General features: G+C 33.6%; 6 protein-coding genes across 7 annotated transcripts; 5 read left to right on the forward strand and 1 right to left on the reverse strand.

The window, feature by feature from the left end:
* The first annotated feature begins 4567 nt into the window (after positions 1–4567).
* Positions 4568–7560, forward strand: LOC126732384 (G-type lectin S-receptor-like serine/threonine-protein kinase SD2-5). The gene has a single exon (XM_050435179.1). The coding sequence runs from the start codon at positions 4609–4611 to the stop codon at positions 7231–7233; it is 2625 nt and encodes an 874-aa protein (XP_050291136.1). The 5' UTR covers positions 4568–4608; the 3' UTR covers positions 7234–7560.
* Positions 7561–9838: 2278 nt separating this feature from the next.
* LOC126689609 (uncharacterized) lies at positions 9839–12432 on the reverse strand. Its single transcript, XM_050384842.1, has 2 exons — positions 11623–12432; positions 9839–10009 (listed from the first exon to the last, which is right to left on the reverse strand). Exons 1-2 carry the CDS (start codon positions 12430–12432, stop codon positions 9839–9841), a joined length of 981 nt encoding a protein of 326 aa, XP_050240799.1.
* A 7712-nt stretch (positions 12433–20144) lies between these two features.
* On the forward strand, positions 20145–20933 carry LOC126689610 (glutathione S-transferase T3-like). The gene is made up of 2 exons (XM_050384844.1): positions 20145–20603; positions 20694–20933. Exons 1-2 carry the CDS (start codon positions 20145–20147, stop codon positions 20931–20933), a joined length of 699 nt encoding a protein of 232 aa, XP_050240801.1.
* A 1627-nt stretch (positions 20934–22560) lies between these two features.
* Positions 22561–23031, forward strand: LOC126689611 (uncharacterized). Its single transcript, XM_050384845.1, has one exon. The coding sequence runs from the start codon at positions 22561–22563 to the stop codon at positions 23029–23031; it is 471 nt and encodes a 156-aa protein (XP_050240802.1).
* A 2695-nt stretch (positions 23032–25726) lies between these two features.
* LOC126732385 (tubulin-folding cofactor C) lies at positions 25727–37971 on the forward strand. 2 transcript variants are annotated; one of them, XM_050435181.1, is made up of 6 exons: positions 25727–26958; positions 31437–31508; positions 33233–33980; positions 34830–34901; positions 35943–36086; positions 36202–36327. In XM_050435181.1, exon 1 carries the CDS (start codon positions 25786–25788, stop codon positions 26872–26874), a length of 1089 nt encoding a protein of 362 aa, XP_050291138.1. In that variant the 5' UTR covers positions 25727–25785; the 3' UTR covers positions 26875–26958; positions 31437–31508; positions 33233–33980; positions 34830–34901; positions 35943–36086; positions 36202–36327. The 2 variants fall into 2 exon arrangements, with proteins under 2 accessions (XP_050291138.1, XP_050291137.1); XM_050435180.1 differs by lacking the exon at positions 31437–31508 and having other exon boundaries at positions 36202–37971.
* Positions 37713–57084, forward strand: LOC126732386 (transcription factor MYB93-like). Its single transcript, XM_050435182.1, has 5 exons — positions 37713–37858; positions 48024–48170; positions 55314–55723; positions 55820–55949; positions 56148–57084. Exons 3-5 carry the CDS (start codon positions 55591–55593, stop codon positions 56890–56892), a joined length of 1008 nt encoding a protein of 335 aa, XP_050291139.1. The 5' UTR covers positions 37713–37858; positions 48024–48170; positions 55314–55590; the 3' UTR covers positions 56893–57084.
* The last annotated feature ends 15005 nt before the right edge of the window (positions 57085–72089 follow it).

Below are 72089 nucleotides of genomic sequence, written 5' to 3' on the forward strand. Positions count from 1 at the left end.
TGATTTAATTGAAGTCGTGATTATTTATTTGATATTTGGTTTTTCAGATGGGAGTTTTTTAATTTTTTGTTGGTTTCTGTTTTTTGCTTAAGTATCATGCTTGGTGTGAGTAGAGTGTTTTTGCTGTCTCCACTATTATTGTCAACTAGTCGCAGACCCATGTGTTACGTGTGATAATTTTTTAAATAAAATACTATTTTAGTCCCTAGACTTTATAAAGAGTTTTTTTTTTTCTTTTTTTTTGTATTATTATATTTAATTGTTGATTTGATTGCACTATAAAGTTTTTAATGTCCTCTGTATAGCCATCTTTATTTTATTTCTTACTCCTCTTTACCACCATTTTATTTTCCAAATAACAGTTATTAATTGACATTTGATTTCATTTCTTTTTTTCTTCCTTCATTTATTCTTTATTACTTTGTATGTTCCCTTGTTAGTTGTAAATTTTATGGTTATTAATAAGAAATAGATATCATAGATGGCATTAATCGTTATAGATGTAGTTATGTTAGTGGTATGTCAAAGGTTTTTTTTTTTTTTTTTTTTAATGGGGGATGTGACTGAATTTAAATGTTAAATAAAATGATATGAGAAAAAAAATAAAAATAAAATACATAACAATAAACACTAACTTATCCAAATAATTCTATGTAATATAATAATAGTACATTCTTATATACTATTTTTAGTTATTTATAATGCAATATGATAATATATAACAATCAAAGTCATAAAATAAAAAAATAAAAACTTAAAACACAAAACTAAATCCCATCAACCAAAATAGAGTTCTAAAGAATACAAAACATTATCAAACTAAAATAGAGATGCAAGAAAAATAAAAATAAAAATCCACCAAAAAATTGAGGGAGAAAGAGTGGGAAATAACCACATTTTTGTGAGAGAAAATTATGTAAAGAATGGAAGAGTGAATGACAAATTTATACTAAGAGGATGATAATAAAAAGAAACAAAATAAAGGAAGATAAAAGGAAAGAGGAAGAGTGATATCAAGGTAGAATGTTTGGGGAGATGAAAAGGTAAAGAGAATGAGAAAGGTTGGAGAAAGTGTAAATGTTAAAAAAAATGAGTACAATTTGATGAGCACAATAAAAAATTACATTTTTTATTTTTTAAAACAAAAAGAGAGAGAAAATATAAATAATTTAATGATAAGGAGGATGTGGTTGAATTTCAATATTGAGTAAAATAGAAGAGAAGAAAAAAATAAGAAAAATTAAAAGATATAACAACAAACACTAAATTATCCAAATTATGGTATGCAATGGAATACTATTTTATTTTTATCTACTATCTTTAATTTTTTATAATGTAATCAGATAAAATTTAACAATCAAATAGCAAAATAATAATAATAATAATAAGTTAAAACATGAAACTAAATTGTATCAACCTAAATTAGAGTTCTTAAAAACACAAAAATTTATCAATCTAAAGCGGAGGTGCAATAAAAAATAAAAATCCACCAAAACATTTAGAGAGAGAGAGAGAGAACCTTTTTGTGAGAGAAAACTATGTAGAGAATGGAAAAGAGTGACAAATTTATAGTAAGAGAGAAGGGATAAGAAGAGACAAATAAAGGAAGATGAAGGGAAAGATGAATAGCAATATTAAAGTAGAGGGTAGTGGGGAGATGAAAAGGTAAGGGAAGAAGAAAGGTTGAAGAAAGTGTAAAATTTTTAAAAATAAGTGAATGTAAAAAAAAAATTATAGGAAAATTGGAAATAAAAAAGAAATATATATAGATGTTAAAATCGACAAAAATGAATATGTAAAGTCAATAATCTATATATATATATATATATATATATTGTAAGGACTGAAATTGGATTAGACCCAATATAGGATTGGGTTCTAGTCCAAGCGGCCCAAACAATAAATTTATAGAGTGTGGATGAAAGAACTAGATCTATTCTAAAAGAAAAATGATAAAATTTGATAATTTAAGGTTGTTAGATACAAGTAGGATGAGGAAATCTGTCCTTGGAGTAACTTGAGGAGTTTATATTATATTGTCTTGTTAATCAATAAAATTATACAAGAGTTCACGGTCTTGTTCTCCAATTGCTTGATTTTTTTTTCGATCTTCCTTTTTAGTGCATCTTCCCATGTTATATACTACAATCTTGGTATCATCCCTACCACACACGTGTAAGTTAGATTCGGGGAACTCCTTCTTGTTCCATCCAGCACCTCCCAGAACCATCAATTAGTAGCTATAAAGTTGCTTGATAACTGTTTAGGCATCACTTCCACATTAATGCGGCCAGAGAGTTGGTTGAGAGTCATTTAATGCGGAGGTAGCAGCTTTTTGAAGATATTTGTTGCCCTTCTTCTTTCTTATCCCTTGTCCAACGTCTAACTCTTAGTGGTGATGTAACTTTGAAGAAAACCCATGATGATATGGCACTCTTACCGACCTCGGACACTTGCTGTCGAGAGGCTTTTATCCTCGGACACTCGTTGGACTTATCTCATATTATTTCTACTTTTCTCTTTACTCCGTTCTCCTTATAATCTTATCTGGACCTCCTCGGATGGTCTAATGTCCTCGGATCGGGCCATAGGCCCAGTTAGCACAGTCTTAATAGTACCACCTGATTAATTGCCCCCCCCCCCCCCCACACACACACACACATATATATATATATATTTGTAAAAAAATAGGAATAAATAATAAATAATAATTATGTGGCGAATGACGTGGCGATGAGGTTGCGCAACAGGAGCTCAGTAGCAATAAATGCCACGCTTCAGCTTTTAGTAATATATAGATATAGATTCTTTCATCACACACACACACACACACACACACACACACATGTTTATATATTATTTTTTCACCGGGAAATTGATATTATTATCCTGAGGACTTAGTTGGGATTTATGTATTCTTTTTCAATTTGATTAGCGGTTCCATGTTTCATAGTCTAATTTGTTTTCCTCATATCCTCTATTGTTTAGGCTGTTTCTGCACAAGCATTGCAGGGGAACCACTATGGACTGCAGTTCAATGCTCATCCATTCAGAACTAAAAATGATTTACTTTGTTTTCTCCAATCATATTTATGATTCATGTATAAATTCATATATCTTTTAAAGTTTTATCAAGGAGAATTGTGTCAAGGATGAGTTCAAAGCTAAGTGTGTAAATTACATGATATGTCATGTGTGTAGTTAGTGAGAATATTATTTCCTTAGGAATTTTTAGATATTGATGTGAAAGCCATCTTAGTAGTTGTGTCTCTATTTAATGCTGCTTTTATTTCCTTATCCCACTTTTATTACATACCATGTGTTGGTTTTAAAACTAACGCTTGACGGGTAGTTGTATGTTATTAATGTGTTACCTAAACTTTTGATGATGGATGTGTCTATTTCAACAAACAGTTTCTAATGGATAACAAAGTATACTTGGATTAGCAACCTATATACATCTCTTTATATTTTTGTGATCGGTGACATTAAGTAACAACCATATCTTAATATCAACTATATACCATTTTGTTTTGAGTTGTCTTTCTTTGTAGTTGAATTGTCATCTCTTTTACCTCACTGAATGTTAGATGTTGTAGGTTCTTTCTATTGTCATGATCCAAGGGGAACGGTGTTTATTATTGTCCCAAATTATTGTCTACAATAGCCAGGATTTTAGTGCATAGCATATGAAAAGAGTCCAAATTGAAGTGTTTCAATTATAGGAGAGTGTCCCTTTTTTTTTTTAATTCTAAACTGTATTCAAATCAAATTCAATAAATTGATTGATATGCTTTTTTATTGCTATTTTTTTCCTAGTAAGTATAAGAAAGAAGAAACATAATGGAAAACTTTCATTTGCTATATATTTTTGTTCTTTTACCATTTTTGCAATAGTTGATATTGTTCAATTTTCCTTTAATCAAACGTGATTCCAGTTTTTGAGTATGTTGAGTCATATTATGAGTAGAAAGCCAGCCTATTCATTTTAAAGTGAGTTTTTAAGCAAAGTAAATATATATTATTTTTCTCAAATTATTTTGTGCATTGCACGGGTTAGCGACTATGTACAATTAAAGTGGAAGAGACAAATAGTTGTTAACATCTACTTACACAATAGTTTTTCCGTGCATTGTACGAATTAGCGCCTAGTTAAAGAGGACAAACAAGGAATCTCTCCTCGTCTAAGAAAAAATAATTACAGCAGGACTGAAAATAGACACCGCGACTCCTTGTCTAATAAATTGCTTACTTTCTCAGCTCTAGTACATAAGATTGTATCAAAATCGAATTCAAAAAAAAAAAAAAAAAAAAAAAAAAAAAGAAAGAGAAAAGAAGAAGAAGGAAAACCTAATAGTAATAATATTGGATGCAGTTTGATGCAACAATTCGGATTAATCAGAAAAATTTGTGTGTGTTTTTTTTAAGGAATTAATCACAAAAATGTTGTGCATGTATCATGCGTGTGCGTGTGACATAGAGAACCTCTAAACACGGCACGGACTTGTTGTAAGTCAACAAGTCAACTAGGGGAGGATCGATGAAGTTACATTAGTCGTTGCGTCAAGTCGTTGCAGAAGATGATCATTAATTTTTAATTTTTTTTATATGCCAGAAGGAATTATTACTAGCTATGCTAGTCATTCCATCCCTCTTTCCGTGTCCAGTTTCCGTTTTGCCTTTCTTTCTTCTACCACCATATACATGTTCCAGATAATGGGTGTAAGCTGGGCTTGCTGTAGTCTTTTTCTTTACTTTGCTTTTTTTCTAACTCCTTTTCCCATCTTGGTGACTGCCGACCTAGCTTATGGTTATCTGCCTGTAAACTCTCCTATTACATGGACCAACAGTGAGTATGACGATTCTGAAAACTCTCGTACTCTATGGACCGAAGGAAATCCTACTGGCAATTTGAACAAATCCAATGCGAGAATCATACTTGCCAGTAGTTCCTTCGCCAATACAGAAGATGAATCTGCTTGTGGTTGTGGCTTCTTCTGTAATCAAACGTGCAACAGCTCTCTCTTTGCCATTTTCACTTTTTATGGATGGAAATTATTTGGCGCAGAAGTACCATGGTCTGCCAACCCAAACAATCCGGTTAGAAAAAATGCAACTTTGAAGCTCACTTCAAAAAGAGGTTTAGTATTACAAGATGCTGATGGAACTATAGCTTGGTCCACAAACATCGGCAACAAATCTGTGGCTGGCCTACTCTTAACTGACACGTGCAACCTCAAGCTCTTGGATGAAAATAATGCTACAATTTGGCAGTCTTTTGATCACCCAACAGACACGCTGATTCTTGGGCAAAAGTTGGTGCCAGGGCAGCAGCTCACTAGCAAAGGAGGATTGTTTTCGCTCTCTCTCACCAGTGGAGAAGGGATGTTTGCTTATATCAATTCTAACCCTCCACTACCCTACTACGTTTCTCATTATCTACCTGGTATTATTGGCAACAACTTTTATGTTCAACTTCTTAATCAAAGCTTAGCTCTCTTCAGCAATCAATCATCTGAGCCATATAAGGTAGTAGAATTATTTTCAACACCATCCTCAATGAAGTACATGAGATTTGAGTCCGATGGACATTTGAGAGCGTATAATGACGATGGGAGTCAAGCGTATGATGTTCTTACACAATATATTGAAGGTGAAAACTGTGGTTACCCTACATTTTGCGGCAATTATAGTTTTTGCTCAAACGGTGATCAGTGTGTTTGTCCTTCACCAATAAATGGTAAAAGCTATTTTCGGCATATTGATGACAAGCAGCCTCACCTTGGATGCTCCCTAGTTACTCCCCTGTCTTGTAAAGCTTCCAAAAATCACATTCTTTTAGAGCTCAAGAACATCACATACTTCCCCTTTTCATACGCCGTCGCATATATAGATCCAAACTACCGACATATGACTTTAGAGAATTGTACAGATGCATGCTTAAGAAATTGTTCGTGCAAAGCTGCTATTTATGATTCAAGCTCCAATTTGGGAAATTGCTATTTACAACCCCAAATTTTTTCATTGAAGTCCAATTTTGAAGAAACAGAGTCCAAGTTTAAATTATACATCAAGGTGCAGAATATTCCTCCTTCACAACTCCAGCTTGATATACTATTGGGATCCAGCCTCGCATTTGCCCAAATTCTTTTTATTGGAATCTTTGTTTTTCTATTTTGTAAGGAGGAAGTTGTTGATGAAGGTGAGGATTCTTGTTTAGATCAAGTAACAGGAATACTCACAAGATATTCTTACGTTGATTTGCAAGCCATAACAAAAAATTTCAATAACAAACTCGGCGAGGGAGGATTTGGCACTGTTTTTGAAGGAACTCTAATCAACAACACTAAAGTTGCAGTGAAGTGTCTTGATGGTTTCGGTCAAATCAAGAAATCATTTTTAGCTGAGGTTATGACAATTGGCAACATTCATCATTTTAACTTGGTGAGATTAATTGGATTTTGTGTTGAGAAATCTCATAGACTTCTTGTTTATGAGTACATGTCTAATGGGTCTTTAGATAAATGGGTATTTCACAAAAATCCTGAAATGTTGCTTGATTGGCAACAAAGAAAGAAAATCATCATTGACATAGCAAGGGGGCTAACTTATTTACATGATGATTGTAGTCAAAAGATAGTTCACTTGGATATAAAACCTCATAACATCCTCTTGGACGATAATTTTAATGCAAAAGTTGCTGATTTTGGGTTGTCTAAACTAGTTGATCGTGACCAAAGCCAAGTTGTGACAACCATGAGAGGGACACCTGGCTATATGGCTCCAGAATGGTTAAGTTCAGTAATTACTGAAAAAGTGGATGTTTATAGTTTCGGAGTAGTGCTCTTGGAGATATTGTGTGGAAGGAGAAATGTGGATCGCTCTCAACCAGAGGAAGCAATGCATTTACTTGATATTTTCAAGAAAAATATTGAGGAAAATCGATTGTTGGATTTGGTTGATAAGTGCAGTGAAGATATGCAACTACATGGAGCTGAAGTTGTGAATATGATGAGGGTAGCAGCATGGTGTTTGCAAAATGATTTTACGAAGAGGCCTTCCATGTCCATGGTGGTTAAAGTCTTGGAGGGTGCTATGCATATTGAATTTGACCTAGATTGTTTCATCTTGAATCTACCTTCACCAAACATGAGAGCTGGAGTTGATGATCAAGAAGTGCATGTTGTTGTTGCTACTCCATTATTGCCTTCAGTTCTATCTGGACCACGGTGACTTTAGCTGTACCATCTCCATTGCTTCACCAATGAGGTAATTTCCGTACTTATAATAAATTCTCTCATCAAGTAACGAATATTAATTGTTCAAATTTAATGGGAGCCTTCAACACCTGTCATTCATGTGTTCATATTGGCAATATCATGGCTTCTCTGTTAACATTTATTTGGCAATGTTGCAGTGATGTATATGTGTGTGTACTCTGCTGGTGACACTAGAATTTAAGTTTGAGTGGTAGATTATTTGTTGTATTGTTGTGTTTGGATCATAATGATCAGTGTGTAAAATATAGTATTGTTTATGTAAGTTTGAACCGAAGTTTCAGAGCTGGGATTTATCTGTTCATATATATATAGTTCAAACTCGCATGGTTTAAGTCACATGAGAATGGTTGGAACTGTGCGGTCACTGATCAAGTTTGCATATTGAAGTTCCTATTACCTGGAGAAAGGATCAGATCATGCAAGTTATATATATATATATATATATTGTTTGAAAAGCCTCTTTATACAGATGTTGCTTAAAAATCTTATTTAGACCCCTCCAACCTATGCGACTGAATAATGAATTAACTGGGCTCGTTTGTATTGAAGGGGAGTGAGGAGAAATGGAGAGAAGTTAGGTAAAGTTGGCCAAAAATTAGGCTAAAAATGGACAAAGATTTTTAATAGTCCAAAAGTTAACAATTTGATATATTGCACAAATACAATAGGTATCACCAAAATCCGCAATAAATAACAACAAAAAGCATATAAGAATTTGGTAATAAAGTCATGTTTGACACAACATGTGAACACAACACATTTTTTTGCGAGTTATTGTTTAGTGTAAATAAATTAGTGTCAAAGCAAGTCGACACAATTTAACACAATTAGTAAATGGGTGAATTGCAGGTTGACTTGGTTAACCTGCAATCAACCTGAAATGATTGGTTCGTTTGAATAAATATTATTTTATCTAACATATATAAATTAGAATTCTAAAAAGATTTGGGTAATTTAAAGAATTTTAATGGTTATATTGATAAATCTTTTAATGATGCTCTAAAATCCTAATCCTTTTACCCAAAACAACGAAAACAACTCTATTTTTTGCTTTATTTTCCAAGTCCTTTTTAACTTGTTTGACTCAACGTATGCCCTCTTTACAATACTAGATAATGCCGAGCATAGTAGTACGCAATGGTGTTGCAAATGAAGAATTAATCAAGCCCAATGGGCGTTTGTCGATTATGTGTAGCGGTAGGCATCCTGATGTGCAGACTGATATTATGGGGCTTTTGGAGGGTTGGCCCTAATGAGCTTCCAATGGAGCCTTGATTGAGGATCTTATCTTGGAAGTGTAGAGGCTTAGGTAATTCCTTTACAGTTAGTTCCAGCTCAAAAAAAATGTCATAGAAGCAAAACCGTCCATCTTATTTCTTATGGAAACCAAGCAATAAGTAAGGGAAGGGAAATACTAGGTAGTCTAGGTTCACAAGTGGAAGCTTGAGGAATTTGGGGAAGTAGCACGGGAGGTCTATGCCTAGGGCCTTCTGTTGTGTTGGTCAGGTATCCCATTTTGAGAATACAATCCTCTACCCCACTTTAGGTGTTAGAACTAGACCACGGTGGTAAAATAGCTTTTAGCTATTTTACCATCTCCAATTTAGTGCCCAACATTAACGATGCCAAAGACAATGTTTTTTTCCTTCTTGCTACAGTGAATTGTCAAGACTAACAATTCACTGTAGCAAGACGGCATAAAAAAAATTATTTTATCACTTAGTTGGGTTTCGTGACAAAGAGGAAGTGAGAAAAAAATTAATTAAAAAATGAATAGTATTTGGCTGATGGAAAAAATAAGAGAATTGATGTAAAGTGTGTTGTGAAATTGTGTGTTAAAATAGATAAAGTAGCTTTTCACGATGTTAAATACTAAAATTTTTAGCTTCATCAATGTGGATGCTCTTAAAAGCAACAAAAAATGTAATCCATGTAGTAGGTGAAAATGGGGTTTTGTTTTTTGGAAAAATAATATAATTTTATTAATAATTACTGAATATAGAGCTAATTTGTTTTTTTTTTTTTGGGAGAATAGCATCTTCATGATTTTAAGCATTGAAATCATGTTTTGAAAATATGATTTCACCTAAAATTCTGTTGATGTGGCAGGAGCTGATAGGGCAAATGTCCATCGAGAAACTGTGTTTCTAAAACACCCCAGTTAATAGTGCAAAATTTTCTCCATGCCCACTTATTAGATTTCACCTAAGCTCACCCAAATTCAGTGTAAAAATCAAAATTTCAAAATTTATACTGAAACACAATTTTACAATTTAAACACGATTTAAATGTAAAAACACAATTTATCTTGCATGGATTATAGAATTTAAAATTTTACATTAAATCTTGTTTTGGAAACATGAGAGTTACCCTATTAGCAGTTAAATTGTAAAAAAAATAGTGTTTCGAAAACATAATTTTAAGGTAAGGATATTCTCCAAAATAGTTTTTCCAAAACCTATTTTTAATAATAATTAATAAAATGATATTATTTTCCAAAAAAACCCATGTACAAATTTATGGGCAGCCATGTCTCCATAAAAGGCAAGAGGGTTTGGTCAAGCTAAAGGCGGTGATAAATTCTCCCTAAACAGTCCAGACTTCAGACTATCCAGTGGCAATGGTTCAACTCCATGAAGGCATGAAGCTAAAGGCGCCCTTTCCTCCAAACTAAAAAGTGCTCCAAAATAATTTTCTGGAAGGACTAAAATTGTGTTCGGTAACCTCCACTACAAAATCAAGGAAATTAGCCACTAATGAATTGGTTGATGTTCAAAACCAGGCTTTTAACCCTGAATTCAATCAACAAGCAGAAGCTCTAAGAATTATTGGACATGGAGGAATCTTTTGGGCTCAAAATGCAAGGTGGAGAATAGTATGCATCTGCCCATAACAAAGGGAAATAAAAAATTGAAGCCTAGTCCATTGGAGATTTTGCAAAAATTTGTGTAAGCTTAAAAATTGGACAAAATGGGCTTCTGCCATTTTCGGGCAAATTAATTAACCTTTTGCCATTCTTCCCAAACTAAATAGGGAAATACCCCTCTTTTGAAAATCGAGTTTTTCAAAATCGATGTAAGCCCTATAGTGACGTTTTCAAGGACCTATAGTGACGTTTATAAGGACTTATAGTGGCGTTTTGTAACTTGATATCCATGAAATCGAGTTATAGACAATTTTATTGCCTATAACTCGATTTCATGGATATCAAGTTATAAAACGTCACTATAGGTCCTTAAAAACGTCACTATAGGGCTTCAGAATTTTTTTTTTTTTAACTCGATTTTGAGAAACTCAATTTTCAAAAGAAGGGCATTTCCCTATTTAGTTTGGGAAGAAGGGTAAAAGGCTAATTAATTTGCCCAAAAAGGGCAGAAGCCCATTTTGTCCCTTGAAAATTGAAGCCTAGAACATTTCTTTAAATTTTTTATTTATTTTTTTTTTTTATCTTGTTTTGTTTCCAACATTAAACTCAATCCGTGTAAGTAGTGATATTTCTTGAAGCATAGTAATTTTAGTAAAATACAATATCATGAATCATTAAAAGGTTAAAAGGCTAGAAACTTCCATGAGTGTATAGCTTGGAAGGTTAAGAACATTTTTTTTTGCAGAATTTTTCAACTCAGTCCAAACCCATATGACGTGTAAGGTTTTATGTTTTGCTTTAAATATAAAAGGAAAAACCCTAGCCACGTTTTGTTGTCGTTGTTTATACTGTATGTATGAATCTCTTGTGAGATCTAGAGGTGTTTGCCTTCATATATACTTAGGGTTTCCAATCTCAAGATTGATGTCAAGAGCTTGGTGATCGTTTCAATTGCTACATAAAGAGCTTAAAGAAAATACAAGTGGGAGTACTTTTGGTTGCTGTGAATCTAAGAAAGAAGTAGTCCGTGGACTCGGAGCTGTCACGTGGTTATGGTAGTAAGTTTTCTACTTGAGGTAGCAATAGGATGTTAGTGGTTTAAGTCGCTATTATAAAACTTCAATTCTTTCATAGTAGATCTGTTTTACCTTGAGGATAGTTAGGTTAAATCCTCCCTAGGTTTTTTACTGGTTTGGTTTTCTTGGGTTATCATATCGTTCTGTTATTTATTTTCCGCACTATTTCAATGATATGATTTACTTGTGTTAACCTAAATCTGAATAATTTACCTAAGTTAATCACTTGGCTAAATAACTAGATTAATCTGTTTGTGTTTAAGGGGTCTAAAAACGTACATCCTTTACACCCTTTCTTTATCATGTGTCTAGCTTGTAAAGCTGAAATCACCCGTGGAGTAGTATATGCCCCACTTCCCACAAAACAAAACTCAATCTCACCAGGTACTTGGAAAATTACCTTCTTCCTATGACAATCAACTATGGCATAATGGGTAGCCAACCAATCCATCCCAAAGATTATGTTAAAATCCCACATCTCTAACAATGTTAAATTTGGTAGTAACTCTCTCTCTGCTATTTTGAAAACACAAGACTTGTAAACACTATCAGTAACTACTACACCCCCAACTGGGGTATCCACACATAATTTAGACTCCATATGCTCAAATTTAAAATTATGTTTCTTTGCAAAATTATTAGATATGAAGGAGTGAGTGGCACCAGGATCAAACAATGCATAAGCATAAGTTGTGGAAACTGGAATAATACTTGTTACCACAACATTAGAAGTGTTAGCATCCTGTTGAGTGAGTGTATAAACCCTTCCTTGGATCTTGGGCTTTTGGCTTGCTCCTTGACTCTGTCCTGTTGTTGGTCTTGGAATGGTCTGAACCTCCTTCCGTTGGGGACACTTAGCAATCCTGTGACCCTTTTGTCCGCATAAGAAACATGTTTTAGTATTCCAGTGGCAATCCTTATCTGCATGAGACCTACCACATCGAGAGCACTTTGGCAATGCCTTCATATCAACATGTTGTGTTCCTTGATTCTTGGCTTGAAAGCTAGAGCTTTGCTCTCCTTGCCTAGGCCTCTTCTTCTGGTTGTTATCTCTATCTGCCTGAGCCTCATTAAGCCCCATCTCCACTAGTAAAGCCTTACTCACCACTGCCCTAAAGGTAGTTAACTTAAAGGGCACATCTCCTTGTTTGATTCGAAACCTTAATCCATCTTCAAACCTTCGAGCCTTAGTTTCTTCATCCACCACCATTGTCGGAGCAAATTTGGCTAACCTAGAAAATTCTGCTTAATACTATGCAACTGTCATGTTATCTTGTGTCAGCTTGATAAACTCTATTTTGTTCTGAAAACGGATTCTCTTAGGAAAATATTTCTCATAGAATACAGACTTAAATAGCTCCTAAGTCCAAGGCTCAGTCTCTTGGCCACGTTTATCTTCTTCCAACCGCCACCAGTCATAAGCATCTTTACGCAACATATACGCTGCATAAGCCACTTTCTCACCCTCAGAGCATTCAAGAACTCTGAATACTTTCTCCATCTCAATGATCCATTTTTATGCTTCCATAGGCTCAATAGTCCTTTCAAAAGCTTGAGGAGACAATATCTTGAATTCAATCATCCCACCATGGTAACCTCGGCGTTGCTCCATCATCCTAACTAGGTTATCTCCAGTAGTGCCAGTAGTGACCTGTTGTTGGACCACTCCAACCAAGGTCTGCATCATCTGGATCATTTCAGGTGGCTGGCCTTGGTTGTGCCTAAGTTCTCGGTTCCCATCTTGTTGATTCCTACCCTTGCCAGAGTTGTTGGGAGTGTTCCCAATGTTTTTGTTGCGAGGTGGCATCCTAACCTCTATTCATTATGCACATGACAAACTAGCATGTTATCAAATTTCTAATTTATTTAAAAAAAAAAAAAAAAGATAAAAAACTCACCTAGTATATATATCATACAACGTATCCCAAAATGCCTAATTTCTACCCCTCTCACCATTTAGTTTCATAAATCAATGCCTAAGGATCCAACCTAGAGCTTTGATACCATATTTATTGCCACGCTCCGAACCCAAGTAAGAGCTAAGCACATGACAACAGCCACACACTTATAAAGTTTACACCCTACAAGTGTGAAAGGCCTTCCTAACAACTAAAGAATTATCCTCAAAGAAAATTTCATTAATAAATTTAAAAATATCCTCAATAATGTAATTCTCAAAAGATCTCCAAATAATAATCTTCCAACATCAAAATAAAAATAAACTAAATCCTTTAAATCTAAAGGTCTACACAAATGGTAATTTTAAATATAAAAGTTCAAATCTTATTCCATTGATTTCCTATAGGGATGGCAATTTAGATCCGATCCGTGGATACCCGGTCCGGCCCGACCTTAATGGGCCGGATTTTACCCGGTCCGATAAAGAATAGGGTCGGGTATGGGTTTAAAAAAAAAAACCCGAAGCAGATCCGGGTCGGGTCTGGGTTTTATTAAAAAAATCCGAAACCCGACCCGGATAAGACCCGGTTAAGACCCGGTTACCATAAAATTACTAAAAAACCCCCTATATATATAGCTAAACAGAACACAAACCCTAACTCCCTCATTTCTCAGCTCACGCCTTCAGCCTCCTCACCCTCACTCCCTCATTTCTGCTCAAACCTTTTCAGTCCTCACCCTCGTCCCTCACTGCCTTACACAGCACACGACCTCACACCTCACGTAGCCACGCTCCGTCTCACGGCCTCACACCTCACTCTCCGTCTCACGCTCCGTCTCACGCATGGTCGTCACCCCCCTCACGGACTCACTCTCACCCACCCTCACGGCCTCACTCTCACTCTCCAGGCACAGCCGATCGCACCAGATCCTTCAAAGCCCAGCGGATGTTTTTCCTCGTTGGCTGATTGTAAGACTCATCTAGTAATCTGTGTCAATCAAAACAGTGATGTCTTCCTTCGACGATCTATACAACCTAGCCTCAGCTGCGCACGCCGCCGTGGCGCGTATGTCGCTCGGCGACATCGACGAGACGACGACGGTATCAGATACGAAAGAATCAAAATAGGGATTTTTTTTTTTTTTTTTTTTTTTATATTTGTGTTTTTTGTTTTTTTTTTTTGTTTTAGTAAAAATTATGTATTAACAGAGAAGAGCAAAAAATCAAGCTGATTTGTGTTTCTGTTCATGTTTGGGATTGTGATTTGTATTTTTTTTTTTTTATGGTGAAAATTTTGTATTAACAAAGAAGAGAAAAAAAAGAAAAAAGAAAAAAAAAAAGAACTGATTTGTTTCCTCTTTTTTTTTTTTTTTTTTTTTTTTTTTTAAAAAGGAAAAAAAATCTTACACTATAGCATAATGCATATGCTTATACTCAAGATCTTTACACAAGTTGATTTGGTGTGAGATTTTTTTTTTTTTCCCTTCACATTTTAAGCTAGTTGGGCCTATTTTTGGCATTTGGGCGATAGAAAAAAATTGATTGTGATTGGGCCATGATTTGGTCCGAGAATTAGGCCCAAATTTGGCCTAGCTGGACGGGGCCCGCGGGGCCCGTGGAGCCCGGTGGGGCGGGTCCGGGCCCCAGGAAAAAAACCCATTTAGTAAACGGGCCGGGTCCGGGCTGTGGGTCTTGGCCCGCGGGTTGGGTCTGGGTATGGAAAAACCCGGCCCGAACCCGACCCGTTGCCATTCCTAATTTCCTAAACTTCACTCATGCGCACATCCCAGCAGAGGCCCAAACATATGCTACTCTTCTTGATCAGAATCTGAAAGGGGAAAGCGGGGGGGGGGGGTGAGTTGACAACTCAATAAGAATTCAAAATCCTAATAAGTTCTATCAAGCAAATAGATCTGTAAAATAACAAGTTGTATACAAATCAAATATTTTAAATCTTACAAATATATCATAGATGGATTAGAAAATAATTAGTTTTCCATATATCAAATCTATAATTTACAATAATTTTCAAAAACACATAAGTAGTTTCAAGGACTTAAAACTGTTCATATATTCAAACATAATTCATATTCTTAACAATCTTTACGACCATGGTCACACTATATCCCCATTACTGGGCATTAGATTCAGATGAAACTAGCTCCGTGCTAATGTATATCCCCCATTAGCTGGGTTTAGAAACATGATAAGGTCGTGATGCCTTAGATAAAACTAGTTTCAGTACCAATGAATAACCCCCATTGGCTGGGTATCAAAGTACCAATGAATAACCCTCATTTGTTGGGTATTAGAGTCAAAACATAGTCAGATTGTTTAAAAATCATATATATCAAATCATAGTTCAAACAAAAATATATTTCATTCAAAGACATATGTAAAATCATTTATTTAGTAATCAAATATATTTGTGATAATTCTTTATTATTTACTTTAAATCAATGTAGCTAAAACAATATAAAATAAAATTGTAACAATTATAAACAGATTTCAGTAGCTAAAATACGCAAAATAAAACCAATTAGGATAAGGTTATTTACTTCAGCTAGCTCATCACAAAAGAACTTCTCCCTAACACTTTCTCTAGAATCCTTAGATGTCACCTAAACAATTTTATAGCACCATTTACTCAATAATCAAATAATTCAAGAAAAACTTATAATGGTACCTGGCCAAAAGAGACACTTCCAAAGTATCCAATAATTTTCTCACTGTTCAATCTCCTACAGTTTCTCTATGGCTGTATTTCACATTCTACAACATAAAAGATCATTTGTATCAACTCTGTTTAAATTTGTTTCACGCAAAAAAAATCCCAAGCACTATGTAATATAAGACTCTCCTCACAAAGGACAAAATTTTAGTTCGTTCAAAGCCTCTTTTGATTTTTGATCCTTTTTTTTTTCCTTACACGATTATTTTTAGGCTAAAAAGTTAAAGCATTCATAAGGAATGAATACTATGTAAAGCTGAGTACAATCTCTAATAAATAGCATCAGTCTTAGAGCATTCACATCCCAAAAAACTACTTTATCAATTATACAATATCATTTTACAATACATCCAGCATCCCGACTTTTATTTTCCTATTCTACTCATTAAAATAATATATATTATCCACTAAAATATATAACCAAAAAGAAAACTCCTCTCTATAATTTTCTCTCTCTTCCTTCCTCCCGGTCTCTCTCTCTCTATCGTGAACAAACCCAAACCCTAACCATAGCAAGAACAACCACATGAAAATGGCCACCTTGCCACCACCACGCCACCGGCCAGCAACCACCACCACAACCAAACTCACCACCAACAACACCCCCAAGAAACAACCACCAAGAGGAAAAGAAACACAAAAAATTGCCAAAAACCACCACCAACAACCACAATCACAAGACACGGCCGCCATAAAAACCACCAAGAGAAAAAAAGAATTTGAAGAAACCCACCACAAGGAAACACAAAGACACCAAAATTGGGTTACAAAAACTACGATTGAGGAAACCACTTCAAACCAAACAATTGAACTAAGAAGAAAACCCAAGCCGCCGACTCCACACGCCGACTCACCGACTCAAGGAAACCACTTCAAACCCACCACGCTGACTCGCCGATCTCCACACGTTGATCAGCAACCCCAAGCCACCGATCAGCAAACCCAAGCTGCCGATCAGAAACCCACGCCGTTGATTAGCACACAACTCGCCGATCTTCACCTAAATCATGCTAATCTTGCCACAAAAAATACCTAGAAAAACGCCATCACCGCCGTGAGAAAGGGACTAATCTCACCATGACCACGCATAAACTCACCGATCTCCACCACTGCACCCACGCCGTGAGTCCATGACCATGCCAAATCCAACCCAACTTTGGTGGCATGCTTTAAACGAGAGAGAGAGAGAGAGAGATGTGAGAGAGGGAGTGAGAACTGATGAGGATGAAAGAAAGGGAGAATCAGAGAAAAGAAAGAAAGAAAGAAATAGCTGAGTGGGAGAGAGAGAGAGAAATAATATAATAAGTTTACAAGTTGCTATAGTACCGTTTTAGAAGTAAGACGGTACTGTAGCAGTATTGTAAAAAATTTTACAAGTAGCAGATCGGATGCTGGGCTTATTTGGTGCATTAATGCTAAAATTCTCTTACATATAACATTTCGAATACCAAATGCAAATGCTCTTATCTTCGTAGACTCTAAAGTCTAGTAGGCTATTAGACTAATGGTCTAACCAATAGTCCACTTTTTCTTATAATAAATATTCACAAAAGAGTAATATGCGCCTGAAGCAACTCCATGACCAACAAAGCACCAGAATTAAAGATATTACAGAGGAAGACGTACAGTGAAAAAGGGATTTTATCACCCAATTCCAACCCTTCTCTGTTTACACTTGTAAAACACATAGAAATTTTTAGATAATTTCGTTACTGGCCAAAAATACCAACATAAAAAATATTTTAAATCCAAATAAAGCTTTAGATTTGACAAGAAAGAAATTCTTAGGTTCTTACCTCAATTGTACAGTCAAACCTTCTCTACTTGAGTATTTTGGGTAGTTTCCTCTCTCAAAATATCTGTCATTAGCTAAGATTTCAACCTTATTTTCTAAAAACCCCCTTAATAATATTAATTATAAAACTGACCTCATAAACAAATTTACTTAAATACCCCTCCTTTTAAATCTTTTTTTTTTCTTCCGGGTATTACAAGATTGATAAGTACTATGAAGATTTGTGGATTCTCTAGATTTATTGGGACTTCTTCCTACGTGGTTGTTGAGTTCTAAGCTAATACTGGCTTCTAAGTTGGGGTTCAAGAGTCTTGAAATAGAGTTGTATGCTAAATCTGTTGTGGACATAGTCAACTCCAACTCTTCTTCTAATAGATCTTTCTCCTCTCTTTAATTTGATTTTAGGTAGTTGCTGAATGAGCTTGAGCAATACAGTCTGAAGCATGTCTTACATGAAGCCAAACATTGTGCCGATGTGTTAGCTAATTTTGGAAGCAACCAAGAAGAGGACATAGGCTTTTTAGTTTATTCTGTTGTACCTTGTGAAATTGTTTTGTATCTTAATCAGGATGCCATTGCTTAGTTTTTGAACCAAGTGATCTCAGTTGTTAGAAATATATTAGTCATATTAGCCCAATGTAATAGGCCCAAGCCCACTCCTACTTGTACTAGTAGTTTAGGGTTTAGTCGCCTCTATATACTTATGTTAGAGTTTATTGTAACACAGATTATTGTACTACACTCTTACATAATAAAGATGTAGCCCTTAAGGGATTCCTCCGTGGATGTAGGCTGACAAGACTGAACTACGTAACTCTCGTGTTCTCATTGCTCCTATTCTATGTCTCCCCTTCCGTATCTACTCTAGCATATACAACATGGTATAATACATCGCGTTGCTATATATTTAACATCGATTAACAGCTTTGAAGTTTGTTCTACCCAAAAAAAAAAATTGTTTATAATTTTATATATGTATTTCATCTAGTTTAAACTTTCCTGATTTAAATCACATGAGAATAGTTGCATATTTGAAGATCGTATTACCTGGAGAAAGGATCAAATGAAGAGGTTTCTAATCTACTATATATAGAATTCCTCATATACATTCTAGTCTCTTGAAGCAACTAACAAACTTTTTTTAGGCAAGTTAATTTATGGCAAACAAGGCACGGTTCCTCAACGCCCCTGAAACTCCCCCCCCCCCTCCCCCCCTTTTCCTTTATTTTATATGTAACTATTTTATATTTTCATACATACAAACATTATATCTATTATCTAGTTGTGCTTATTTGTAGATATATCACATGTATATGCATAAGGTTAGAGCATTTGCAGCAGTGGAGCTAAAAAGCTATAATGCTATTTTAGCTCCACCAATATACCAAAAAATGCTTACAGCAGTGGAGGCAAAGCTAAAATTTTTAGTTGATTTGCTACAGTTCACATCTATATGTGAACTGTAGCACACATCTAAAAAAAAAAAAAAAAAAAATTTTAATCCAACTCCTATTAAAATAATAAAACTCACTTTATTTTTCTTCATTCTTTTATTCTATCTCCGTGCCATCATCTCAGTTCTCTCAAGAGCTCTCATCTCAGTTCTCTCAAGCTCTCATCTTTCTCACTCATCAAGCTCTCCATGCCGTCGCCATCCCAGCCCAGCCTATGTCGTCGCCGTCCCAGCCATCCCAACCCACGCTGTCGCCGTCCACGCCGTCTGTCAAGCTCTCATCTCTCAAGCTCTCATATCTCTCCTCTCCAAGCTCTCATCTCTCTCATCTCCCAGTCCACGCAGTCGCCGTCCCGTCCCAGCCGTCGCCGTCCTAGCCCACGCCGTCGCCGTTCCAGCCCGCGCCGTCCCAGCCGATCCACTTCAGGTTAGTGCTCTCTCTTCTTTTGTAGTGAATTTTTTCATTTGTTTTGGCTTAATTTTTCTGGGTTTAGTGTTATTTTGTGGTGAAAAATGGTATTGTTGCTCTGTTGTTTTGGGCAAATGGTGTTATTTTTTTGCTGTTTTTGCTGGGTATAACATTTGAATGGAGGAATGTATTGGGAATTTTCTGTTTGCAGGAATTTGTTGTGTGGTTTATGTGGTCTCTGTAATTTGTGCAGGGAAGTTTACATGTTTTGTTGTCACTGTGATTTGTTGTGTTGCACAAAACCACATAGTTACGTTTGTGAATTTTCTGTGTGCAGGGTAGTTTACATTTGTTGTGTTGATATAAATGTCTCTGTAAATGTAAGTTTGTTGTGTAATTTGTCTCTGTAATTTGTAATATAAATGCCTATAAATGTCTCTGTAATTTGTCTATAAATGTAATATAAATGTCTATAACTGTAATATAAATGTCTCTGTAATATAAATGTAAGTTTGTTGTGTAATTTGTTTCTATAAGTGTCTATAAATGTCTCTGTAATTTGTTGTGTTGATATAAATGTTAGTTTGGGAATTTTTTGTGTGCAGGGAAGTTTATATATATTTTTTCTAATTTAATGGAGTCACGTAGGGACATAGAGTTCCGTAAAGACCTAACATTTATCACGGGTATCATGAATGGGGATATAGAAATTGACTCACAATTTTTGGGAACGTTTCAAAATACTCTTGTGTCAGTTTTTGATTCTCCACCTCCACCTCCACCACAAGTTGAAAATGCCTCTTCTACAAAAGGAAAACGGGGCTCTAACTTTACTGTAGAGGAAGATAAACTCTTAGTGGCAGCATGGCTCAATACTAGTGTTGATGCCATAAACAGTAATGAACAAACACAAAATACTTTTCGTCAAAAAGTTTGGGAATATTTCATGCAGTACAATATATCCGGTACCACACGTACTGTTATCTCCTTGCTAAGTCGTTGGGGAACGATTAGTGAAAAGAAAAATAAGTTTGCTGGGTGTATGGCTCAAATTAACGCACTTCATCAAAGTGGTATAACCAAAGAAGATAAGGTATAAATTATATTATAATAGTGTTAACATGTCCATTCACTAATAGTTTGAAGATATTAATCATGTTATATTTGTTTTAATTTTTTTTAGATTACCAATGCGAAGGCTTTGTATTTAGAGAAGCACAAGAAACCCTTTCTTCTTGACCATTGTTGGCTCATGTTAAAGGACCAACCAAAGTTTGTCGATCCTAACAATGCTAGATCGAGATCATCCGTGCCTCCAACTTTGGAGTCAATATCAATTAGTGAAGGGGATTGTGGGTCCGGACTTGGTGACACTTCCAATTTTGAGAGACCTATTGGTAGGAAGGCCGAAAAGGCCATCTGAAAGAACAAAGCCACCGGAAAAGATGTAGGGGAATATTTGAACAAAAAATTGAAATTGATTGAGGATGTAACTCGGTTGGAAGAAGAAAAAATGTCTTTTGAGAGGGAAAAACTTAAGATTGATAAGGAAAGAATGATGATTGAGAAGAAAAAATTTGAGCGGGAAGAAAGGTTAAAGGAAGAGAGAATCATGATGATAGATACAAGTGGCTTAACTGGAACACAAAAAGCTTTTTATGAACAACTCCAAGAGGAAATCATGACAAAACGAAAATCACATAATTAATGGGTTTAATTGTATTTTGGATGTAGCTTAGGGTTTTATGTATTTTGTAGTGGCTTATGTCACTTGATGAATTATCTTAAACTAGATGTATGTATTTGTGTTGTGACTTGAAGTGCAATCTAACAAAGACTTTGAAGTGTAATCTTTTTTATCTTTTGTTAAGTTCCATTTGGTCTTGTGACAGGCATTGATATAATTCTTTGATCCAATGAAACTATTATTTGATCCACTATGAGTATTACAGCCATTATGAGTGCCTATTATATATCTTGCTGTTACAGCCACTATGAGTGTCTTTCATCCAATTATTTCTATTCATTGAACATTCCTAGTATCATATGCTTGGTTTTGAGATGGCAGGTCTTAGAATAAATCTATGAACAATGAGCATTCATAGTATTTCCAAGTTGTTTTTTTTTTAGATGTATGTGTTTGTGTTGTGACTTGTGCGTGAATTGGTTATATTCATTTTGTTGTGGCTTATGTCACTTGATTTTAATCTTGCATCTATAGTAATAATTGATTTCCAATTGTCTTGAAGGTTGCATCCATGAATCACTATTTGTTTCGCAAGTTTTTTCTTGATGACTCAGATGAAGATGAGATAATCGAAGAACTTGTTATGGAAACATCACAACCTAAACGTTGTCATTGTTCTATCCAACGTAATCATTTGATAGGCCATGAGAGGCTTTTTCTTGATTATTTTGCTCCCACACCAATATATCCACCCGCTTTATTTCGTAGGAGATTTCGGATGAAGCGTTCTCTTTTTCTCCGTATTCAATCTTAAGTAGAAGCTTATGACTCTTACTTTGTCCAAAAAAGAAATAGTGCTAACAAACTTGGTTTATCTTCATTACAAAAGATAACTACTGCACTTAGAATGCTTGCGTATGGAGTATCGGGTGATTTGATAAATGAATATGTGCGGATTGGAGAAACTACTGCATTAGAAAGTTTGAAAAAATTTGTTACTGCGGTAATTGATGTTTTCTCTGAAGAATACTTGAGAAAGCCAAACAATGAAGACATTGCTAGACTGTTAGCTCACGACGAACGTTGAGATTTTCCAGGTATGTTAGGTTCAATTGATTGCATGCATTGGAAGTGGAAAAATTGTCCATCTGCATGGAAAGGTCAATATTGTGGTCATATTCGTGAGCCTACTATTATTTTAGAGGCAGTAGCATCATATGATCTTTGGATATGACATGTATTTTTTGGGTTACCTGAGTCAAATAATGACATTAATGTGTTAGAGCGATCTCATGTATTTAATGAACTTGCTGAAGGACGTGCTCCTACAATACATTACTCAATTAATGGTCATGACTACACTATGAGATATTACCTTGCTGATGTCATATATCTAAAGTGGGCAACATTTGTGAAAACAATCCCATCTCCACAAGGACAGAAGTATAAATTATTTGCAGCAGCCCAAGAGGCATATAAGAAGGATGTTGAGCGTGCATTTGGAGTGCTTCAAGCACGTTTCGCAATTGTCCGTGGACCTGCACGATTTTTTCATCTTGAAACACTCAAAAAGATCATGAAAGCGTGCATAATTCTCCATAACATGATTGTCGAAAATGAGCGGGAAGATGAGCGGGATGATAATGAAGTGGTAGATTTGGATTATGAACAAAATGATGGAGTGGATAATCCTCCTTTGCAAATGTTACGTGAACAAAGTGATGAATTTTTGTCATACATTGAGAGACACAGACGCATTAGAGACCGAGAAATTCATTTTCAACTCCAGTTGGACCTTATTGAACATTTATGGCAATTGCAAGGCGAGTCGTAGGAACTTTCTTTTTTGTATGTTGAGAAGCATGAGTCATAGGAACTTGTGTGAGTGTGTGAGTTTTATTGTAATTTGGTTTGAGTTATGTATGTGAGCAAATCTATGGACTACATTGTTCTTGCTATAATATGTGTTCTATTTTATATGTTTTCTTATAAAGTTCATTTATTTCATAGTTCACATTGTTCCAAGGTTGCTTCCGGACAATTGAGACGATAATAGGCTATCATGATAATTGAGAAATTGTTTTAGTAAAAAAAAAAAATGTATGAGTATAATTTGGGGTTGAAAAAATCACTTGTTAACACTAGATGATTATTTGCTATCATGTGGTGGCGGCGGCAGTGGAAGAGTGGGTGGCAGTGGCGGTAAAAGAGTGGCGGCGGCGGAAAAAGAGTCGTCGGTGGCAGTGGTGGCGGTGGCGGCAATGGCGGTGGCGGTTGAAGGTGGTTGTGATTGTTGTTTATTGTATAAGATATATTATTTTATTGTAGGGGATATATTATTTTATTGTAATGAATATATTATTTTATTGTGATGTTTATATTATTTTATTGTGTTAAAAACTAAAATAGATCCACTGCTGCAGCATGTATGTAGCTAAAATAGATAAAATAACTTTTGGTGGAGCTAAAAAGCTAAATTTTTAGCTCCACTACTGTGGATGTTCTTACAAGCTAAAATGAACATGTAAGTAAATATAAAAATTATTGATCCATGTGAAAAGACAGAAAAGCAAATGTCATATAAAAAAAATTCTCCAAATTCAATTCCAAATTTCTAAATATGCAGAGGGCCTATTTGGTTAACTAAAATAAGCACCGATTTTTATTTTTATTTTCAGTTTTTAGTGGATCCCACCACTAAAAAACTGGTTTGATTTTAGCATTTGTATTTAGTTTTCATTTTCAGTATTCTAAAAGTTAGAATTGAATACAAAAAATGAATACAACTTTTTAGCGTTTTCTATGAATATGAATATAGTGACATATTCGTAAATATTGTGAAAACACTAAGTTACTTTTTTCTTTTTTAATGTGTGATGTGTTTGAGTGAGAAAAGTTACTTTTTATTAAAATAAAAAACAATAACCAAACATGGGTATGATGTATTCTATACCCAAATTATGTACTCAAAACAACTTACCAAACACTACTAAAGGTGAAAATAAGTTTTTTTTTTTTTTTTTTTTTTTTTTTTTTTTTTTTTTTTTTTTTTTTTTTTTTTTTTTTTCTATTCAAATTCAAGATTTGAATATAGAATAAAGAAAACGAAAAATGAATACACCACTTTTTAAAACCAAATAACCCTAAAATTTCATATATATATATATATATATATATTCCTTGCCTCATTTTTATAAGCAACCAAAAAATGGCTATAGAAAGTTTACTATCTAGAAAAAGAAAAATATGAAGGAGAGAAAGAGAGGATAAAACCTTGAGAGATTTAAAGAGTTGTAATACGAGGCTGACCATCATTTTTGACTTGGTTTGTACTCAGTGGCTATGCTCACAGCCGAGGTACCATGCTTATCCTTTTGTCTTGGTCCCGAGAAAATCAAAGATGGCAATTATGATGCAAAGGCTCAATGTTTAACTTTGAGCTTCAACTAGTAAGCCTCATTCACGGCGACTTTCTCATTGAGTGGATTTGATGAACTAGTGTGGAAAAAAGAACATGATCCTCTTCAATTAACTTAAAATGGAGAGTGTATTCACAATTGAGAATTTTTTTCTTGAATTTAATAAAGTACAAAGTGTCATGTCATTTAAAATTTTTCTTGAATTTAATAAAGTACAAAGTGTAATGTCATTTAAATTTTTAAAGGTCGTGATATTGAATTTAGCTTCACCTATCATATAACTCTAAAAATTAATGAATTTTGTCATTTTTGGGTGCTTCACCATCAATATAATGTCATTATCATGCTATGAACTTTCTCAATTCTTTGCTATGTGGAGTGTTATTAAGTTACACATCAACTTCCTTTGAGGTTTCATGAAATAACTCTCTCAAAATTATAATTGAAATGGTTCTCTCTAGTGGTGGAGTTAAGAATTTATCTTTGGAGGGCCGAGTAAAAAAATGAGATAATTATTATTATTATTTTTTCTATCTATATACAATATCTATATTATTAGTAATAGTCTAACAATTATTCTACAACTACATACTTTCGTTACAATTTTTGTTACAATGTGATGATGTGTGCTATTGTAATTTGTTAACTATTACTTGCACATGGAGTCATTATTATTTTTTACATCATTCACAACCCTATATGTTAGGGATGTAGCAAGAGTTGTAGCACAAAATTACGTCCATAAACTTTTTTATAATCTAAAATAAAATTATAAATATGATGCAATTGTCATTTAATTCATAAATAAATATAATAAAAACAAATAGAAGAAGAAAAGACACGTAACTGGGAGTAAATCAGTAATCTGATATCAAATTATCTACTTTAACTTTTGAGATTTTAGAAATAATTTTTATTGACTTGAGTATTATGTCAGAAATGTTAGACATAGATTTATCTCATTATCTGTAAGTGGGTCATTTTGTGAATAATAGTTTTTAGGGGTGCAATTTGGTAAAATCAATTTCCAACCCAACGTCACTACTCACTACCCAGGGAAAACGCAAGAAACGCCGTCGTTTAAACAATTGAACTAAGAAATTTAACCCGCTTCTATTTCGTTCCTTTTCTGATCTCTCTTCTCTCTTCTCTCACACACACACACAACAATGGAAAACGAAGAAGTTCTCGCAACCTCAAACGAACCCCTAGACCCTAACCTCCACAAGAAGCACATCTCAATGATCGAGCGCCTCTCTAACCGCCACCAAACTCGCCTCGACAACTCACTCGCTCGCCAATCCGAGTCCGACTCGTCCTCCTCCTCCACCGCCACCGCCACCACCACCGCCTCTTTCCTCTCCCGCTTCTCCGACTCCAAGCGCTCCATCGACTCCCAACTCGCCCAGTCCCGACTCACCGATCCCGCTCAACTCAGATCTCACCTCGACGGCATCTCCGCCTCCATTTCCGACCTCGAAAAGCTCGTCGCCGAGTCCTCCTACTTCTTGCCCTCCTACGAAGTCCGCTCCTCTCTCAAAACCATCTCCGATCTCAAACAAACCCTTGAGAATCTCAACTCCGAGCTCATTCCCAAGAAGAAATTCTCTTTCAAGAACAAAGCCTCCAAGCAAGACCGGGACCGATCAGTCTCCGATTCAAAACAAACCGCGCCGGAAAATGCCGATTCGTTTTCAGTTTCCCTCGAGAAATTGAGTTTCCAGGTGAGAGATTCGCCCGGTTTGAGAAACAAAAACGGCGAGACTTTGGTGAAGAATTTCAAAGGCTCGGAGGTTGGGGAATTCACGGTTTCGGATCTCGATTCTTGCGAAGTGAGACTGATTGGTTCAGTGAGAGCATTATTTGTTCATAGGCTGAAGAATTGTAGGGTTTATGCTGGGCCTGTAACGGGCTCCATTCTGATCGAGGGAGCTGAGGATTGTGTGTTTGTAATGGCGTCGCATCAAATTCGGATCCACAATGCGAAGGGAACCGATTTTTATTTGAGAGTGAGGAGTAGGCCGATAATTGAGGATAGTACTGGGGTGAGGTTTGCGCCGTATTGTTTGAGCTATGAAGGGATTGAGGAGGACTTGAGGGAAGCGAGTCTCAATGAGGAAACGGGGAATTGGGGCAATGTAGATGATTTCAAGTGGTTGCGTGCAGTGCAGTCACCGAATTGGTCGGTTTTGCCGGAGAATGAGAGGGTTGGGATGGTACAAATTTCGAATTCGGGTGATGGAATTGAAGGAAATTAGCTTTGTTTGATCTTTTTTTTATTAGTGATTGTTCAAAAGTGTGTGTTTTAGTTTAGGGGGCCTGTGGAGCTATTCAAATTTCAGGTAATGTTCTTTGTTATACTTGTTATTTGTGTTGATGCAAAATATATTGTTACCAATTTTTCGGTCCCCGATTAGTTTGATGAGGATTCATTCTTGTTTGTTTATGTAATAATTGCTTTTTAATTGGATTTGATTGTGGCAAGCGAGAATTTTTTTTGCTATTTATTACTTTGCTTGCCCCATTACTAGTTCTTAGATAGATTTTGGTAGTATTAATAGACTTGTGGGAAAAGGAGTAAACATTTTGATTAAGTTTACTTGGGAGCAATTTTGTGTGCAATATGGAGCATGGTTCTTTACTGATGGTGTGTTTAGTCTTCATCCAAGCTGAAGATTTGACATAGTTTATAATGAGAATGCTTTATTGATGGATAATGGGTCTAATAAAGATGCGGGTTGGCTAGTGTTTACTGGTTTTTTGAGGATGATGCGTCTCTTCCCTTAATCTTCACTGCTTCCCCTTTCTTACTGTTGGCTCAAAACTGTCCCTTTTTCACAGTTCTGTCAAGGCTCTCCAAAAGGGCTATTCACTCAGATTAAGGCCATATATGGTCTAAAGAGTGAAGTTTGAATGTTGAGCTGTTAGTGAAGGAATTTTAGAGTTGCATTTGAGTTCAATTTTCCCTAGACATGGTTCTTTCTTGAAGTCTGTTCGGACTAAAGTGTTGCTACTTTTGACTAAGTTACACCCATGCAAATGCAATAAGTTTTTCCTCATGTCACAGTACTACATACATAACATTCTTACTGTTGGAGGTTTTCTATCTACAGTAAGAAAGGGATGATAGCATTGATGTTTCTTTTTCCCCTCAAGTTAAGGGAATACGAAACGTTTTCTCAGATTTAATGTCTATGGCAGTCCATTGAGATATACCATATTTAAAGCTTATTGGTTCAGATTTAATTGGTGACTGCAGTATTTTTTCTTTCTAAGGAGTGACAAGGTCTCCTTCCTTAATTGATTATATCATTTTATATAATATTTTTTTTGATAAGTAATACGTATTATTAGATATATAGAAATGCACCAAGTTCACAGGGGTATACGTTTTTAGTACTTTTTATGTACTAAAGCCATATAAAGATGTTTGCTGCCGAGAAAGCAATATATATAGAATCTCTGCACTAATGTTGTGCAAATGGCTAAGCAGGTCTTCCATTTGCAGCTTCCCATGTTGAGAGGTGAGAGCCAAGGAACTACATAGTGCTTCTGCTATTAGGTTATCTCTTGGTCAACTGTCTGAAGGACTAAGATGTTTGAAGGCATTAGGATTCTTCTAAGCAAAAACATGGTAAGATAGCATGCTGATGCAGCTGATCCAATTTCTTGGATCCTTGTAGTTTGTACCCATTTTCAACTGCACATAGTATACCCATACAGAGGGTCTAACCATGGTGGTTGTATTTGTGGTTAGGATACTCTTATTTCTATCAGAAGGGATTTTTTTTTTTTTTTTTGGGGGGGGGGGGGGGGGGGTGGGGGGGAAATCATAAAAGTTGCCAGCTTGGATAGTGGACTCCCTTAAGGTGAAATTGATGCTTTCTGTTCACTACTGTTGGCACTAAATCTCCTTAAATTGAAAATTTTTATAGGTTGAAAAAAATCTGATCCCAAACCCTCTTCTAGAAAGAGAAAAATTAACTAGTTGAATCCCTTGAAAATCAGTTGAAAGTAATTTTTTTTAAGAATATATAAAGAATATCTAAGATTGAATTTTATAGGAAAATCCATCCCTTCCCTTGTTAAGAAGTAAGAGATGTGAAGGTTGGACAGCCATCTTTCTAACGTTGAGTATTATTGAACATCTAAGTCAGCTGAAGTCTTTTGATATATTTCAATTTATGGTTATGATTACTAAATGAATGAAAATATAACTTGAGCAACCATTCTTATTGAATCAGATTTCATATTAGTGCAGTTTCAAATGATTTATGAGGATTTTTTTGATTAGTTCTCTATGATTTATACTTCTTTTATTATTTTTTTTTTTTTGAGATGGTTAGAAATATTTTGTTGCTGCTGATACTGCAGCTTGAACCTCTCCCCGCTAAACCACCACTCACCTTACATGTGGGAGGTACCATTCACCTACAAGGGCGGTGGTGGATTCATAGTTGATTCCTTAGGAACCTTCTATATGTCATGAGTGCATTTTTAGTTGATTCCTTAGGAACCTTCTATATGTCATGCACGCTCCCCTTATTTTGTTTGCTGAGTTGCTTGTGGTTTTCCAACTCGAGTTATTAACATGATATTAATTGATTATTTGTTCCTTGATAATGAATTCAATGGAAAACGTTTTTTATTTGACTCCTTTTTAGCTTTGTCAGTTATTCGTTAAGTAGGGAAATTTTTCCTCATAGTTTATAATGTTCTTTAAGTTTGAATTTTCTACATGTTCTCATTCACATATTGTGAAAAAAAAAGGATGAACGTAAGTTTCAAAGGGTCTCTCTCTCTCTCACACACACACACACACACACACACAAGGCTGTTTTAGAAAATATGAAATCTATTCCAATTTATTGGAATTTTATGATTTTCGATTTGGAAGTTGATTTTACATAATTATCTGTATTTGGAGTCTACATCTTGATCATTGTTTTGGTTGGTATCCATGCTAAATTGAAGAAGACCAAGGACTCAGCAAAGCTAGAGTCAATCCCTTTAGGGCTGTAAAATGAGTCTCCATTGAATACTCTAAGGCTAGGACATATTCTTCTCTTTATGATGGTTAGGAGGCTTTGACTTTGAAATCATGGGAGTTCATTTGTTTCTTTTGATGCTTTCTAGATATTGGCAACCATAATTCTAATTAATCTCCTCCATCTGATTTGGATAACTTACCTTTAAAGCTAAAATTTCGAAAGAGTGAATGAACATATCAAATTTTTTTTTTTCCCGAAAGAGTGAATGAGTGCAAAATCCTCACACACACACACACACACACACACACATATATATATATATATATATATGGTGAATCCAGTTCTTTCATTGCAACCTCTATCATCCAAAGCAAGTAAATTTTGGGTGTGGGCGTCTCTGCTCCAACTGCAAAAGGGGCATTGATAAGGTTTCCATTTGCCATAAACAATAGTAAATACTGCAAGATGGATGGGTAAAACTTAGGTACAATCCTCAGGTGCTATATCTTGGACTCCCCAATTGAATTCAACCATATAGTTGAAACCTAATTGAGTTAGAAAATTAAATTTCTAAGTTCATTGGTCAATGCAATTACATGATTGAATTTAATTGAGGAATATAAGATACAATACCCGAAGGAATTATAACTAAGTTTTACCCGAAGGTGGATTTTATTGGTTAAGAGGGGGCAGCAGACTCTCTAATAACAGTTGGAAGTATCCTTGTTTCCTGAATACATTTAACAGAAGGATCACTGATCCTACGATTTCATATTTTTATGTGAACTATGGAGAAAACTTACCGGTTTTGACTATCAGATTATGAACTCATAATCAGTCAACAGATATCTGCATTTTGGTATCACAGGATTTAAATATTGGGTGGCCTGGCCCTATTTTCACACTAAGAATGGTTGCATACACACCCTCTCTTATGTTATGGGTCCTGATGTCTGTTTTGTTAAAAGGATAGTGCCAGAGAAACCGAGTGTGGAAATATCATTTCCCTTGAGTAAGTATTTCTTCCACTCAGCTATTCCACTACTTTCTGGTGCTAGCTAGGCTAGAAAAACATTTCTATTATAATCATTGACTCTGTCTTGACTATATTGTTGGCTTTGTAGGAGGGAATCTAGCCAGTTTGTATTAACAGTACATGTTTGAAAATGAAGGAATTTTGCACTTATTTTATGGTTAAATAAATTTATGCGGAATACAAAATCAAAGATCCCTGTCTTTTCAATTTTCACTGTGTTTGTTTGCACATGGGTAGGGAAGAAGTGAAGAAAAATAGAAAAGAGAGGAATAAGGGGAAAGAGAGAAAAGAAAATGTTTCTAGAAGAATTTATTTTCTACATGTTTGGTTTGCACAAGAAAAAGAAAGGAAAATAAATGATTTAACCTATCAAAAAGAATTTGACAATTTTTTGTTGCAAAGAAAAATTAAGTAGCTGAATCTCTTGAAAACCAGTTGAAAGTAATTTTATAGAATATTAGAATATCTAAGGTTGACTTTTATAGGAATTTCCAAACCTTCCCCTGTTAAGAAGAAAGAGATGCGAAGTTTTGACATCCATCACTCTAAGGTTTAGTATTAATGAACATCTAAGGTCAGCTGAAGTCTTTTGATATATTTCAATTTATGGTTATAGTATTCTAAATGAATGAAAATTTAATTTGAGCAACCATTCTTATTGAATCTGGTTTCATATTAGTGCAGTTTCGGATGATTTATGAGGAGCTTTTATTTGTTCTCTATGATTTATACTTCTTTTATTTATTTATTTTTTGAGATGGTTAGAAATATTTTTTTGTTGCTGACCCTGCAGCTTGAACCTCTCCCCTCAAACCTCCACTCACCTTACAAGTGGGGAGCTACCAATTACCATTCCACCTACAAGGTTGGTGGTGGATTCATACTCCTAATGGACCTAATTTACATGAGTTCATTTTTAGTTGATTCCTTAGGAACCTTCTTTATGTCATGCACACTCCCCTTCTTTTGTTTGTTGAGTTGCTTGTGGTTTTCCAACTCAAGTTATTAACATGATATTAATTGATTATTTGTTCCTTGATAAAGAATTCAATGGCAAAAGTTTTTTATTTGACTTCTTTTTTGCTTTGTCAGTTATTCTTTAAGTATGGTAATTTTTCTTTATAGTTTATAATGGTCTTTATGTTTGAATTTTCTACATGTTCTCATTCACATATTGTGAAAAAAATGGATTAACATAAGTTTTGAAGGGTTTCTCTCTCTCTCTCTCTCTCTCTCTCTCTCTCTCTCTCACACACACACAAGGCTGTTTTAGAAAATATGAAATTTATTCCAATTTATTGGAATTTTATGATTTTCAATTTGGTAGTTGATTTTACATAAATACCTGTATTTGGAGTCTTCATCTTGGTCACATTGTTTTGCTTGGTATCCATGCTAAATCAAAGAAGACCAAGGACTCAGCAAAGCTATAGTCAATCCCTGTAGAGCTGTCAAATGAGTCTCCATAGAATACACTAATGCTAGGGCAGATTCTTCTCTTTATGATGGTTAGGATACTTTGACTTTGAAATCATGGGAGTTCATTTGTTTCTTTTGATGCTTGCTAGATGTTGGCGTTCCTTGGACAGATATAGAATGCAACCATAATTCTAACCAATCTCCTCCATCTGATTTGGAAAACTTACCTTTAAATGCTAGAATTTTGAAAGATTAAATGAGTGCAAAATTCTCTTATATATATATATATATATATATGTTGAATCCAATACTTTCATTGCAACCTGTATCATCCAAAGCAAGTAAATATTGGGTGTGGGCTCTAAGTACACTAGTCTCTGCTCCAACTGCGAAAGGGGATTTGATAAGGTTGCCACTTGCCACACACAATAGTAAATACTGCAAGATGGATGGGTAAAACTTAGGTACAATCTTTAGGTGCTATACCTTGGACTTCCCAATTGAATTCAACCGTATAGTTGAAACCGTATAGTTGAAACCTAATTGAGTTAGAAACTTAAATTCAAAAGTTCATTGGTCAATTCAACCACATGATTGAATTTAATTGAGGAATATAAGATACAATACCTGAAGGAATTATAACTAAGTTTACCTAAAGGAGGATTTTATTGGTTAAGAGGGGGCAGCAGAATCTCTAATAACAATTGGAAGCATCCTTGTGTCCTGAATACATCAAACAGAAGGATCACTGATCCTTCGATTTCTTATTTTTATGTGAACCATGTAGAAAACTTAACGTTTTTGACTATCAGATTATTAACTCATAATCAGTCAGCAGATATCTGCATTTTGGTTATCACAGGATTTAAATATTGGGTGGCCTGGCCCTATTTTCACACTAAGAGCATCCACATCAGTGGATGCAAAATCTTGCAAAATGCAAAAAACCCTTCATTTTACACATTTTGACTAAAAAAACACCCACATCAGTGGGTGTAAAATTATGCATAAATGCACAATTGCTACAGTAATAGTGCATATATGCACGGTTACTGTAGCATTTGCATTTAATATTTTATTATTTTTCTCTCTCATTCTATTCACTCCCTTACTCTTTTTGAACACTCTCTCTGTCTCTCACTCTCTTTTAACTCTCTCTTTGTTTCTCAGTCTGTAACTCAAGCTTCATCGTCAGCTTCGCCGTTCGCTCTAATCTGCGTGTTGGGTCATCGCCGTCGCTCGCTGCATGTTGGGTCATTGTTGCTCGCTGCATGTTGGGCCATCGCTGTCCCTGCTGTCCCTCACTCTCTCTGACCTTTACCGCTGATGGTTTTACTTTGTTTCTAGTGGGTTTTGGGATTTTGATAAATGGGTTTTTGGATCTTTGGATTTGGGTAGGTTGATGATGGTGATGATGGTGATTGGATCTTTGGATTTTTGTTGTGTGGCTTGATGATGGTGATTGGGTAGGTTGATGATGGATCTTTGGATTTGGGTTTTTGGAGGCTGGTTGATGGTGGTTCGGTTGAATGGGTATGTGAATTTCATTGATGGTAGCTTGGTTGAATGGGATGGTGGCTAGGTTGTTGTGTGGCTTGATGATGGTGGTTGGATGATGGTGGCTGTGTGGGTTGTGTTGGGTCCGTGAGAGAGATTACAGCGGGAAAAAAATGAATATTTTATTGAATAAATGTGTATAATAGAGAAACTGATGTGGGAGTTTTGTAAAAATAGGTGTGCAAAATAGAAAAAGCAAGTTTTTTTTTTTGCAAAATGGACAAATTTTTTGCATCAACTGATGCAGATGCTCTAAGAATGGTTGCATCCACCCCCCTCTCTTATGTTATGGGTCCTGATGTTTGTTGTGTTAAAAGGATAGTGCCAGAGAAACTGAGTGTGGAAATATCATTTCCCTTGAGTAAGTATTTCTTCCACCCGGCTATTCCACTACTTTCTGGTGCTAGCTAGGCTAGAAAAACATATCTATTATAATCATTCGGATGACTCTGTCTTACTCTTGACTATAGTTAGCTTTGTAGGAGGGAATCTAGCCAGTTTGTATGAACAGTTCCAATTAAAGAACTGCATGTTTGAAAATGAAGGAATTTTGCACTTGTTTTATAGTTAAATAAATGTATCTGGAATACAAATTCAAAGATCCCAAGGTTTGATCGCTGTCTTTTCAATTTTCACTATGTTTGTTTGCACATGGGTAGGGAAGAAGAGAAGAAAAATAGAAAGGGAGGAATAAGGGGGAAGAGATAAAAGTAAATGTTTCTAGAAGAATTTATTTTCTACATGTTTGGTTTGCACAAGAAAAAGAAAGGAAAATAAATGATTTAACCTATCAAAAAGAATTTGACTTTTTTTTTTGGTAAAGAAAAATTAACTAGCCGAATCTCTTGAAAACCAGTTGAAAGTAATTTTTTAGAATATAAGAATATCTAAGGTTGACTTTTATAGGAATTTCCAACCCTTCCCTTGTTAAGAAGAAAGAAATGTGAAGTTTGGACAACCATCCCCCTAAGGTTTAGTATTAATGAACATCTAAGGTCAGCTGAAGTCTTTGGATATATTTCAATTTATGGTTATAGTATTCTAAATGAATGAAAATTTAATTTGAGCAACCATTCTTATTGAATCTGGTTTCATATTAGTGCAGTTTCAGATGATTTATGAGGAGCTTTAATTTGTTCTCTATGATTTATACTTCTTTTATTTGTTTATTTTTTGAGATGAAATATTTTTTTTGCTGCTGATCCTGCAGCTTGAACATCTCCCCCCAAACCTCCACTCACCTTACACGTGGGGAGCTACCAGTTACCATTCCACCTACAAGGTAGGTGGTGGATTCATACTCCTAATGGACCTAATTTACAGTTCATTTTTAGTTTATTCCTTAGGAACCTTATATATGTCATGCACACTCCCCTTATTTTGTTTGTTGAGTTGCTTGTGGTTTTCCAAGTCAAGTTATTAACATGATATTAATTGATTATTTGTTCCTTGATAACTAATTCAATGGCAAAAGTTTTTTATTTGACTACTTTTTTGCTTTGTCAGTTATTCTTTAAGTATGGTAATTTTTCTTTATAGTTTATAATGGTCTTTAAGTTTGAATTTTCTACATATTCTCATTCACATATTGTGAAAGAATGGATTAACATAATTTTCGAAGGGTCTCTCTCTCTCTCTCTCTCACACACACACACGCATGCGTGTGCACACACACACACACAAGGCTGTTTTAGAAAATATGAAATTTATTCCAATATATTGGAATTTTATGATTTTCAATTTGGTAGTTGATTTTACATAATTACCTGCATTTGGAGTCTTCATCTTGATTACATTGTTTTGCTTGGTATCCATGCTAAATCAAAGAAGATCAAGGACTCAGCAAAGTTAGAGTCAATCCCTGTAGAGCTGTCAAATGAGTCTCCATAGAACTTAGGCACAATAGTAAATACTGCAAGATGGATGGGTAAAACTTAGGTACAATCCTCAGGTGCTATACCTTGGACTCCCCAATTGAATTCAACCCTGTAGTTGAAACCTAATTGAGTTGGAAAATTAAATTCGTAAGTTCATTAGTCAATGCAACCACATGATTGAATATAATTGAGAAATCTAAGATACAACACTTGAAGGAATTATAACTAAGTTTTACCCCAAGGCGGACTTTATTGGTTAAGAGGGGGCAGCAGAATCTCTAATAACATATGGGAGTATTTTTGTGTCCTGGATACGTTAAACCGAAGGATCACTGATTCTTCGATTTCATATTTTCATGTGTACCATGTGGAAGACTTTCCAGTTTCAACTATCAGATTATGAATTCATAATCAGTCAACATATATCTGCCTTTTGGTTATCACAGGATTTAACTATTTGTTGGCCTGGCCTATTTCCACACTAAGAATGGTTGCTTCCACACCCTCTCTTATGTTGTGGGTCCTGATGTCTGTTGTGTTAAAAAGGATGGTGCCAGAGAAACCGAGTGTGGAAATATCATTTCCCTCGAGTAAGTAGTTCTTCCACTCAAGCTATTACACTACTCTCTGGTAGCTAGGCTAGAAAAACATATTTATTATAATCATTCGGACGACTCTGTCTTGACTATGTTGTTGGCTTTGCAGGTGAGAATCTAGCCAGTTTGTATTAACAATTCCAATTAAAGAACAACATGTTTGAAAATGAAGGAATTTTGCACTTAATTTATGGTTAAATAAATGTATGTGGAAAACGAAATCAAAGATCCTAAAGGTTTGATCCTTGTCTTTACAATTTACACTATGTTTGTTTGCACATGGGTAGGGAAGAAGAGAAGAAAAATAGAAAAGGAGGAATAAGGGGAAAAAGAGAAAATAAAATGTTTCTAGAAGAAAATATTTTTCTACATGTTTGGTTTGCACAAGAAAAGGAGAGGAAAATAAATGATTTAACCTTTATGCCCTTAATCAAAAATAATTTGGTCCTTAATGAGGAGCATATGCAGAACTTGTGAGTAATTTCAAACAAATGATTCGCATGTTTCAGATGTCAAGCTTTCTTTCTTCCCATTTCTAATAATTTAGGCAGACACTGGAAATTCAGTCTCTTCTCTCAATTTTCTCTTCACTCTGCTTCCTAGATGTTTGACTGAGATCTAGATTTGATCAAACTGTTAAAATACCTCCTTCAGCATTGTCAAAGTTGGATTTGGCAGGATGAGATCTCTAGGATACATCCAACCTATCAAAAGTGAGAGCATGGAATCCGGTAAAGACTTTCTGCTTTCCAGCCTATTTATAATTGTCTTTCCAAGAAAATCATAGACACATCAGAGAGAAGATGCCCCTGCACATGGTTTGTTACTACCTTTTCATTTCATATGTTGACATTTTTTCTAAAAGCTTGCTCCAAATCAGTCTATTGGTGTTGATTTCAATAATCAAAATGTTAGTGACTTTGAGATGGCTTTAATAAAGTTTCTTGTCGAATTAGGGACTTGAGGTCGAATTTTCTCTACACAAGAAATTCATCAGTGTCTTCTTGACTTTATACTTTAATAGTAAAAAACAATTATCATATAGTGAATGACATATAGATTCCAATCCAATTATATCTTAAAAAGTATCTCAAAAAAAAAAAAAAAAGATTATATCTTAAAAAAATAAAAAAGCAAAAAGAAAAAAAAGTTTAGGTTAATATAAAATTGAACTTGTATATTTAAGTACACATGGGAAGGCGACCTCATAGCTAACTGTAAGAGGACGCTCTCACAGTAGCCTTACTGTCATATCCACTAAAGATTGTTTTGTCTTTTCAATTCTCTTTCCTACCAACTCCAACTTCGGGTTTAGCATGCAGCATATTAAAAATGATTGCACAAAATATAATCAAACTTTGACTTGATATTGCATTGCAGCCAGTACACTGATACACCCAATAACAGAGATGATGGTGGCGATCTTTTTTACTTTGAACTCCATGTGACCAGCTTTGCATGCAGCATATATGAACCTTTGGATAGATCTTTCACACTATCCATTTAGATACATATAAGAACCAACCTGGATGATAGTGATCTCTCATCTCTCTCTCTCTCTCTCTCTCTGAACATTTGCTGCTACATACACAAGTGCTTATCTTCTTACCAGGCCAAAAACACCAAAAAAGTGCTCATAAATTTTGTTTCCATTCTCCCATTCCATCAATATTGCCTCCAGCTCCTCCTCTACCATGCTTTCTTTGGTCAAAATCCTCTTCTAAGGTAGAAGAAGACACTTTACAAGATCACTGCAATTCTTTAAGGTATGTTTATCTTATATATATCATAAAGCTTAATAATTGCATATGTAATCTGTGATTGTGTTGTATTTTTAATGCAAATGCGACCGGACCGTGGTCCAAAATATTAGATTTTATCTTCTTATTCTAATTACGCGTCTAGAATTGCTATTTCCTCACCGGAAAATAGTGCCACTCTTTTACATTTTCTTCTTGGAAATCATCCCTTTGACAATAATGAAAGGTAATAAGCTTAACCCTACAGCTACAAGCAATGGTTTCATATTTATGCTTTATTTATTTACTTAGATGTGAGTTCATAATTGAAATGGGGGTTAAAGGATTGTGCAAATGGACTCAAACGACTTATGCTTTAGGAAACATTTAAGTTTCGTCTATACTTAGTTGCACTTTTATTCCTTTGGTCCTGCGATTTACATATGTTACTTAATTATAATATAAAGTGAAAAAAAAAAAAAATTGTTGGGATTTAGCTAACTTAATCGGTGAAGTCTTCTATTATTGAATTAGAGACCTAAATGAATCTCATCTATACAGATAGAAAAGCTATTAACATCTTGGCCTAATGGTGAAAAGCAATCATAATAGAGCAGATACTATATTGCCTACACCAAAAAGAAACTCATTGGTTAGACACCGTAGACTTCAAATCCGATCTTTCTTTTTTTTAGGAAAAGAATATAATGCTGGTTGGGTGATAATTTTTTACAAGTTGTGCGAGTATAAGCCTTAGGTAGTCCAAAAGTTAATTTGTTTGGGGGCAAGTACTATGTAGATGTGCATAACTTGGGTATCAGTTTTTTGTTTTAATGCAGCTGCAATTCATTTGAACAACAATTGATTGTATCTTTGGCACACAGCCTACTTCTGTGATATATGATGCCAAAGGAGCATGATCTACTTAGTCTGTATACCATCTTGTGCGATTCAATCTACCCTTTTGATTTGACCAAAGTTACTTGTGAAGATTTAGTAGCTAGGTTTAACACATTTAGAATCCGTTTAAAAAAACAGTGTTACGTTTAGAAACTAGTCATTCAGTTTAGCGCAATTAGCGCAAAAACTAGTTGTTAGTCATGCCAACAATTCACTATTTTTTTTGGGATTGCTATTATAAGTATTACAAGTTTTATTACATAAATTTTATAGGGATGAGATCTCCCACTGAATCTTTTAATTCCCTTCATTTTTTATTTAGGTGTAAGACAAGTGACATTTAAAAATGAAGCAAATGACACATTTGCTTTTATATACTTGTATGACATACGGCAAGAAGCCCACCTCTATTGGGCCCAAGATAAGGAAGCCCATGAATAGTACCACCCTTGGGCCTATCCCACTGTGGTCGGCCCATGAATGGCCCAAAAGCATTAGCCCATTTTTCGTGACCCCGGTGTCCGGATACTCCTCGGGGACCACATGATCAACCAATGCACTAACGACGTTCGGTTATATCTCGGCAGACTGAGTGTCTTAGGAGATTGCGTTGCCGACCAAGTTTCAGTAGCCAGCACTAGTCCCAATGCGCCAAACCCCATTCCTAATGAATATTCCTTGCCAAGAATAATTAATTTGGGTCCTACCCACACGAGTGAAATCAGAAAGTAATTATAAATTCCACTACTAAACTTAAACTATAAATAAGAGAAGGTACAATGAAGTAGGGGTTGGACAATTGGGTGAGAGATTGAGAGAATAACCGAGCATGCTACGGAGTTGAGAGAGGGAAGAAGAGAAGTGGGTTTTGAGTGCATTCTATCCTTATGCCTGCCTAGGAGCTACCCACAGTAGGATACTGAATACTCACTGTACAAATAAATTGTGAGCCCAAACGTTAGGTCCGAGAGGGTGAGGTGTTTTGGGTACGCACAATACTAATCTATCAATTTTTAAATATAATTTTTTTAAAAACTTTACTTTTGTTGATGTAGCACCAATTTTATTTATTTATTTATTTTTATTTTCAGTAAACATTTTCCTTTTCATGAATAACCATTCAACATATTGTTAGTAATGATTGGTTTTGGTTTTTTTAATTTTATTTATTTATTTTAAAAATTTAAAAATTTAATTTAATTAATGATATTCCCATTTTCACTGAAGAATATAAAAAATAAATCGACATTAGTTAAGTTTGGGCTTTCTATTTATCATTAGGCTTTGTTTCGCCGTAGCATCAAACATGTGTTAATTCAGCCCATAAGCCTCTCAGTTTTTTGAGGACGGGTTAAGTGGGCTGGATTTATAATAAGTCTAAACATCACATTTGATGCATTTTTAAATTATGATAGGGTCCTGGGCAAACAAAATTATGATAGGGTCAATGGGTGCAATGGATAAAACCTGGACCCAGGTTGTATGATTTGGATCCAATCTATAGGGAGTTTGGACATGGGACCTTGTTTTTTTTTTTTTAGTGAGAGGGAAGGGAAAGGTCACCAAAATATATAAACATTAATATATTTTGGCCACCTTACCCTCTCATTTTCTCCGTATTTGTTCCAATTCCAAACGTATTTGTGTTCGGGAATATGAAAAAAATGGGTTGTTGGAAAAAGTTGTAAGGACAAAAATTAGAAAAATAGAAAATATTTGTGTTTTTACACTGTATATGCTTGGTTTAGAGAATAAAAAAGTGAAAAAACGGAGATTAAATTACTATTATATTTTTATTATATAAAAGTGGAAGAATTGAAAAATAGGGAGATAATTTAATTATTTTCTTCTCAATGCCACTTTTCTCTCTATGTTCTTCTCAATTTGGACGAAAAAAATAGTGGGTTAAAATTCCAACCACGATATATTCTTCTCTCCATTTAAATCACTACTAAACAAAGCATAAATTCATTTGGTATTTCTACAATACAATTCTAACAATAGAATTGCACTATGAGATGTTGTATTTATTTTATTAGTGTTTTTTAATCGTCTCTCTCTCTCCTCAACTAAAAGTGGTAAAAGAAAGAATATTTAATGTAGAGTGTATTGTAAAATGATGTGATAAATTAAGTGATAGAAAAAAATAATATTTACGTAAAGTGGCAAAAGAATAGAATATGTGTTAAAATAAAAAAGAAATAGCTTTTTGATATGTCAGAATGACATTTTTTTACAATACCTGATGCTAATGTTGATACGGTGTGAATGCGACCTATAACATAGGAAAAATAAGGCAAATCTTATGAATTGAAAAATAAGGTGCGGACAAGGGTAGTTGGTAGAAAAGATTTTGACTTAGTATCATGATCGGATTCACCATTGTTTTTTGGGTTTATAAAATTATGGAGAGAGAGAGAGAGAGAGAGAGAGAGAGAGAGAGAGGGTATAAGTAGAACGCAGCTTCTAGGTACCTAACAGTGGTTCGAATTGAGTTGTTTTTTTAAATCACTATATATAAGCATAAAAATAGATGTTGATTCTTGACCCCTATAATGTGGTCCATTTGGAGCACTATATAATACCTACACTTTATGATCATACCTATTGACAATGGAAAGGACAATGATCGTATTTAATATCTAATTTCTTGGCAAGTTTAGGTGGAAATTCTACTTTGGCCTATAGAATTATCTAATATCTATAGCCGTTTAATTATATGATGATTCATTTTTTTAAGTTATATTTTAATATTGTTTGCTTGTTAAGTATAAGGGATTGAATCTCAATATTTTTCCACCAATAAAGGTGGAGGTGTCACTAGGCTAAAAGGTCATCAATATTTAAAAAAAAAAAAATTATATATATATATATATATTTTTTTTGATTGATAGTTTCAACCTCATATGATATTTACTTTTAAATATTGTTTTTTAATTTATATAATCAAACTAAGACATCAATTGGATTTTTGGTGTGCGCATGGATCGAATCCCAAATTTCTTATTTTACAATAAGAGACTTTACCAATTGAAATTTTACAATTCTTATATATAGTTTATTATACTTTGTGTTGTTTTCAAATTTTATTGAAATTATATTTTAATAGAAAAATTAATTTTCTATAATTTCCTAAGGTTTCATAATTAATTAAGTGCTCGAGTATATGGCTAAAATATTAAGAATATTTGATATTACCAGGGAATATGAGTGGTCCAATTGTAAAGGTTTAGTTCCATGTAATTTGGTTAGGGTTAATATCTTGAGTTCAAATATTTGAAAACAAAATTGGTTCTTATTATGATGTCCAAAATTTTATTTTATTTGGAAAATAGATTTGAATTATGGATTATTTCTATTAGAAACACCAAAAAATAATAACTAGTTGAGCTATAAGGCCCTTGACAAATGCCCAACTACTAATGTTACAAGAATCTCTTTGGGATTGAGGTTAAGCTATGGTTAAACCCACTTCAAGCATTAGTTCCTTATTCAATAGGTGCTGCTATATTCAGCCACTAATAGGGCCTTACATGAATTGGTCACCCCCAGCCTTTATTTTTTGGCAAGATTTATTATACAAATCTGGCAATTTGATCTTTGAATAATTAACTATTGAAATACATTTTACAATATTTTCTTTAGCAAATTGCTTCCGTTCAAACATATATCATTGTCCATAAAATAGGTCTCAGTTGCACCTTGTCTTTTTGTTACATGCCTTTTGTACCAATGTAACATAATTAAAATGGTATTTTCTGTTTTTAATATCAGTTTCAGCTTAATTCCATGAGTAAATTTTCTTCCTCCATCTTACATATTTGTTGTCTTTCTATAAGCTTTTTTGCCTTCATTGTTCTTTGAAAAATAGGGCATAATTTTACCAGAAAAGTGCCTAAAGGGCTCCTACCCAACAATGTATGGATAAAGTTTCTATTTAAATTAGTTTGGAGAGAAACCCTTCAAACTCTCCTTGTATTTTTTTGTATTGAATTTGAATTTTAACAAATCCAACATTAGATTGCTTTTTTTTTTAATATATTTTCCATGCTTGCAAAATTTCAAGAAGATAAAAAATTAATAATTATGTCATCAATTAAATGTTTAAATTTCAAGTTTTTGTAATATTAAATTATACATAAAAAATAAGTTAATGGATTGAATAGCAATTAACATCCAATTTGAATATCATATGACATATATGTTAATAACATAAAAAACATACAATCTAATGGTTAAAATTTTAAAATATATAGCCATATTAATTTTTTAATGGAAATTTGAAGGGTTTCTCTACAAAATAGTTTTGAAAGAAACTTTGTCTGCAGTTTATTGACACTAAATTTCCATAATTTTATGTTTTATAGATAAAAAGAAAAAGAAACAAATATTTCGGTGTAAGTCACTAGCTAGATTCCATTTCAGCACTAGTTGCATTTAATTTTAATTCAACATATGTGGACTATACTAATTCTAATCTTGTTTACATTCTGCTATTGCAAACAGGCCCATTTTATGTAATATAGATACAGTCAAAACATAGTATTATATTTTGCATACAAAATTTCTCCAACTGCATCATGTGGATTGTGGATGATCATTTTAGGTAAGTAACAATCGCATGCATGCAAGATTAATTGAATTCCCACTGTACAGTTGCCAAATATAGCCTAATCAAGTATATATACATAATTGGGATCAGTTACATACTGAACTCAGTAAAATTCTAAATAGATAATAGGACAAATGCAAGGGAAACGTTAAACATAAAATAGCATGATGATGATGACTGTTGGTGCTATAATGCAACTTGTATATATGCAACAATTTTATGACATCCGATCATGAAGAATATATATGGAATTATAGATCTACTAAGATAATAAAAAGAAAAGAAAGTGGTTGCTCGGCATGAGTCCCACGGCTGAATTAAATAGCTACAATAATTGTGTTGTAACACTAATTTTATATTCCTCTTACTTGTGCTAAAAAAATCTACGTACTTTGTCATCAATGAGATTAAGGCTATATATGATTAAAAACTGTGGATGGACCTAATGATAATGCCCACTGTCACTTGGGTTATGTCAACTACTATTTTGGGCTCTTTCTGTTTTCTTCAAACATAGCTGAAAATGATTTCCACATATATACCCAATCTTCTTCTGCTGTTTGGGAAGTAGAAGAGGTTACTTTAAATAGCTTTCGTAAAAATGATTTTCCGCGTACCTGGGTCATCTTCCAAACTCAAATAACTTTCTAAAAAAGAAGAAGATAATAAGGGTCTTATAATAATTGTGAATAATATTATTGTTGTATTAGAAACAATAAGGGCTAGATAATGATAGCTATACTATATCCTGAAGATCAATAATCAACTCAAACAAGCCATTTCTCAGGCCCTTCTATTGGTTTGTTAAAATGAGGATATGCTCACCATTCATTTTCTCAATAACTCAATATAGTTGTTACTTGTTAGTGGTCTCATGACCTAGTGATATTGGGATATTTACCTAATCTTATGTGCTGTATTTTTGGATCGTTTGGCACTTCTGAATTATTGTCATCTTTATTTGTTTTATATTCTATCTTATATCCTCAACTAAAGAATAATATACGTAAAATATTCAACAAATTTTTGTGATCAGTGGCCAATTCATCTGAATTCTGAACCACTATGTGCTTCAATTTGGTATCAGAGCCAACCAACCATCATGGCTTCCAATTCTTTGACTTCATCTCATCCATCTTCTTCCAATGTTCACCCAAGTAATATTTCCCCACAAATTTCTTTTGTTCATTCTCTGTCAAATTCCCACCATTTTTTTATTCATCAAGTTTACCAAAAAAATGACCTCGATTGGAAAACTAAACTTATTCCATGTCCACCTTCTACAATCTGTGTCGATAACATTATGACTCCGAATCCTGCAATCATCTCTTGGACTCGTCAAGACCAATTCCTAATGAGTCTTCTAATTTCTTCGCTCTCAGATGAGACTCTACCAGTTGTTGTTGGTCTTACTACCTCTCAAGACAATTGGGTCAAACTTGAATCATCACTTCTCTCTGCTTTCAATACCCAAAATTTTCAAATCCATTGGCAACTCCAAAGTCTCAAACAAACCCCACGATTGTAGTTCAACCTTCTCTTGAACTTTATTATTATTTGTCATGGTTTTTGTGTGTCTCGGGTTGATGCATCTTTGTTCACATAAAATTGGGATGGTGTTTGAGTATTCATCCTCGTGCATTTTGATGACATCCTTGTCACTAGCAATACTCCCCATCCTATTTCCTCCATCATCTCTACCCTGAAATCGAATTTGCTCTTAAAGATCTAGGGCTATTGCATTACAGCTTTCTAGGCACACAGATCATTCATCTCTTGACTAGTCTTCATTTGTCTTAGTGCTACTATATTTTGACATTACTGAAATCTCTAGGATGGCCAACTGCAAGCCTGTAAGCAACCCCCTTCTATCCATCAAGCACTATCTCCAAACATAATGAGTTGTTATTCCATAATTTTACACTTTTTTTGTCAAGTTATGGGTTCATTACAATATCTATCCATAATCCACCCTCAGATGAACACTGGGTTGCTGTCAAACACATTTATCGTTACTTAAGCACACACTATATATCGGTCTCTTTATTTCCAAAAATACATCTCTCCAACTTCATGCTTTTTCTAATTCTAATTGGATTGGTTGTGTGGATGACCAACACTTTACTAGTAGTTTTGCCATATTTCTTGGTCATAATCATTGTTTTAAAAATCGAACCAGACCGGTTAATTCAACAGAAAACTAGTTCGGTATGGTAAAATGCCCCAAAATCAGTATAAAATTGTGTTAAACCAAGAACGGGGTAAAAACTGGTTTTTTGATTATACCAATTTTTAAAACAAAGGTCATAATTTCATTTCTAGCTTGGTCATCAAAGAAGCAACAAATCATTGTGCGCTCCTCCATTGAGTCCGAATACAAGGACTTGGTAGATACTACAGCAAAACTCTCATGGCTTTGTTCTTGGCTCAATGAACTTGGTTTATCTCTTCCTCATCCTCCAATTCTTTAGTGTGACAATGTTGGTGCAACTTATCTTGCCACACAACCGGCGTTTCATGGATGCACGAAGCATGTGGAAATTTATTTTCCCTTTGATCCTAATAAGATTGCCTAGAATGCCCTTGAATTTCACTTCATCTCTAACAAAGATCAATTAGCTGACATCGTGACCAAATCACTCTCCACCACGATTTATCTTTTTACGTGTCAAATTGAAGCTCTCCTTATGAGAACCTTTAACTTAAGGGGGCATATTGAGAGATTTAATCTTATTTGTTGTATTTTTATTTTTGTTGGAACTTTTGAATATTGTCATCTTTATATATATATATATTTTATATTCTATCTTGTATCCTTAACTATAATATTATACATACAACACTCAACAGATTTGTCTGAATGATCAATTCATCCAATTAAACCACCGTGTGCTTCAATTAGTGACATCTGCCTTCATTTTGCAGGGTTTAGTTTTGGGGTCAAATCCATTCATTTACTCTTAGCAAAAGAAAAAAAAAGAAAAAAAAAACCCAATCTAATCCTTTTCAATTAGTAGTATTTTATTTCATATATTGTCAGTTTCTTCTTTCTTTGAAGTTACGATTCTGGTGATATGCATGTAGGTCTGCAGACCAATTTTAAATAGTCAATTCTGATTTGTCCCTTTAAATTATATATAGTTTTTTTTTTCCTTTTTATTTTACTATACTAATTAGACCGGATATAATGAGATAGCCTTCGGCTTACCAAATTTCCCTAATCCAAGGCACCCTTCCCTTAATAAAGGGAGATAAGAGCCACTATGTCATAATTATTTCGAATTGATGACTCAAAGTTCTCTCTACTCGACTAATCTTGTCTCCTTTTTATGTGTCTGTGTGGCTAATATATAGTCTTCTGCTGCCTACCATTAAAGAACACCTCTCAATCTCATTGATCTTCACCAATTTCTCCCACTCTAATGGAAGAGAATACTTCACCGTACCAGTCCATATGTCATGTATTGATCGAGCTGGTGCCATGTTTGGTGGTCTACAATGATATAAAGGGGGGCATAAGAGTGACTGAAAAAACATTTTGTCGTGAATAGTGTAGTTACATAAAATTGATACTATGTCAGTCACTATCTTTCACTGTCCATAGCTGTGACGGTGAGGTCATTGCCAACGGAAGTTAAGCCAACATGCAACATATAGGACGTGGTAGTTGATAGCTAAAACAATGATTTAGAAGAGTGCCAACGGAAGTTAAGCCAACATGCAACATATAGGACGTAGTAGTTGATAGCTAAAACAATGATTCAGAAGAGTACTTGATTCAATAAAATATTAAGCATATATGCTTAAACATAAATATTCATCAATCGCATGATATTAAATTTATGAATGGTTGCTTATGTATTTATGTCAATGCATAATATATTCCTAATCAATCCCACAATGTTGGACAAAACGGTTGAGAAAACTAGAGGCTATACATGGACCTATATTAATTTTGTAAATTATTAAGGAGTCAGTAAGAAGCTTTGAGCAATGTTTAACTAAAAATTTCAATAGACGACACAAAGTCCTGGTGTCGTTACAGAAGAAATCATAATCTGAGCCAATTTTACATATAAAATGCATGCACATTATAACAATTAGGTGGGAACTAGATAGCCTGTATGGATGTTTGGCTACGTAACAGACCAATAGGGTTCAAGAATTGAGCACCTATAAAGTAAACTTACCTTTTGACATGTAGTTATCATTGAAACGGTAAAGATATGATGAAATTAGCATAGATTTTCTAGACCCCACATTATTTTCTATGCTTTTGTGTTAGGGTTGTTTGGCTATGAATAGGGTAAAGTTGGTGTTCGATCTATGCCCACAAATACGATTCACGTGTAGTAGACGTAATTGAAGTATCTTTTAATAACTATTTTTTGGTGGCCTCTTGGTTTTCAATACGTATTTATTTAATCAAGTGTTTAAGGATGCTTAAATTGACTATACGTATTTGTTTAATCAAGTGCTTAAGGATGCTTAAATTGACTGTCATTGTCACTGATAAAGAAAAAGAAAGAAGCACTCTCAGCTTATTTTATCATTGTATGTTAACCAAACACAAAGAAGAATAACAAAAACATCAATTCTTCAATTATATATGTTTTTCTTCCTTTATCTTAATAGAAGAATGACTATATTCTATTTATTCTTAATTTAAGTCGTTTGAAGATGCAGCTAGAAACCCTAGAGGTGGCAAGAAGTTCTTAACTTTGTCTTAAAACTCATCTGGGTGTTTATCAAGCTAGTCAACGTACTACTCATGTCAATGCTAGAAACCGAGATGCACTTTATTGAAGGTTCTGAACCTCATTAAAGGTAGTGTATATATGCTTAATTTACTTTGGAATCCATGAGCTTTCTTCTTAGGTATACTATCATCATGTTATAGAACATTGATAGCCAAATTTTCCTCTGGAATTGTCCGAGAATTAAGTAATTAATTAAACGCTTAGAAAGGCATGGAAAATAAACTGTTTTCATTGGTTTTCTGATATATATTTTTTTCCTTCACTTGTGCTTATTCTATAATGGTTGACAAGAAGAATGAGTAAAACTAAAGGAAATTTCTTTTAATGCTTGAAAAAAATATGTAAATTTTAATATATTCCTGATTGTTTACCTCAAAATCTCCGCAAGAACCAAATGAAATATCAAAAAATTTATAATATATACATGGGGCACGTGCCTAAGTTAATTATAAAGTATTAGAGTAATGTTTTCTTCTGCATGGAATGGGAAAGACAAACCATATACGTGTCATGAAAAAGCATAGAAAGTCCGAGTTTCAGATGTATTGGGTAGAAACTTAACCGAGCAAGCAAATCAGTTGTTTAGCTGACACCACAAACCATGATTTTCTAATGAATAACACAAGGTTAAGGTGACATCACACGCGCTCTAAATTCTTTATAAACCTGCTTCCTTTTTGATTTGAGAAAGGTGGTCCACCGGACAAGGAACCTTAGTTGAAGAAGCAACTAATTTCTCTCTGTGTGTTTGTGTAAAATCTGTCACTAGCTAGATTTCGTGAAGAAGGTGTTAATGAGTTCTTAATAATAATTCTAACTCTTTTCTCTCATACTTTTCTTTAAACCTTAATTTGATAATTGATTTGTTTAGTAGTTATTAACTTGTGGCGACAGCAACATATACAGAGGCTGGCGTTCTCACTTGTCGTCCTTTTTTTACTTTAATTCTACGTGGACATTGATGTGATGCTTTTGTATGAGTTTAGGTTTGAAAGAGCTAACTTATGAAATAAGAAAAGAGTCATTTTAGTGCCACATAAAATGGCACAGAAAAAACCACAACTCGTCCATGTGGCGAGTTGTGATTGGTGGAGGGATAGTAGTGGGACACCCCTCCGCCAATCACAACTCACCACATGGGCGAGTTGTGGTTTTTTTTTGTGCCACTTTATGTGGCACAACTGCACAAAGACTTTTCTATAAGAAAATGACATCTTTGTGGATAAAATTAATGGACCCTAGATTTGAGTTTATATACGAAATGGCCATTGACTAACCCTTGTAATGCATCATACACCTTTATCAGTGTGAATAGCATGTGTTTCAAAGACGGCAAATTAATGAGTATAATGTTTGTGAACAATTCAAAGCTCGAGCAAATGCTTTAAGCTAATGTTTAGGCTCATTAATTAATAGATAACTAAGTTAAAACAAGACAAATTAAGCTCAGTATACTAGGCTAGCTTGCGAACTTAACTATGATACAATGATTTTTGGAATTCTATGATACCGAGGAAAGCTTTAAATTGGAAGTTTAAATTGCAATACATTAGAATATCTTAAATTGATCTTACCCAAAAATGCATGGTTTTGAAAACGTGAAAGTGATTACTGCAACTATATTTCTTATATACCATATATTTGGGTATCAAAATATTAATTTCCTAAAGCATAATAACATTGCACAATTTTGTATGATATATACTAATCTTATAATTTTTTGTCAGAATATATTTGGATACTATTATAAATGAAGAAATTATGATGAATATCATAGACCATGCATATCTGAATATTATGGGCTACTGTAATTTTGTAATATCACATATTATTGTGGTTTTAGAGTACTATACTAAACCTAATGTATTACTCTATATGCCATACATTGGGTTCATTTTAGCACACTTGGAATATGAATTAAATGATTAAATTCACAATTTTTTAATAATTTAAACTTTTAGGATAATTAGTAATTTATTATAGACAATTTAATATAGGAAAGATATAACTATTTGGGGCTTTATGCTGTGGATGTAAGTTGTCAAATCAAAACACGTCAATTCTCTCTCTCTCTCTCTCTCTCTCTCTCTCTCTCTCTCTCTCTCTCTCTCTCTCTCTCTCTCTCTCTCTCTCTCTCTCTCTCTCTCTCTCTCTCTCTCTCTCTCTCTCTCAGAGTTTATTCTTTCTACTTTAACATGGTAGAATCACAATCTAAATTCTTTATTAACCTTCATTGTCATTTCTACTGTCGATATTAGAGCTCACACCCAGGATCTAAATCCACGAGGACCCACCTATATTCATAGGCTCCCCATATTTGCATTCGAGTCCTTTTAGAATCATTGTTTCACTGTTGCACTTACACACGCCCTCAAGAACAGTCTTAGAGCAACTGCATCAGTATGTGTAAAATTTCTCTTTTAGCATAAAAACCTACTTTTTCTATTTTACATGGTTACTTTTCCAAAACACTCACATCAGACTATCTATTATACACCGTTTTTTATTTAAATATTCATTTATTATTATTATTTTTACCTTTATTTTTTCTCACACGTTTTCTCTCATTCTCATCTCTCACACGTTCTCTCATCTCTCAACTCTCTTCTCTACAGAGTTCAGACCACCACAAAACTTCCCTGGCTGAACCTCCATAAACAAAACTTAAATAGCCACCGTAAAGGCGAACCTCTATCTCTAGGCCGCCATTTCCTTCATCTATTGCTGTCGTTGTTTGCTGTTGTTATTGCTGCTTATTCAATGCTGTCATTGCTTTTTTTTTTTTTTTTTTTTGCTACTGCTATAGCTGCTACTTCTTCTTCTTCGTCTTGACCACTTCTTCTTCTTTGATGATTCACATATATTTGTATATGGGTTTGATGATATGGTTTTTGTAAATGGGTTTGATGAGTTTGAGATTTAGATTTAAGAAAACCATATGGGTTTGATGAGTTAAGATCTAGATCTGGGATTTGTTTGATGATTTGTGTGGAATTGATGATTTGTATAGAGGAGACAGAGATGGAAGAGAGTCAAGTGGAGAAGGGAGAGAGAGTTGAAGGAGAAGAGAGAAAATATGACTTGAGAAGTGAGAGAAAAAATTATTAAAAAAATAAAATACAAAGCTACAGTAACCGTGCATATATACATGGTTACTGTAGCAAATGTGCAAATATGCACACTTTTAGAAACATTGATGTGGAGCATTTTTTAGGCAAAATGTGTAAAATTTGTATCTTTTTGTATTATGCAAAGGTTTACATCCTCTGAAGTGGATGCTCTTAGTTTTGTTCATGTGCTTACCAATGGTTGCATCCACCACTTCCTACTCTAAAGACACCCTCCATGTATCTCACATGTGCTTAGAGTTCTCATGTTCCTGTTTCACCTTGGTGACATATTTGACCTATTATTTGATTTCCATAGGTCCTCACTCAACACAACATACATGATAGAGATGCGCCTACTTTCACTTTCACACCATAGCTCATTCCTCCATTATGGGGATTCTTTATTTTTAAGCGTTTTTCTTTGTTTTTTCTTCTGCTAAAAAAGCACAGCAAACACTCTTTGAGACTGTAACAGCATGTTTTCAGTGAGATAGAGTCTTTCATATGCATCACGCATTTCAAGGGCTTCTTCTTTTTGTACGATGAATTTTTTTAATCTTTTCTTCGTGGCTCCTAGTTCATTCAATGAGCATTAAAGACATTCCTTGCATTGAATTTTTTTCTTCTTCCAAAATTTAGAACGATTGGTAGAATGTAATGGTAATTACATAGGAATAAGAATATATATTACAAGGAATACAAGATGCTGTAATGTAATATTTATTATTATTTATTTATTTGGTAACAATATAATAATAATAATAGAATCCTGATGACAATGGAATGAAAGCATTTTAAATCAAATTTAAGATATATTTAGGAAATATCTTACTCATATAATTATATTTTCTAAAAAACAATATTTTTTAAATTTGAAAGAGAGATTAGTTATTTTTTTATGATTTTTTATTTTCATAATTGTTAGGTGCATATGGAAATATATTAATTTTAGAAATTAATACACATACTAAGAAATAATTATTACAACCCTTTTAAAGATGAATAATTATTCCTCATTTTAACAAATAACTATTCATAAGAAATGACTATTCCCTCTAATAAAAATATAACCAAATTACTGAATAGCTAAATCATAAGAATAACTATTACATTATAATGCCTATTACAGTCTACTAAATGTACCCTTAGATTTTATCAAACCTTTGCCACAAGTTTGAGGGAAGATGTTAGCATATATTAGGATATCATATATCAGGATATTAGTGTAAATATTGTAGACCATAATTGTCTAAAAATGCTATAGGCTACCATGGTTTTTGTAATACTACAGATTGGGCTTCTAGGGTTTCCATACTAAACCTAATATATTCTTCTATATACTCTACATTGGATTTATTGTAAAACACAATTTAATATTGTAATGATGCAATTGTTTGGGGCTTTCTACTGTGGATGCATGTTGGCTGTGAGGCTCTCTCTCTCTCTCTCCCTCTCTCTCTCTCTCTCTCGTTTAACAGTGATGATCAATAACAAAAAAATCTTCCTCCATCTTGGAAGAAAAAATATGGTGAAACGATCCCTCTCTGTGATGAATCTTTCTATACGGGACAAAGAAGAAAGGACGGAGGCATCACAGCCGACACGTTCTCAAGGTTGTAGAAATTTGTCTTGGGGTGTCAAAGGGGGTAGAAATTTGGGGTGTTTGCTACACCAACTTCCTGTCTAACAATCACCTCCAATGGTCAAAGGGTCACATCTTTTCATGTCCCTATCTTAGAAAGTTTTGTGATAAAACCTATGTTATTTGATTGCCTAGGTGTTAAATTTCTCATCTCACATTGGATTTGGTTCTCTAGGATCATATATTTTTTTAACGTTTTAGCGTGTGATCTTGGTAGACATTGACAGTGTCTGTTAGAGTTTCATAAATAAATTCACAAATATTAGTTGCCGTTTTCTGATACACAGCTTGAAGAAGGTTTTGTTGACTCCAATTTTCTCAAGTAGCTAAAAAAGAAACTGAAAGTCCCAGATTGAGCTGGCTGATGAGCAATGCAGTTGGCGAGCACTCAAAATTAATTATGATGCACTATTCAAATTCAACATATTAGAAATCCCAAAGGACAAGAGTAATAATTTTATGTATAGCCTATATATGTTACATCAGGTAATTATGCATAACATTGTTCTTCTACTTTTCACCTTTATTAAGAAATAGCCTCCGTCAGAGTCTTTATTACTTTGTTGCTTATGATCACTATTTCCTCCTTACAAATTGGACATGAATAGGGAATCAAGTGACCCACTGGCTCGCAAGGGTGCTTCATTCCCAGCCTCCCCCTCTCTCAAATCTTCCACATTGATTCAGTTATAGAAAATGATCAATAATCTATTATAATTTTTTTAGTGGCACTAGTATTGAAAAATCTTTTCTATCTCTATACATTTATAAAAACTATGTCTTGGTGTCAAAATAAGGTATATGGTCAAAAAATGATCCGGCGTTGATTTCCAATTGAAATGTCAGAATCTAAAACACTTCAGTGATAGTTCTAGATCTCTTCATGCTTACCTATGTATATCATCACTATATTTGGAAGTCTATCGGAGATATTTTTAGTAAATGTATGCATTGTACTTTGAAGTTACTTATAAAAAAATTCCTATTCCTTTGTTTCACAAAGCAAAAAAGAAAATTTTAATAATTGTGCAACTTCTTGGCCAACAACTAAAAAAACTCGTCCAGCCCTTCTATGTCCTGTAGCTGATCTAACTGTGATATTTGCTTTTGAGATAAAGAGTAAAAACAAAGTAGTGGCAGCTTTAAGTCTTTAAGATGGTTCAAAAGGATATATTATTATACTTGCAATCATTTTTAGTTAAGTTCTTTTTTTTTTTTTTTGGCGGGGGGGGGGGTTCATAGTTTCTTCGAAGTGCCAAATGAGCCTCTCTCCATGTTGAATATTTGCTTCTACATTTGTGTGATTTGGCGCAATGTGATTGGTTTGTGGATAACCATTACTAAAGACAAAGCCAAACTCATTTGAGAGACTAGTGGTAGTGGCGTAGTACTACGTCTAAAAATGCGTAAGCTGGCCAGAATTGTAAGGGGAGAAGAGGACCCATCTATATAAATACGTAAAAAGATTTATGAAAGAAACCATGCAATAATCAGTGACGAAACCATAGCCTTTGTTGCGTGCATGGAATAGCCTCCGACCAGCAATGACGTGCATGCCACCTGTTCCCTGATGCTGACTTTTACTTTAAGCTAGCCCTAATTTAATTTGTACGTACCCAAAGTAGGATAATAATGGCTCATAATTAATCAGTTAAATTAGGCACTTGAAACCAAACATTGCCCTGACACTTATTGTATTCTCACGTTTGCTCTTTCCTCTTATAGATTTGACAAATCTTGTTTAGAACTTTAAATGGCATTTCCAAAGCTTATGGTATCTAATTAGGGCTTGCTTCACTCATCAAGTGGTCTATATTATGTACGCACATAGAAATTGTGTATATTTTCGACTATTTCTATGATGTAAGGTTAAAAGCAAAAAAAATCAATTAAATTGACCTGAAGGTGTATGCTGTCTTCAAAGATATGTATATTGATTTAAGACAAGAACTTAAGAGTTAATGCTTCACTTCAATGAGCGCTTAAATTTCCTACCAATATGCATATTTCTTATGTTGTAGTTGCTTTAGCACATCTAAATACTATTCTGACTTTCACATAACAGGATGGTAAATTTAAGAAGTAATGTCATTTACATGTATTCTATGTACTTGCATATAATTTATTTTTACATTTGTTCTTAAATCACAATTGCTTATCCGAGAAGTTATGCCCCCCCCCCCCCCACACACACACACACTTTTTTTTTTTTTCTTTTTTGATAGGATATCCACACATATTTTTAGTGCACTGATCAACATGTAAAAATAGATTTAGCTAGCCATTTAAAAAGAATTAGGATATGAGTCACATAATTAAAAGATTGCCACTCCATCAGACTGTTCGGATGCTATATGTTTGTGTCTCCCAGACAAACACAAAATCAGGGTCCACTTATGATTAATTATTTAAGACTAATTAAATGCCAAAACTAAAACAAAGTCAATCCTTGTAAAAGAAATGGTGCAGAGAGAGAAGGATACTTTTGTCATTGCAAGAAGAAAAAAGGAATACGGTTGTTTTGCTAGCAAATGGGGAATTAGCACGTCAACCACCTTCTATACAAATTGGGAATTATTTAGTCAGGGGGACATACAACACCAAAGAGTGTGTATATATATAGAAAGGTTAGGTTAGAATTAAGGAAGGCAGCCCCATTCTTAAGAAAAAGGTTGGATTTGAGGAAGGCAGCCATTTTTCTTAAGGAGAAAAGAAGAAGTTGGGAACAAACAAACATGGGAAGGCCTCCTTGTTGTGATGAGAATGGCCTCAAGAAAGGCCCTTGGACATCTGAAGAAGATCAAAAGCTTGTCAAATACATCCAAAAACATGGCCATGGAAGCTGGAGAGCTCTTCCCAAACTTGCAGGTATATATGGATCCATGACACTCCAATCCCATCTTTGTCTCTCTTTCTCTCTTTCTCTCTCTCAAAGTGATCAGTCTACTTTGTGTTTTTTTACAGGGCTTAACAGATGTGGGAAGAGTTGCAGGTTAAGATGGACAAATTACTTAAGGCCAGATATCAAGAGAGGGAAATTTTCCCAAGATGAAGAACAAACAATTCTGAATCTTCATGCTGTTCTTGGAAACAAGTAATTTTAGCAATATTTATAATTTTATTTATTGAAAAATAATGATATATGCCTTTTTTTTCTTCTAATAAATAAGAAGGGGAACTTGAACTCTGATTTTCCACACAAGAAGGATTGAATAATACAACTGAATTACTATACTCTTGACAATTACTTGTTTAATTATTCTAACTTTTTCTTTTCTTTTTCTTCTACAAGATGGTCAGCAATTGCAGGCCACCTACCTGGTCGGACTGACAATGAAATCAAGAACTTCTGGAATACCCATTTGAAGAAAAAGCTTATTCAAATGGGATTTGACCCCATGACACACCGGCCTCGAACTGATATCTTCTCGAGCTTGCCTCATCTTATAGCTCTGGCTAATTTGAAAGAGCTTGTGGATCACCACTCATGGGAAGAACAGGCTGTGAGACTACAAGCAGAGGCTATTCAAATGGCTAGGGTTCAATACCTACAATATCTTCTCCAACCCCTAGCTTCTAATGGAGCTACCAACAACAACTTAAACAGTAGTTTCATGGACATGGACAGTACTCTTAGTCTTTTGAATTCACTTTCTTCCATGAAAGATAACTTAGCTTTGAGTTCACCTCATCAATTGGATACCCCAACACAATCTCTTGGAACTTCCACACTTCAATCAGTCCCTGATTCAATCCTTTTCTCTCATTTGCCCCAGTTGGAAAACCCTTGCACCTATCAAACACCATTAAACAAGGACAATATGGTTCAAGCAAATGAGTTTACGGCATTTAGCCAAGGCGAAAACTCTCCCAATTCTCCATGGCTTGCTTCATCTTCAAGTACTCCATCTCCTTCCGTGGCTCCACCCGCAGAGACTAATTCCATCGATGCTTGCAGTACTTCAAGCTATGAAGGAGCCCCTTTTGCTTGGCCTGACCTACTCCTCGAGGACCCTCTATTCCATGAGCTTTCTTAGTCTTAGATGTGTGTGAAAGGTTTGTAGTTGCACTTGCACCACCACTTTATACTCTGTGTGTAATAGTAATTCTCCTAAGCGTATTATACTCTTCGTCGTGTGTATAATCTTCGTCATGATACGCCAGCTGTTTCTAGTGGTTGAGTAGTATTGTAATCTATGGATTTGAAATCTTAAGAAATGCTTGAGCTAGGTAATGTTTTTATCGTTAAGAGAACTAGCTAGGGTACCAGTAGCACGAAAAAGAAAAAAACCTTAGCAAGAAAAAAGAGAAAAAAGGTTTCTCATACATTAACACAAACTAGTCATATGATCAGATTTTTTTTTTCCTTTCCTTTTTTAAAATTAAATATCATTCACGCACCATATGGATTTGAAGTTATGGTATATATAATGTTATGATATGTGGGAAGAAGCAGAAAGAATGTTATAAAACATATTTGCGCCGCAACCTCTATCATTGAGATCCATCTTTTCATTCACACAAACTGTGCAACATAACAAAAAGATAATTACAGAAAATTAGATGGGAAAACACCAAATTCATGTTATTTTTATTGGTTTAGAGGCCATTCGAGAAGTTTTCTCCAAGTTCGGATGTTCACACAGGAAAAAAGGTTCTCTTTACTTTTATGTATATAAAATGTAGCTTATTTTATCTTGTAATATCCATTTATAATATTCTGGGTAAGTTAAACATGGACCAGCCAACCACTATGCAGGAAGGGGAAGGTCCATTTCAATTTCTTGAAAAATATAAATGCCATTGAGACTATTGTCTTCCGAGAAAGAGAGAGAGAGAGAGAGAGAGAGAGAGAGAGAGAGAGAGAGAGAGAAAGTTGACCAAGGCATTAATGTCAAAAAAGTGACGTAGAAGGATTCGCAATGAGTAGTTAGGAAACACAAGTGTTCTCGGAATTTTCTGACTTGCAAGAGATGATGGATAAATTGTCCGGCCAGGCTAACAACCTTGCAGTACTTCCTAAAGACTGCACGCATATTCCATGCAATCATTATCATTTTTAGAGCAACAAAGGCCAAGTCCAATTAATGTGAGAACCCGGTATTATTGTTAGAAGTTCGTTTCAATTGTATTATGACCTAACTTAAGAAAATGTAGGAACAAGGTTAGTCATATCTGTCCTATTTTTCCAGAATGACTTGTCAGAGATGAAGAGAAACTCTAGAATAAATTTTATTTTTCAACGAGTACGAATAATTTTATTTTTCACAATCATTCCTACTTTTTTAAGCATCCACAATTTTACAATAGAAGTGATTCCATTTTGTACAAATTTATTTTATGGGAAGCACACTATTTCTTCCAAATTATAATATTTTCTAGAGTTCTTAGGGTAACTCCACTATGGATTGGATACCACATCATTAATAATGGAATAATTCTAGAGATAAAACTTTTCTACAAAATTTTATACAAATCATGTTGATGTAGTACTAAATGGTTATTGAAAAATGAAAAAATGATGTTAATGATAAGTTTAGATAAAAACTAATAAAAAACTGGTCACATCAACAATTTGTAAAGATATTTTAAAATAGTTTGTGACTGCAACATTATTCTTAATAATGTAAATAGATACCTAAGTGGTAAAAGTTGATTTTTTTTTTAAAAAAAATATTTATAATATAACGATAAAATCTAATCTATTCCGTTCAAAATGAACTTTAGAGTAAGCTATCTTGTAATAGTTTGCAAGTTTCAAACTTGATATAACTTTACTATTTTAAAAAAGAAAGAATAAGGAATATGTAAATTTTTTTTTTTTTTATAGGAGAATATGTAACTGTTTGATAATTGATTTGATTCTTTAAAAAAATTATTTGATGATTTTTACGTAGTTAATTTCTATAGACTTCTCTAAAAAATATATTAAACAATAAAATTTATACAGTGATAAAGCCAAAAAAAAAAAAATGATTTATAAAATTTGCTAATTAACAAGCAATTAGTTGGAAGCTTATGGTAGTCTCCAATTTTATTTTGAATGATTGGGGATCATAAAATAGTATTTACATTGTATTAGGTTCTCACACTCCATTACTATAAAGTGAAGAAAGAAAAAGTCAAGGTCATAACATTTGGTTGGACTTAAAGAACCATTGAAACGTTTGATTTGGTGAGATTTAAAATCCAATATTAAAAAAAAAAAAAAAAAAAAAAAGTCTTTCTGCATATGTTCAAATATGTTTTCATATTCGTTTCTTGCCTTGTGTGCTATGTATGTATAAACGAAGGCAGATCGAGACCAACGACTATAGTAACATATGTGTGGATAATTAGATCTGCAAAGGATCATTAGGGGTTCTATTATGTTATCCCATTGAACAGTTTCAAAAATTGTAGCGGTGCATATCACCTACGTACGTACAGTTTCTTCACATAAGAACAGAGAAAAAAAATGGTAATTTTTCATATATTCAGTATATGATTTTCGAATGCATAATCCAAATAGGGTCTATCTATCTATCTATATATTTCGTTTGATTTTTTTCTAGTTTGACTCTTAAGGGATAAGAGGTAATAGAAAATCCATTGTTCTTGAAAAGAAGTGAAGCATCACCTTTTTGCTAATATATAAGCATTCTGATCGAATGTGATCAAACTTCATTTATACATTTCAATACGTGATTTTAAGGAAAAGATCCATGTGTCTTCCACACATTGCACCTCATTAGGCCTGTGTCACCTTTAGTATATATATGCCAGATAGCATGTATGCTAACTAAATGTGTATTGAATAAACGAATAGCTCATTTTATTAGCACTTTATCATGTTAATATGTAGCTTGGTTAAATATCATGTCAAAGATCTCATGAAATCAACTGGTAGTTGGTGACGTGTTTATGGATAGGAACTAAATAGGACTGTATGAAACTGGAACCAGACTTGCCAATCAAAGTTAGGTTTATGACAGATTTGAATATGACTTGGTGCCATTAATATATATATGTATATATGCATATTTGAGTGTTACTACTTACTACTCATCATATGTACATTTCTTTACCCTTCCTCTTTATGAGATGAATTTACAACAGGCCGGTGATTAGTTTAGGGTAGGCCTTTGAAACTGGGAAAAATGTTTGAAGTCAGTGGTGAATGCCGTTCTTATTCGGAAGTAGGAAAGTTTATGACTTGAGAGTCACTAAATATTCATTGTCGACGTCTTAGCTAGCTATATTGGATATATATAATTAATCAGATTTGAAATATTAACCAAAGAGTAGAGTTCAAGATATAAATAATTAATAACCACAATGATTAAAATAATAATATTAGTGATAAGAACCTCTATAGGTGAGGAAGATTTGAAAAAACACATCCATACAATAATATGCTCTCGTAAGAAAATGGCTAAAAGAACCTGGATGGATGCCACTATTTCCTTAGTTAGTAGGTTCATGTTGTTACTTTTCTAACAAGGGATTGACTGTAATACTTCAAATTAACTGTTCCATTAATGTCACTAATTAAAACCATTTCTGCTAAGTGTAGAAGATAGGGATGCCGTGTGACAATAATCAAAATCTAGTGGGCGCTGTGGGATTTGATTAATTAAGTCTCTGAGTAAGCTGTATTTTGAGCTGTTGTGGAAAAGAGTGGAACTTAATTAAAGTCAAGAAGGTCATGATTGTCAAAGCAACATGAAAATTCCTAATTGTATATATGCAAAACATGTTATCAAGTCATATCCAAAAAGAGAATCAAAAAGTTTACCACCTAATCCTCTTCCGTTTGGTTGGATGATGACCAATGTTTTGATTGTCATGAGTTTTTTCGTCACAATTTAACGTCTAATTGTGCCAAGTTTAACTTTAATAATGATAGACCAATATTCTGAGACTTGTCAATAGACTTAGGTCTTATGTTACCTTGTTTCTTTTTCATCTAAATGACTAAATTAATAAACATATATTATATATGATATCTTGATGTGGCATGTGATTTCAACAGGACCATAGCCTCTATTTTCATTCTATGATGTAAAACAATGAATTTAAGCGTACCACAATGATTTATTGTTATGAAAAGTTGAGCTACAGAGACTAGGCGTGAGGAAAGCATAGATTAAATATACGCTAGAAGAAAGTGAGAGTATAATTAGAGTGAGTTGAATTCAAGGTGGATAAAAATCTTTAGTTTAAGTTCAACTAAGCCATGTAGAAACAAAAGAGGAAAGAAAGAACGAAATTGAATGAATACTGTTCCCCCTATGATTAGTGGTTATCTTGTAAAGTAGCTAAACTTAAATATCGAGATTAATTGTGAAAATATTATAGACTTGAGAAAAATATTTAAAATAAATAATAAGAATAAAGAAAAATAGATACAAAGAGAAGATTAATATTTATGTGATTTGACAATGACCTACATCTACAGGTAATAGAGAATAAATTTACTATATCAAATTTGGGAGAATAGAAGGATAGTCTAGAGACACTCTCACATAATACAAATTGCACAACACCTTCAAAAAGATTTCTCTAAAATTCAAACCAAAGAACCAAAAGTTCACAAATATCAAGTTGTAGCACCACACACAAAATAAGAGGCAAAACTCCAAATCAAATACAAATTTCCGCACCACCAAGAGAAAGCTTCTCACAAACTAATTGCAGGTCACATACAAATCTTGTGGCACACCTCTCTCAATTTGCTACAGCAGCTACAAGAAAAAAAAAAAAAAAAAAAAAAAAAACCCGCAACTCACAATTACAAAATCTGTTTAAGGCTCTTTCAAACTAATTCAAAGTCCTTTCCATGTGAGAGCCAAAGACCTTATGTGATATTGTTTACTTATAAGATTTAAATACCTATTCCTTGGTCAACAAAAAATACTTTCTTTCCCACCAAAAAAAACCCAAACCAAATGTAATTAGAAATTTGTGACAATGCCTAACAGTTTATACATATAACATGCATCAATGCTAAGGATGGCTTAGAGGACTGATCCTTTTTGGATGGCTTAGAGAAGGCTAGCTAACAAGTAACTTGGTATTTAGTTTGAGAATTTTGAGGACTTTAGAATCTTCCACTTCTAAGGATCTTCGTGTGTTATACTCTTCAAATCAATCATAAAACCCAAAATTCTTTGCTAAGCTAGAAGCCCTAATCTTGATGAAAATGGAATTAATTACCGAATGTTATTCTTCTAAAAGCAAAATATTAACTTGCAAGTGAGCCTGCTCACTCGTATTCGAAAATTGGATTCCAAGTATTGCACTAAAATTAACTTTGGGGGTCTATTTATTGGCTATACATGCCTCTGCCAAACAATGAACATGGAAAGCAATGGCAATCGCAATGATACCACTGGATTATAGTCTTTGGTGGGACATTGGTATTTGGTAAGTAACTTACATAATATGGCACTACATAGTCATCTCAACTGTGATGTTAAATGCGGTACTGGTTTCTATTGGTTCGCACCCAGGTGGTCAATCCACTTTCATGGCTGAAGAAAATGTTGCCGCCATAAGGTTGAATATGATGATGGATAATGATATTGAAGAATATAAGTGTTTTTTGTTTTTATTTGTTTTTGTCTCCTAAGAACCATTGCTTAAAAATTCAATTGGGCATTAGTGATTAGATTCGGTCAACTGAGAGTAGGTTATCGATCCAACTAAGGATCAATAAGTTGTATATATCCCTAAATTATGAATACTATTGAAGAAGATATGTTTCATTAACAAATACCCTTCAAGATAATTAATATCATGTATGTTTCAACTAAAAACAAAGACGGTTAATTGGTCACCTTCATGCATGTCCTTCTTATATGAAATACATGTGTTTAATTTGAGAAAATTTGGGAAAGACAAAATGGTGCGATGACTTCTATATTTAAATAATCATATAGTTTTCGTTGGTTAAATGGTCAAATAATTGTTAACAAGTGGTATATATTGTCGATTAGTTTAGTTAATAATAAACTCTCTCTTTTTTTTTTTATTAGATATAGTAGTTGCAGGGATTTGATCTTAGATTTGCCTCTTCACAAAGGAAGAAACTGTCAGTTGCCGTACAGACATTAGCTAATAAATTTTCTTGTTATTGAATAAAAAATAAAATATGTTCAGTCAAAAATAAAAATAATAAAAATTAGTGTCTAACAAAACTTGAAAAAAAAAATAGTGGAATCCAATACTAATTTGGAATTGTTAAGTCTCGAGTTTCATGTTTTTCTTGTAATAAGTAGGCAATGTCCACAAAACATTGAAGCACAATTTCAAGAAACAAACAACAACCGTATCAAGCAAATCAAAAGAGCCCTTTTCCTTGAGGCATAACATAAAACCTTTATGTGATTATTCACTATATTGAGCATAAACTATTTCTTTGAAACAATATCATCAATTCTTTAATAGTGAATTCGTTGTTGTTGCTTTCTGGAATTACAGTGTTACAAAAGAGAGGTTTAGTTAATTTGAAGAGAAAGTTTGTGTAGAAAAATTCTAGAGTTCTAGGACCATTACATGTCTCTTTTATAGTAGATTTTCTATCGAATCATGGAACCTCTAGAGTGATTTTAATTTTTAAGAGATTTTCAATTTATTGATTCACTACAAAAAAAACGCGCTCTGTTTGGATAGAACTTATTTTGCTGAAACTGAAAACTGAAAATACTATAGCAAAATAATTTTTAAATTTGTAAATAGTGCCATGGGACCCATTTTTAATGAAAAAATTGATAAAAAATGAAATTTGTGGGTTCATGAACAGTGCACGGATGCACTGTTCACGGAATACTGGTCAAAAGTTGCGGCTACTGTTCATATACAGTACATGAACAATAGTCGCTTGTTGGGGAAAAGGCGTGCAAAAAAAAAAAAGAAAGGGGAAAACGTAAGAAACTTAAACGCAGCAAAATGCAACATGGATCCAAACTGTTCCATTTCGTTACCAAATAAATTCATATGTCTTTCACTACTTTTATTATTATTTTTTGGTTTATTGTGGTTGAGATAAATTTTTTGAAATACTTCATAAATTGCTATTGCTTAAGTACTTTGGGGTTAGGATTTTTCATATTTTAACTATATATTCGTGGAAGATGCTATCCTCACTTTATCGTGAAAAAAAACTTAATGAAGACCCTTAGACTTTCCTTGTTCTATGTGCACAATTTATTTTATGGCTATTTTAGAGTTTCTGAACTCCGCTTTTCCCATCTCCAACACCGTTTTTATCTTTAGGAAGACAAGAAGATCTAATCCCAAATTGGAAATATTCATCTTCACTGTGTGATTTACGTGGCCAATCCTCGCGCATCATGCATAAAAAACAATCAGGGCGTGATTATGCGAAATAAATAGTAATTTTTATTATTGAGAATAAAATGTATTGTAATAGAATAACTAAATTTGTTTATAGGTTTAGTTGTTACTTGTTAGTTGTAACATTAGAATATAATTTAAGATCTATATTTAGGAAATATCTTATATAATTATAATTCCTAAAAAATAATATTATTTAAATTTGAGAGAGATGTTATCTTTTTATGATTTTTTTAAAAAAAAAAAATATAATTGTTATGTGTATATGAAAAATTTATATATTTGAAAATATATTAATTTTTAGAAATTATTACACTTACTAAGGAATAGCTATTACAACCCTTTTGGAGGAGAAATTATTAGGTCCACTAGGAAGACTGTTGACGTGGTCCTCCCTGACCTCCCAACTAATAAAATATCGTTATTTATGCAAATGTGACATTACGTGGTAATTTTTATTTTTTATTCATTGTGCTAATTAGGATACTCACTCACACATTTGTATAAATGACATTGTCTCATTGGTTGGGAGAACCACGTCAACAGTCCTCTTGATAGACCTAATAATTTCTCCTTTTGGAGAGGATTAGTTATTCCCAGTTTTTTTTTTTTTTTTTTTAGAATACTAAAGGTACGTTTGGTACACTGAATGGGGATTACGATTGGAATTGTAATCTTTATTACTAGTAATAAAGTGTGTTGTAATGTAATAACTAAACATATTCATTAGTTTGGTTATGAGTTATAACATTAGAATGAAATTTAACATTTATTTTAGAAAATATCTTACTCATACAATTATATTTCTTTAAAAATTGTTATTTTTCATTACCAAAAAAAAAAATTGTTATTTTTAAATTTAAGAAAGATATGTGTTATTTTTTATGATTTTTTATTTTTATAATTGTTAAATGTATATGGAAAGTTTGTTTGTTTGGAAATATATTAAGTTTTAAAATTATTGCATTTACTAAGGAATAGCTAATACAACTTTTTAAAGAGGAATAATTATTCCTCATTTTGAAGAATAGCTATTTATAAGGAATGACTATTTCTTATAATAAAAACATAACCAAACTAAAGAAAAACTAAACCATATGAATAACTATTACATTACAGTGCCTATTATAGTCTACCAAACATGCCCTAAGTATTTTAACACATACATACGGGGAGAGGAGAGAAGGTTTTAAAGAAACTGATAGTGATGTATATCTAAAAGGGTCTAGTTATTCCCAGCTTTAAAGAATAACTACTCATAAAAAATAGCTATTTTCTTGTAATAAAAGTATAACCAAACCACATAATAGCTAAATTATAGGAATATTTATTACATTACAGTGTTTATTACTGTAAACCTACCAAATCTGCCTTTAATTTTGCAGAGATGATTGAGTGCTAGTACTCCTGGTTATTTAATAGTTATTGAATATTTTAGGGAAAACATGGATCATGCTTATTGTTCATTATCATTACTATTATTGTTGTGTTAATATTTGATAAGAATTGTGCCTATCACACTGCAGTCAAATTGGCCTCAAAATATATGTAGTTGGTGGAAAAGATGTAAAATTGATTGTTGCAGGTATTTGGGCTACATATATATTAATTAAAAAAAGATGACCATATATTGTTTAATTAACCGTAGTCTAGTCCTCAACTGATTGACTTTATGCTTCCAACTTGGATGTCTTTGGTTGTACTTTTGTGGTGAAGGGGATCTAATTATTTGATAAGATTAAAGATTTAAGGTCATAGTACTTGTAATCATTAGTGATTCAGTAAAGCCTATGCTCCTACTCTCAGTAAAAAATTTGTATCCAATCTGCGTGTACGATAAGGTTTGTGCCACCAGGCAATAACCTGTCAATTGCATTGCATCACAACATGTTTTTGGATAGAACTAGTAGACATTTAATACGAAGGGATAATGGAAATAACAGATTTAGTTAAAGGTGACTTGGATTTACTCTTGTATATTCCTAGGTTGGATCATTTGTGGTTTTGATGACTTAATTGGTTTAATTAAAAAAAAAAAAAACTTTTGATAGACAATTTAGTAGTTAATACTAAAAATGAAATTTCAAAGAATTTTACTATAAAGTTTTTAATTAATGAATTTTATTTTGTAAAATATTTTGGGTAAACTACGTAGTTAGTTTTTATCCTTTACACCATATTTCAATTTGATCCCTAACTTTTTAGTTGTGTCAATTTGGTCTCTAACCTTTCAGTGTCGTGTTAATTTAGTCTTCGCTATCATCTTTTGGATGAAAATTGATGATGTGGCAAACAGCCAAAATAAAAAATTAGTTTATTACCATATCAATAGAAACTAATTTCTTATTTTGACTATTAATTATGTCAATAATTTCCATCCAAAAAATAATGACAATGACTAAATTGATACAACATTAAAAAGTTAGGGAATAAATTGACACAATTGAAAGGTTATGGACCAAATTGAAATCTGGTGTAAAGGATAAAGACCAAATACGGAGTTTACCCAATATTTTTTTAGGCATAATTTTGACAGCAAATGCTAATTAAGTTCATTTTTTGGATTATTTTCTTCTAAAAAAATAAAAAAATGTGATCTTTGCTTAATTTCAAATATAATTATAATTAATTCGTGCATCATACGCCATAATGCTAACATATCTATCAAAGTTAATTCTTTTGTATAGAATATATTATTGAGTTATGACTTAATTTAACATTCAATTCTAAATAATTAACTTTGCGTGTGTTTTAACTAGTGTACAAATGATTCTGTTAATGTCTAATAGTCTGTGTATTAAACTTTATTAAATAAAATATAATAGTTTGCCTTATATATTGCTAGACAAGGTGTGCTATATAAGTGTAGTACAAGAAACCTAAAACAATGAGTTTAAGGGTTTATTTAAGATCCATTTATTTTATTGAAATTGAAAACTTTTTTGCTGAAAGTACTATAAATAAAGGTAAAAGTTAGCTGAAATAGTACCGTGAGACCTATAGTAATATCAAAAAGTACACTGCGAATCATGAATAGTAGCAAAAATAAGCTAAATAGTAAAATAAACTTAGAAAATTAATCATACTAAACGGACACTAAGACTATAAACCCATTAGGCTTATATTCAATACCATCCTCCTAAACAAAATTTTTTAAGCCCACCCGTGAATACTAACTCCAAATCTGCTAAGGAATATGAAGTTTTTTAAACCCATATGAGTGGGCCTTCTTAATGCTACTGGACATCGGCAATAGATGGGCCAATTGAAAACCACCTCATTATGGAACTCATAGATGTGTAATGAAGGATATAATAATCAAGCATTGCATTCGGTTCTCAGATCATGTAAATACAAAAAAAATGTCTTTGATTGTTGATCATACAAGAGAAATTCAAGAACAGGGGATTGTATTATCTAGCAGTGTAAAATTGAATTCTTTAGCAAAGAGATACTCACACTCAGCCACACACATAGACAAACCTACAAATTTTAACAACAGCAGTAATAAGCTATCTTTGGTTGGTCTGGTAAAGGAAGATTCCATTTTATTGATAAATCTAAGAAACGTAACAGGTTCAAAATCAAGTTGTGATATTTTTCCAACATCTAGTAATTATCTTATTCATCGATATACGTATCATTTCTCTCACAATATGTGGACAACTTTATGAGCATCAAGTTGTGATATGCGTCCAAGATCTAATGATTATTCTATGCGCATGCATCGGCATATGTATTCTCCATCTCACACTATGCAGTGGCTCTTACAATTGTGGTGAAGCCTTAAAAAAATGATGTTGCTCTAATAATAGTTTGCCAGATTAGCAAGTTGTCCAAAACATTATGAAAAAATTTATATTAAAATTATTCATAAAACAATTTTGGTCTTTTTTTAGAGTTGCTTTTTGCACTGTTTATCCCTTCTCTTCTACCTTAATTATGGACTTACCGCCCACAAATTGTAGTAGTCATACAGCTAAATTTATGAAGATTAATTTAGCAACTCATTGCTTATCTTTCACTTTTACTAGATGATTCTACCTTCTACTTGTGAAGAAAATAACAACCTTCACAGTTCTTTTTTTTTTTTTTTTTCAGAATCAGCTTCACACATAATTAATACCTTCATAGTAACAAATATGCAGTCGTCGGAATCCTTTATTAGCTATTCCAAATAGAGAATCTTTCGAACGAGTTTTAATTTTGTTAGAAATTGTCAAATTGGGCTACGGGGGCCGCTCTGAGCCCATTAGTTGGACACGGCCTGATCTCGCCCAACATAATTTCCAATGCATGCTATATGTGCTCGAGTCTACAGCTAGTCAAGTTCCCAATATTATTCCCACTCAATGGGCTGATGTTCTTTTTAGGCACCCCCGTTGAACCCAAAAATTATTGGGTTCTCTTGGAACATGGTAATTTTTCTCACATTTATGGTAGATTTTACTACAAATTTAATTAGTGGAATCTATTATGAACTTGAGAGGAGAGAATATTAGATTACCATACTCCAGAAGTACCTAATAATTATTCCATTGAACTTTGTTAACATTATAAATATGAATCTCTCTCTCTCTATCAATTTTTTTTTTTCATTTAAAATTAAAAATGCCTCCAAATTGTGTCAAATGTTGATGTATTTAGGTACCAAAGAGAGGAAGAGATTGGTTTTATGAGGTTTTTTTTTGTATAGAGAGTGAAAGAGCATATTTTTTAGGTTTTTTTTTTTTAAAAAAAAAGAAAAAGATTATCGTGTGTTGTGTGTGTTTGTTGATTTGGCAACTAAAATTAGAGGTTTTGAATTGAAAAAGGAAATGTTGTATTTAGGTGTCTCTGAGAGAGAGAGAGAGAGAGAGAGAGAGAGAGAGAGAGAGAGAGAGAGAGAGAGAGAGAGAGAGAGAGAGAGAGAGAGAGAGAGAGAGAGAGAGAGAGAGAGAGAGAGAGAGAGAGAGAGAGAGAGATTTTTGCATAAAGAATATATGAGAGAGATTATTTTTATTTTTATAATGAAGTGTATAAAGAGATTTATGTTTTTGTAAATATATTAAAATTTTAAGTTATTACATGCATTAATGAATAACTATTATAGTTTAAGGAATAAATTATTTAAAAAGAAAAATAAGGAATAGTTTTACCCCTCAATAATTATTTCATTAAAAGATGCATTACTACATACCAAACAGGTCTTGATTACTACTAAAAGCAAACAACACAATACAATAAAGCTTGGTCATATTAAATGTTAGTGATGCCTCCACCATGGATGGTAAAACAAAACACAATAATGAAATTGTTGTGCATCCATCTTAGTTTAGGTATCTGCATATTGGTTAGCCTCATGATACACATGATCCACTTTATAGTTGGTGAAACTTTTCAACAAGTTCAGCAATCAATGAGAAGGGGTTCCATTTTAGGTTGAAAATCTCTCTCTCTCTCTCTCATATATTTTAGATTTTAGGTTGTTAGTGTGTGCTCATACTCTAATAGTAGGCACTGCCACCATCAATACAATAATTTGAGGAAATCAAACTAGTGTTGGCTCCATGCTAAAAGTAATTGATGTGGTCACTAAGCCCCAAGAAAAAAAAGGCCCCCAAATGTCAACCAATAGGGTTATTTCTATCAATGTAATAGTAATAATTAAGCCCAAATATTAGCAAACAAATAAAAAATATTTTTAATCAAATGAAATACAAACAAAAAATAGAGAAAAATGCTACGTTTACAACATTTTTCGCAACACTCAAATTATTATTGATAGCAAAAATATAATTTTAGTGTTGAGTTCAAATTAAAGCCAGTAACAACTTAATACCTAGGATTTGTTGTGAAAAATATTGTGAATGTGACACTTCTAAAAGAAAAAAAGAGCAATACACAAAAAAAATTCACAACATTTTTCACAATAGTTGATTTGGCAAATTTTTACTAATTCTGATCTAGGTCTACCATTAACACCACTCTTTTACTTACTGCTATAAATTTGCAACATTAACAGGTGTGAAAAATTTTGTCAAGTTTTTTGTGATTCATGTTAATTAGTAGTAATTTTGCATCTAAATTAAACAAGATAATCAATTTTTGTCTTAAGCCCCCAAATGTATCAACCCGCCCCTAAATCAAACGTTAGCCATGTGGAGCTTTTGATCTATGAAATTCTTGGAGACAAGCTAGCTCTACACAACATGAAACTTCCTTTTATTTGAATAGAACATGACACTCTCTATCTACACTGTTATATCTAAAAAAAAAAAAAAATCTTAATTGTGAATAGACTCACTTCCTTTAAAGTGAAATGGAGAAAATCATTTTTCTCTCTTATCATCTTTATTATCTTTTGTAATCATGTTTTCAGCACCTAAAAGAAAAGAAAAAGGTAAGACCATAGTTTATTTGCTTCCACTATGCACACAAATTTTTTAAAAAATTGCTTTAGCATTTGCTAGAAAATCTCGCATCCACGATAATTTCCATCCTTAGGGTATACATATGGACTAGAAAGAACAGGTACCACTGAAGCAGACTTATGACTCAGTTTCTGGTGCTAGGAGATCGATGCCTTACTGGCTCTGGATTGAACTTAAATCGTACCATTGATTCTTTATCTGCTGTTATGAGTAATCTCCAAAAAGAAAGAGAAATAATTCGCAGTGCCATGGATTGCTTTAGCACTGTAAATAGTACCTTTAGAGATTCAAAAGGCAAATGTTGTGTGAATTTTGGCCCTCAAAAGCAAAACAAGTACTTTTGGAAGATGAATTGATTGCTTTCATGTAAATGATACTATTAAATTTCTTCCTACCGCATAGAACTATAAATTGCCTACTAAATTCAAAGTTAAAAAGAGTGTATATCAAAATCCTTGTGGTTCACTGTATTGCTCGATTTTTCTTAGCACCTTTTTGTAATTAGTAGGATCAAAGCTTTGTTGTTGTTGTGTTGTATCTTAAGTTAGTACTAAACCCTAATATAAAACCTTCTTCCTTTATTAAAATTTATACTAAAGCAGTGCTCTTTATTTTGAAAGGGCAAAATATTATTGTTCCTAGAGCATTTTCTCTCAGTTCATCTTTCCTACTCATGTTAGACTCAACTCTTAAAACTTAAAAGATGACCAAAATAAATCCCATCCAATGATTTTTCAATAACGTGGTTCCCAAAACTAAAATGGTTGACATTATGTAAAATTTCCCATTTCATGAGTTGCTTGTGTAGAAAAAAGTAACTAAAAATAGCATTGATCTTGATATCTTTATGGGTCATACTAACGAATGCCTTTAGGATACTGGTTAAGAATCAAGTTAAAGAAAGCTTTTATGGAAAAAGAAAAAAAAAAAAACAATTAATGTTTTGACAGTTCTTTTCATTTTCCATAAAAGTGATGACAAAACTTTCTTTAATTGGATTTTTAACTAGTGCCCTAAGGGCACTCGTTAGCATTTTCCTATCTTTATAAACAATGAATTATTTGGTATATTTAAAGAAACAAATTAAATTCCCTAATTTTCACAAAGGAATTAATGCAGAAGAGGTGCTTATCAAGAATATTAGACGAACCACTTAGTTCTCTAGTGTTCCACGTCACTTGTCCACCATTTTACTAAAATGCTTCCACTTGTTTAAAATTGCTGAGTCAGTAATAAATTTCTGTTAGATTTTTTTTTAACTCAGCAATTTTAAATAAGTGTGAATTTTTTAATGAAATGATGAACCACGTCACTTATACACCATGTGGACCTTATAATTTCTCCTTGTCTAGAGTAGCTTTCACCCACTCCTCGTGACTATCAATCCCTATATAGAATAACATCTTGCCGCCATTTAATTTTCTTAGATATACGTCATGGGTGCAATCACTACGTTGTCTCTTATTCATTTCTCTTTGGAG

The sequence above is a fragment of the Quercus robur genome, chromosome 6 (assembly GCF_932294415.1).
Source record: "Quercus robur chromosome 6, dhQueRobu3.1, whole genome shotgun sequence".
NCBI lineage: Eukaryota > Viridiplantae > Streptophyta > Magnoliopsida > Fagales > Fagaceae > Quercus > Quercus robur.

Coding starts and splice junctions, on each gene's coding strand:
- LOC126732384 (XM_050435179.1), top strand. CDS start 4,609: ATGCCAGAAGGAATTATTACTAGCTATGCTAGTCATTCCATCCCTCTT.
- LOC126689609 (XM_050384842.1), bottom strand. CDS start 12,432: ATGGTGGTGGATGAAGAAACTAAGGCTCGAAGGTTTGAAGATGGATTA. Junction 10,010..11,622: donor TTGATTGTCATAGGAAGAAG/GTAATTTTCCAA, acceptor TTGATTTTGTAG/TGGAGGTTACCGAACACAAT.
- LOC126689610 (XM_050384844.1), top strand. CDS start 20,145: ATGGAGTCACGTAGGGACATAGAGTTCCGTAAAGACCTAACATTTATC. Junction 20,604..20,693: donor GTATAACCAAAGAAGATAAG/GTATAAATTATA, acceptor AATTTTTTTTAG/ATTACCAATGCGAAGGCTTT.
- LOC126689611 (XM_050384845.1), top strand. CDS start 22,561: ATGAGATATTACCTTGCTGATGTCATATATCTAAAGTGGGCAACATTT.
- LOC126732385 (XM_050435180.1), top strand. CDS start 25,786: ATGGAAAACGAAGAAGTTCTCGCAACCTCAAACGAACCCCTAGACCCT.
- LOC126732386 (XM_050435182.1), top strand. CDS start 55,591: ATGGGAAGGCCTCCTTGTTGTGATGAGAATGGCCTCAAGAAAGGCCCT. Junction 55,724..55,819: donor AGCTCTTCCCAAACTTGCAG/GTATATATGGAT, acceptor GTTTTTTTACAG/GGCTTAACAGATGTGGGAAG. Junction 55,950..56,147: donor CATGCTGTTCTTGGAAACAA/GTAATTTTAGCA, acceptor TTCTTCTACAAG/ATGGTCAGCAATTGCAGGCC.